At 38.1% G+C, this 72,089-nt stretch overlaps 1 pseudogene; it reads left to right on the forward strand.

Annotated features, from left to right (window-relative positions):
* The first annotated feature begins 7,320 nt into the window (after positions 1-7,320).
* Positions 7,321-30,485, forward strand: LOC143661174 (ubiquitin-conjugating enzyme E2 B pseudogene; annotated as a pseudogene).
* Positions 30,486-72,089: the final 41,604 nt, after the last annotated feature.

Genomic DNA, 72,089 nt, shown 5'->3' on the forward strand with positions numbered 1-72,089 from the left:
TAATGTGTGAAAATTAAAGTAAAATCATTTAGAAGGCTGGGGATCCCTGGATGGAATGCAGAATATGACAAAAGAATCTTACTGCATTACAAATGTGTGAAATAACTTCACTTACAAGGGTGATGGAAAAAGATGCTGCTCTAAGTAACTTTGGAAATGAGTGGAGACTATGAAACTAAAGCAAAAGGAACTGCACGTAGGGATTATACTCTAATTAGTAAAGTTGTTTCCCATATGGTTTGGGGTAGCCATTTGGAAACTCCTATTAGAGTTTCCATACTAGAATTGGACAGTTAGGTAAATGGATAGAAGATGGTGTGAACAGACTTCTCACTGGTGGGTTTTTATAGACAAGAAAGAAGGAAGGCCAGAATGATCCATGTGATACCAAACTAGACTTGGAGACATCAGCATGAACTCATGTTTGGCTTGATATACACAGATGGATACATACAGAAATATTGATAAATATATGTTCATAAATGGGTTAGTAAATACACATATCTTTCCTTGCTCTGTCAGATAAGAGGACCTACAAGCAATGATGCCCCAATAGCAATGAGCACACCCAGTGTCCATGGTATTTTGGTTTCTAATACCATTCTCCAAGAAAAGGAAACAGGGCTCATTAGAGGAGTAATGGATTCTAGCCTGGGACAGAGAATATACAAGTCGAGCCTGGAGCATGTTGTAGTCCCAGAAAGTAAGGAAATGCTAAAGCAAAAACAAAACACACACACACAAAAAAAATACACACACACAAGAATGGTACTATGTCAAAAAGGAACAGAATGCCAACTAAAAGAGTTCCCCATGGCCAAATTTAAAACAATTGGAGCAACAAAATAATGTAGTATTGAATTGTAACCCATAGTATAAAATAAATATGTTAGTCCAAACTTATATAAATAAGTGATTAAATAGATACCCAGGAAAGCTTAGACAGATCTCACTAATGTGTCATGCAGATACTCCTCTTCTAGAAGGTGGAGTGTAACTCTTTACCCCTTCAGGGTAGACTGCTGCAGAGTGTAGAATGGGGATGAAAAGAGTAACTTAACAGTGGAGAATCCTGTGAAACACTATTTTCAGCCAGGTGATCCAGTTATGAGATCAATCATATGATGTAACAATGATAAGTCATGTTAACATGATATCAGGGGACTGGCGCTTCACCTCTGAGGTCTTTCTCCCCAAAACCATAGCCCTAGGCTGACTAATTGTGACAAAAATATCAAACAAACCCCAACTGAGAGGTGCTCTACAAAATACCTGGCCAAATCTGTCCAGGTCATCAAGAACAAGAAAAATATGAGAAATTGTCATACTCTAGAGGAGCCCAAAAAGACTTGATGGCAAAGTATAATGTGACATCCTAAATGGGAGTCCAGAACAGAAAAGACATTACGTAAAAGCTAAGGAAATCTGAATAAAGCATGAACTGTAGTTAATAATAATGATAATACTTCAATCTGTTCATTAGTTGTGACAAACACACCATAAGAATGTAAGATGTTAACAATACGAAAATAGAGTGTGGGTATGTGGGAAGTCTTTGTACTATCTTTAAGTACTTTCTGTAAGCTTAAAACTACTCTAAAATTTAAAACCTATTTTGATATAAAATTTAAATTTAAAAATGGTATAGAAAAATCAACCTTTTTTTTCTTTTTTGTATGAAGTTCTATGGGTTTTTTTTTTTTTTTTTGCTTTTTCATGGGCAGGCACTGGGAATCGAACGCGGGTTTCTGGAATGGCAGGTGAGCACTCTGCCTGCTGAGCCACTATGGCACACCCTATAAATGTTAATGTATGTATAGATTTATGTAGCCACTATACAAACATGAGACAATAGTTTCATCACTGCAAAAAATTCTCTCCTGCTATCCCTTTGCAGTCATACTCTCACTTCACCCAAATCCTGGCAACCACCAATCTGTTCTGCTTCACCATAACTGTCTTTTCAAAATTATCATAGAAATTAAATCATCCATATGTGACCTTTTGAGACTGATTTCTTCCACTCAGTGTTTATGCCTTTGAGATCCATCCAAGTTGTTGTATATATTAACACCGTCCCTTTTTTTTACTGAGTAGTATTCCATGATATGGATGGACCACAGTTTATTTACCCTTCACCTGCTAAAAGAGCTTTGGGTTGTTTCCAGTTTGGGGCAACTCGTGTACAGGTCTTTGTGTCAGCACTAGCACCATCATTTCTCTTGGATAAGCTCCCAGGAATGGAGTCATATTCTAGGTGTGTGTTTAACTTTGTAAGAGCCTGTCAGAGTGTTTCGTGGAGCGGCTGTGCTGTTTTACCATCTGGCCAGAAGTGCATGAGGGTTTTAGTTGCACTCAGCTCACCAGCACTTGATCTTGTTGGTATTATTTCATTTTAGTCACTCATGTTTTATAATTTAATCACACTTGTGTGCTAGCATCTTGGCTGCTAAACCAAATACCATACAATGGATTGTCTTAATAAACAAGAACTTATTGGCTCACGATTTCACATTCATGGATGAGTAGGACGTATGTTGTATGTGCTAGGTCCTGGGAATATGACAGTGGGTCTACATCTGTATTTAATTTTTTATTTAAATTTTTATTTATTATTATATTATATATAATATAATATACAATATATCTTATATTGTATATTATATTAAATTTTTATTTTTATTTAATTTTTTTAATTAAAAAAATTTTTTTAAACATAACAACATACAAACATTCTTACCACATGATCATTTCACTCTTGGCATGTAATCAATAACTTACAATATCATCACATAGTTGTATATTCATCACCACAATCGCCTCTCAGAACATTTGCATCAATCCAGAAAAAGAAATAAAAAAAAAAAAAGAAAAAAATTCGTACATACCATACTTCTTACCCCTCCCCCTCACTGATCACCAGCATTTCAATCTACTAAATTTATTTTAACATTTGTTCCCCCTATTATTTATTTATTTTTAATCCATGTTTTACTCATTTGTTGATAAAGTTGGTAAAAGGAGCATCAGAGACAAGGTTTTCACAATCTCACAGTCACATTGTGAAAGCTATATCACTGTACAATCATCTTCAAGAAACATGGCTACTGGAACACAGCTCTACATTTTCAGGCAGTTCCCTCCAGCCTCTCCATTACATCTTGACTAACAACATTCTTACCATATGATCACTCCATTCTGGGTATAAAATCGATAATTCACAATATCATCACATAGTTGTATATTCATCCCCATGATCAGTTCTTAGAACATTTGCATCAATTCATAAAAAGAAAAAACATCATACATACCATACCCCTTACCCATCCCTTTCATTGATCACTAGCATCTCAATCTACTAAATTTATTTTAACATTTGTTCCCCTTATTTATTTATTTTTAATCCATATGTTTTACTCATCTGTCAATAGGGCAGATAAAAGGAGTATCAGACACAAGATTTTCAAAATCACACAGTCACACTGGAAAAGCTATATCATTATACAATCATCTTCAAGAAACATGGCTACTGGAACACAGCTCTACATTTTCAGGCAGTTCCCTACAGCTTCTCCATTAAACCTTAACTAAAAAGTGATATCTATATAATGAGTAAAAATAACCTCCAGGATAACCTCTCAACTCTGTTTGGAATCTCTCAGCCATTGACACTTTATCGTGTCTTATTTTGCTCTTCCCCGTTTTGGTCGAGAAGGTTTTCTCAATCCCTTGATGCTAAGTCTCAGCTCATTCTAGGATTTCTGTCCCATGTTGCCAGGAAGATGCACACCCCTGGGAGTCATGTCCCATGTAGAGACGGGGAGGGCAGTGAGTTTGCTTGTCATGTCAGCTGAGAGAGAGAGACCACATCTGAGCAACAAAAGAGACCCCCTGGGGGTGAATCTTAGGCTTAATTTTAAGCAGGCTTGACCTATCCTTTGTGGGGTTAAGTTTCATATGAACAAACCCCAAATTGAGGGCTCAGCCTATTGCTTTGATTGTCCCCACTGCTCGTGAGAATATCAGGAATTCTCTACTTGGGGAAGTTGAACAATGGAGGGTATTAAAGTATAAGATATTAAGATCTGACTTAACATTTTCAAAACATCATTCACACTCAGCAGGTGAACTCACTGCCCTCCCTCCTACGTGGGACATGACTCGCAAGGGTATAAATCTCCTTGGCAACGTGGGACAGAAATCTTGGGATTAGCCAGGACCTGATATCAAGGGGTTAAGAAAGCTTTCTTGACCAAAAGGGGGAGGAGAGAAATGAGACAAAATAAAGTTTCAGTGGCTGAGAGATTTTAAACAGAGATGAGAGGTTATCCTGGAGTTTTTCTTATGCATTATACAGATATCCTTTTTAAGTTTATGGTGTATTGGAGTAGCTGGAGGGAAGTACCCAAAACTATAGAGCTGTGTGTTAGTGGCCTTGATTCCTGAAGACAATTATATAAAGATATAACTTTTACTGTGCGATTGTGGAAACCTTATGTCTCATGCTCTTTATATCCAGGGTTTGGGCAGAAGAGTAAAAAATATGGATAAATAAATAATAGAAGGGACAAAGGGTAAAATAAATTGGGTGGATGGAAATACTAGTGTTCAGTGAGAGAAGAGGGTAAGGGGTATGGTACATATGAGTTTTTTCTTTTTTTTAAATTTCTTTTTCTGGAGTAACGCAAATGTTCAAAAAAATGATCATGGTGATGAATACACAACTATGTGATGATATTGTGAGCCATTGATTGTACACTATGTATAGAATGTATTGTGTGAAGATCTTTCAATTAAAAAATTTTAATAAATGAATAAGTAAAAAAAATTAATTCACTCTTACGAAAACAAAACTTAGGTTGCCTACTTTGAGACAGAAGTGTTAAGTGTGTGTGCCACCGTAATTTACTCTTATTCATTCTTTCCCTTATTCACAACACTTTGTGATTCTTGTATTGTAGACATTACAAAAGCAATGCGTTCATATAAATCGGTAAACTGAAACAAAGTATTACAACCTCTAAACCAAGACCTTCAATTTTATAATTGCTGTCAATATTATATATATTTGATTTTTCGATATTTGATTTTGTATACAGATTGCATTTATATCTGCTGGTTTAAACTCTATTATGTTTCACCTCTAGCTTCTTGGTTCTGCAAATCATGTTATACTTTCAGCTAAAAAGCATTGATGATCTGGAGTATCTGGTAATAGCTAGGAAATAATTTGGTTGTTGAGTTGTCTTCACAATGGATTATTTCTTATGTATAATGTGACTCCAGTGCAACTTCATTGCCACATACTTTTGTAGGAAATAAACTTTTTTAATCATTAGGTAAAAGAAAAAAAAAGTGTGTGCAGACCATGAATATTAAATAACCCCAAATACTGATATTATTCAGCACTTTTCACTCTCATCAGCAGCTCAGCAGGGGATGTTGGAAGGAATCTAAGGATTTTAGTGATGCTGGTCTGTAGCTCCTACGTTTCAGGATAGGCTGTGTGTGCTACCTGCAGATGTCTGCCAAGTCAGAATCAGAAGCTGCAACCCTTGGCCTGGATGCAGTAAACTAACTGATCTCTCAAAACTATGAATCTAGGCTCTCCTTGGCCTAGAGGATGGTGGATCCAGGTGGGGAAAAACTCAGCTTTGCCCCAGTAGTCCTGCGTCAGAAGGCAGCTGAGCATTTGCAGCTACTCTGCAGGTGTCATTTAAAGGTTCTGCCAGGGTTTTCCATGGAGAAGAGCGAGGAAATGTGGTGCCCCTGCCACCCCATGTAATTCTGCTTGATGGCTGGGCCCAGTGGGGAGGGGATTTGCCCAGCATGCTTAGTGGAAGCTGCCCTGCCAGGTAACCCCAGATCCAATTAAAGCCATTAATGAGGAAGGAAGCCAAGGATCATTATCCCTTATTAGGCCCTCTTCACCAGAAGTCTGGGCTTTAAGACGAAGTGGGTCAGCTTAGGAGCAAACACTGTAGGAGGCACTTTAGTTACCATCATTCCCTAAACAAATTCGGTCTGGACTCAAGGGTGATCAACCATCCCAGCCTGCCCAGGACCGTTTCCCAGAGTGGGACACACAGTGCTAAAACTGGGAACTGGGATAGTTCTGAGAAAATCCAAACAAGCTGGGCATCCACCATCTTCCCCAATCTGCCCTCTTGGGTAGCCTTCAAGCAAGGAAACCAAAGCACACATTAGCTGTCTTATTTTTCTGAGCTGCTATAACTCCTTATGATTCATTCATTAATACCTAATTCTCTAAGATATGAGGTCTGTTCTCAAAACTTCCCTGTAATGACAACTACCATTTATGAAATGCTTACTGCCAGATATGTGGAAAAATTCTCCACTTATCATTTCTGTAAATCTTTTTAATAAACCTAAGAGATGAACAATATTATCCTTCTTTGATGGATGATGAAACCCAGCCTACAAGAGCCTAAGTAATTGCATGTGTCAGAGCCGGGGTGTTCTCAGATGGCAGACCAAAGCCAGAGTGGACGCTAGTAACCACCATGCCAATGTGCTTTTTAGAGGGACCGACCCATAGGGCAGTCAGTATCTGTTCTTAGAGGAGAGAGCTCTGCCTGGCAGCAATTCCAGTATAATGCACGTAGGGCAGATGCTCTCTTTATGGGATTCGTGACCCTCTGTGCAATGACCGTCATTTTGAAGAGGAATGTCTTCTCCAGCCAGAAGCAAAATTGTGGGGATTGGAAAAGGCAGAGCTGGCCCACCAGGTGCTAGATGCTGGGCTTTGCTTTGGGGCTCCTGCTCCATGTGGCTTGTGTCTTGAGGCTATCGGCATCTGGTTGCTACAAATCCACAATTGCTATGGCCGCCTTCCTCAAAGTCCCCTGCCAGTAGCCCCTGTGGCGGCTCCTGGCACCTCTGCTTGCCGTCAACATGACCTCTGCCTTCTGCAGACATGACACTGGCATGTCGCTGCTCATCTGTAAACACAATTCTGTTTTCAATCTTCCAACTGAATTTTGTTACTGGGATCCCAACAGGCAGCAGGTCTCTGTTTACCTGTAAACAGCAGCCCCACTCCCCAGCAGGGAGGGGAGGGAGCGGTTTGTTTTCATTACTTTACAGTAAGAGGAAAGTGTGACAGGCATCCACACTTGGCCTTCCTCTCCCGTGGTGTCTGATAAGCTAATCCTAACCTCACATCAACTCATACTCCAGACCGGCAGACTGATGGAAGTAAATCTCTCTCCACCTTTTAGCATCTCCTGGAATGGCATCAAAGAAGACAGTGGAAATGGTGTAGAGGCTAAAGGTCCAGACCTGTGTGGAATGGCCAGCATGGTTTTCTATGTGGAAGAAGGTGCCAACGTGATCAGTCTCCGGGAGTCTCAGCCAGGATCTCCAGGTTCTGATTTTGAAGGTCACTCATGGTGAGCAGTCATGCAAGGAAGTGCCTGCTTTGACAGTCTTGCATATTTTTGTCTGTCTGCCTTGGTCTGCTGTAAAACTCAAGTTTTCCATTTCAATGGCATGCTGCATTGCTTTCCCCCCAAACTTTGCGATCTAACTAAAAGAATATGGTCCTTGGACTGAGCAGTTGTGCCTGCATTGCCAACCACGAGGAGCAGTTGGCTTCTTCACGTGGAACCTGGGAGTGGTAGATTCAGATGGGAAGCCCTTCTCATTGGGGATTTCAACCCTCTGGTGGTGAAGATGTCCCATGTGGAGGCTATCTTCTTGAAGTTTGGCAAAATTTGGGTTGCTCTGTTCCAAAGGACTTTGCTGACGTTCAGTATGTTGAGGAGAAAAATGTCCGGTGGATGATTGCTGGCCAGTGTTAGATATTAATCTGGCTGCAGAGCCAGAAGTGAACCGAGGAAAAGCAGGTGTGAAACGATAAAGTTTCACGTTTATAATAGAGTAGAGAAAGTGATGTGATTTCCCTTATCTCCTCCTTATTGGGGAAAAGGAAATAAAAGTATTTATTCTGATGAGAGAGAAAAAAAAAAGAAGAAAGGAGGAAGGAAGGAAGGAAGGAAGGAAATAAAGAAAGAAGGAAAGTAATAGATAAAGAAAAAAACAGAACACTTTCAATTCAAAAAGCAAATTGCTAGAACATGAGGAAAGCTGCATGTACCTAACTGAATTGCAAAGAAATATTCAAAATCATGTCAATATTATGAATATTTATCCTAATTAGTAAAAAGGGAATTTGAGAGCTTCTTTTTCTTCTACCTTTTTCAAGGAAACATCTTTCTAACATAAGGTTATTAAAATAGTTTGAGAGGGTTAGCAAAATGTTCTTAAAATTGTCATATTTTGTTGAGGTGGAGAAATAGAATGGATAACTCTAATTTGAAATCTACAAATCTAAACTTAGGGAGTGAGGAAATATGTGGTTCAACGTGTTGAACTAAACATGTGTTTAAATGAAATATCTGAAAGCATAAGTTTTAAAATAACAAATTTACAACATCTCTGGAAAACAAGACACAGTGCATCAATGGCCCAGACACTTTAAGAGATCTGGGGGAAATTAGAAAGCACCAAAGAATCTAATAGAGTTAGTTATGTTCACAGAGAAAACACATCTACAACAGATGTAATGAAGAAAGCACCTTAAAAAGCGTTCTAAGGAAACTCCAGATATGCCTCAAAGTACAGAGATCCGGTGGGTCGTCCAATGGTCCTGGCCAGTGTAATCAATTAGTGCTCACCTGGGCAACCCTCTCCTGCTCCACCTGGCTCACAGCAGCCAGTGGGAGCACCCGTCCTATGAAGCCCTTAGGACAACTCTCAGAATGAACTCAGCATCTGCTGAGGAAGGCCCCAAGATCTGAAGTTGCTGCTGGAAGAAGCAGGGCAAAGACTAGGGAGCTCTTGACATCCACAATGGATGTGCAGAAGCTGGGAGATACTCAGCTCTCCCCAGGAGTGAAACAAGGCATAGTGTTCTTCCTGCAAAGGAAAGCCCTCCTTTCTGACAATTTTGAGGACTCCCAGTCAACCACCTGCCTGCGGCTCCCCGTGCCCAGGCCTTACTCAGCCTTCCCATTCAAGATGAGGTTTGCTGGGGAAACAGACTTAGACGGTGGCAGAGGATTTTATGAGCGCTACCACTACTAATCAATGGAGTATTCCACTCACAAATATGAATAGACAACCAAGGGTCACCAGATACTCAATGACAACCAAGAGCATGAAACAGAAGCCCAAGATGAACAAATGAAACAACTAATCTTGAAAGGAATAGATGCAATACACAAAGCAGAAGAATCAAGAAGCATTCCTGGGAATTAGAAGTACAATGACAAACTTCAAAAATAAGAAAAGATCAAAATAATTTTGTTATGAATGATAAGTGTGTGGTCCAGATCTCAAGTTGAAAGTAAAAGAAAGGAAAACGAGGGGTGCAAGGGTAGTTTCGTGGTAGAATTCTAACCCTGCCATGTGGAAGACCCGGATTTGATTTCCAACCCATGCACTTACCCAAAAAAATAAAAACAAAAACAAAAATGCAACAAATGGTGCAGCAGTAATGGGAAAGTCACATGGAAAAAGAAGGAAATGTACCCCCACCATACAGCATACAAAAAGAAAGAAAGAAAAATGATAGAGCAGATAAATATTGACCTAAAGAAAACAAATAGGTTACATTAATGTCAGACAAGATGATTTGAAGACAAAAAGTATCACTAAATATACAACTATGTGATGAACAAAAGAAAAAGGAAAAAAAAAGAATGTTCATATTGTATGTTGTTTTTATTAATAAAATTTTTTTAAAGTATCACTAAGAGTGGAGAGCATCACTACATAATGATAAAAGGTTCAATTCACCAGGAATATAAATTAATGTACTTCCAAGAACTTAATATAGCTGTAAAACACATACAGTAAAAATTGATAGAACTATAAGGAGAAACTGATAAAACCTTTATTACATTGGGAGGTTTTGACACACACATTCCAGTAAATGGTAGGTCAAGTAGACAAAAAAAATTCAGCAAAACTATAGAAGCTTTGGAAAACATAATTAACTAGCTTGGTCCAAAGGGCATACAAGGAAATCTGTACCCAGTTATCATAGCACATACATTCTTCTCAAGCACGTATGGAATACTTATAAAAACTTGACGCATACTAGATCATATAGTGAGTCTTAGTAAATTTTTAGAAATAGGTAACACTACTACCTTATTTTGCCCCACCAAATCAGACTTTGAGTAGAGACATGAAGGAAGCTGATCTTCTCAAACTTTAATGTGCACACAAATCCACTGAAGATCTTGTTAGAATGGAAGTTACAATTGAGGATGTTTTGGATGGGCTCTGGGAATGTACATTTTGAGCAAGCCCCCTTGATCCACTTCCTGCCATGCTCTGCATCCATGGTGCAGACTCTGCACCCTGGTCTTGTGGTCCAAGGCCCTGCCCCTATGGCCCCCATGCCACCCTCACACAACCGCTTGTTCCACACCCCATGCTCACAGGCACCAGTGTAGCACTCCCACTCAACACCTCATTCTGTGCTGCAACGCCCCACCACACCACTGTGTCCCACCCCAAGCCCTGCATCCTGCCATAAGCCCATCACACAAATACAAAACTTTAGACTACTGCAGGAAATCAACTTCCAAATCAACCCTGTCAAGATAATTACATGCCTCAAAATCAACATAAAATCACAAAGCATATGAAGATGCAAACAAATATGGTCCACCCTAATGACCAAATTAAACCACTGGAAGAGACACAGATTTTGGAACAACTAATCAAAGATATTCAGACAACTCTACTAAATAAATTCAGCGGGTTGGCTAATGACATAAAGGAGATCAAGAAGACACTAGTAGAGCATAAAGGAGGATTTGAAAGAATAGAATAGAAAAATAGTAGATATCAGAGATATTAAAGGTGCTGTAGACCAAATTAAAGATATACCAGAGATATTTGAAGAGGCAGAAGAAAGAATAAGCAAACTAGTGGACAGGACAATTGATCTCAAACACACAAAAGAACAAATGGCAAAAAAGATGGAAATTTTGGAATTGAATCTCAGGGAAACGATGGACAAAAGGAAGTGCACAAATATAAGCATCATCAGTGTCCCAGAAGGAGAAGAGAAGGTAAGGGCTAGGAAGATAAGTTGAGGAGGTAATGGGGAAAAATTTTCCAACTCTTATAAAAGACATAAATATGCAAATCAAAGAAACCCCATGCTTTTCAAATAGAATAAATCCAAATAGGCCTACTCCAAGACACAAACTAATCAGTTTGTCAAATGTAGAAGAGAAGCAGAAAATCCTGAAAGCGGCAACAGAAAAACAATCTACTACATAGAAGGGAACCATGTAATATTGAGTTCAGACTACTCAACAGGCACCATGGAGGAAAGAAGGCAGTGGTATGATACATTTAAGATACTGAAAGGGAAAGACTTCTAGCCAAGAATTCAGTACCCAGCCAAATGGTCCTTCAAAAGTGAAGGAGAGATTAAAATTTTCACAGACAAACAAATGCTGAAAGAATTTGTCAACAGGAGACCAGCCTTACAAGAAAGTTCTGTCAGCAGAGAAAAAAAAGCCAGGAGAGTGAGGTGTAGAGGAGGGCACAGAATTGAAGAATACCAGTAAGGGTAATTTACAGGGTAAAAAGAGAAATGGGAAAAAGAATATATTTATCTGGCAAATAAAATCCAAAGGATAAGATGGTAGTTTCAAGAAATGCCTTAGCAGTAATGACTTTGAAAGTTAACCGGCAAAATTCACCAATTAAAAGACACAGATTGGCAGAATGGGTTAAGAAATATGTTCCCGCTATATGCTGCTTACAAGAGACTCATCTCAGACCCAAGAATACAAATAGATTGAAAGTGAAAGGATGGAAAAACATTTTCCAAGCAAGTTGTAACCCAAAGAAAGTGATAGTAGCTGTACAAATGTCGGACAAAATAGCTTTAAATGTAAAGGCATGATAAGAGACAAAGAAGGACACTGCATATTAAAAGGGATAATACACCAAGAAGAAGTAGCAATCATGACTGTTTTTGCTCTGAATCAAGGAGCTCCAAAGCACGTGAGGCAAACACTGGCAAAACTGAAGGGAGCTCTGCCTAGATGGGAAGAAGGGCTCCAGGATCTTGGGACCATGGTCTCATGTACCCAAGCATGGGATGTGACTAAGAATGGCACTGGCAATTTCTCCAGTTTAACCACACCAAGAGCAGGGCTTTGGTGGTATTGTGGAAAGGGCATCCTCTGACCAGTTTCGCCCAACAAGTGGAAAGGGACCTGTGCTCTGGTCCAATTGGCCACCCCATCCACCTTGGCATTTGAAAAAGAGGAGGATCGAATTAATTTAGACAGTATAAGGGTGGCAAGGGAAATCCCAGATGAGTTTAAGGCTAAAAGCCAAGTATCTGCATGATTTGAGTCATCTTAATTCTGGTGGATCACCATCAACAAAAATGTGAATTGGATTAATCAGTAAAGGGTGCCGTTGAGGATATAGCAGAACAGTTGGATGCTATTCGCTGAATGATCTAGGAGAATAAGATAGCCCTAAACATATTAGCAAAAAAAGGGAGGCATTTGCATTATGGTCGGGGGTAGTTGTTGTGCATTTATCTCTTCAATAATACAGCCCCAAATGGAACTATCAGCAAAACTTTACAAAGTCTGAGGGCCTTATCTGAAGAACTGGTGAAAAATTCAGGCATTGATAACCCCCTCGCAAGACGGTTAGAAAATTGGTTTGGGGAGTGGAAAGGGGGTGGCACTGTCCATGCTAATTTCTTTAACCATCTTAACTGGGGTACTCACAATACTTAGGTCTGTATTATCCCAAGTGCCCAATGTTTAGTTCAGCTACTCATCAAATATCTACTTAAAGAGGAAGATCCCTACGATGAAGAGTGTGAAAAGGTTCATATCAGGTTTAAAGGGAGACTAAAATATGAAAACTAAAAGTTTGAAGAAAAAAAAAGAGAGGGAATTTGTAAGAATCAAACTAAGTTTAGCTTTCACAAAAGATGATGGCAGGCAGGGAAAAGGGAGGTCCTCTGACACAAGCTTAGAACTGGTGCTAAGTCCTTAATGGCCAGGGTCACTAAAAATGTAAAACATAGGAAGGGGAACCTGTGGCGGGAAGTTCAAATTAGTTAGATTATAGGGATAGCCTGTAACTTCTGAAGTATACAATCAGCGTAGAAACAGGGGAGGGGCCTACGTGCTAAGCTTAGGACATAAATACCTGTGGCATTCTATTGTTTGGTGCAATGGCCACCATTTTTCGGGTGGGCACCTCTTCTTGCAAGATCATGAATAAATTCTTTTCTTCTCCACAAAAAGAAACAAAAAACAAAAAAACTGAAGGGAGCAGTAGACGTTTCAACAACAATAGTAGGAGACATCAAGACATCAATACACCATAAGAGAGAATAACCAGGCAGAGGATCAACAAGGAAAAGAGAATTTAATATGTTAAATGAATTAGACCTAACAGACATACATAGATCATTACACCACTAAACACCAGGATGTACATTCTTCTCTAGTGCGCATGGGATGTTCTCCTGGATAGATCATATATTGGGGTACAAAACAGGTCTTTATAAATTTTAAAAGGTTGAAGTTATTCAGAGTACTTTTCTCTGATCACAACAGAATGAAGCTGGAAATCAAGAACAATCAAAGAACCAGAACTTTCACAAACATATGGAGATTAATTAACACATTCTTAAACAACGAGTCAAAGATGGAATTGCTAGAGAAATAGTAACTACCTGGAGACTAATGAAAATAAGAATACCATATATCAGAACTTATGGGATGCAGTAAAGGCAGTGTTGAGAGGGAAAGTCATTGCTCTAAAGGCCTATATTAAAAAAGGAAAAAAATCAAGAACTTAACTTCTCACCTGGAAGAACTAGAGAAAGAACAGTATACTAACCCCAAAGCAAATAGAAAAAGAGAAAATTAAAGCTGAATAAATTAATTGATGAACAATAGAAAGAATCAATAAAACCAAAAGTTGATTCTGTAAGAAAGCCAATTAAAGGAAGTCAATCAAAGTGATGGACCACTAGCTAGGCTGGCAAAAAAAAAAAAAAAAGAGAGACAAATCACATTTTGTTTATCCCTAGAAATGTGAGATATGACTCCCAGTGATGAGCTTGGCCCTGGTACTGCAGATTGAGTCCCTGACCAAAACAGGGGAAAGAATCATAACAAATAAGGTATCAGTGGTTGAGAGAGTCCAAATAGAGTCGAGAGGCTACTCTGGAGGCTACTTGTACACAAGCTTCAGCTAGACATTGCTACTTATCATGGTTTACCAAACCCTGACCAAAACCATTCCTACTAACCCTAAAGAACACTTAAGGATTATCTGGCTTCTACAAAGGTTCCATGCACTCTGATTACTTTCCAGAAACCTACACCCTCCAGATGGGTTCCTAAGCTAGCTAAGTCCTGAAACCCAAAGGGTCCAGCTTCTCCAGAACGTCGACTAGTTCTATCCCCATAACCCATATTATCAACAGCCCTTTCCAACATGAAAAAGTTGGAATGGGCATAGCCCTAATACCCCTAAAGATTGGAAGAAAGATCAAAGGAGAAGGTGGAGTTAGAGAAGATAGGCTTTAACAAATGAATATAATTGCTGAATCATTATATTACTATTTCTTTTAGTTCCAATGTCTTGGAGCAGCTAGAAGTAAACCTAAAATTGTGGAACTATAACCTGTATCAAACTCTGAAGTCTGTTCTACAACCAATTGTTGTGGTGTGCTTTGAAATTTATTGCTTTTTTATGTATATGCTATTTTTCACAATTAAAAACATCTAAAAAAGTTAATGGACTGAAACGTCAATTAAAGGGCAGAAATTGTCAAATGGATAAAAATTAACACTCAGCTATGGATACAGAATTATAAGTAAATTCACTTCCCAGTGCCTGTCTATGCAAAAAAAAAAAAAAGTAAATGGATGGGGAAGTATATACTATTCAAACAGTAAGCAGAATAAAGCTGAAGTAGCTGTGGTAACATCAGACAAAACATATTTCAAGACAAATAGTATCACCAGAGTCAGAAGGAATACTTCATAATAAAAAAGATCAATTCATCAGGAAGATTTAACAATCGTAATTGCAAATGCACATAATAACAGCTTCAAAATACATGAAGCAAAAATTGCCATAATTAAAAGGAAAAATAGAAAATTTCACAATCACATTTAGATATGTTAACACTTCTCTCTCAGCAATTAACGGAAAAATTAGAAAAAAAATCAGCAAACACAAGATAGTATGACCAACACTACTGATCACTTGACAGAGTTGCTATTTATAAAACATTACACCCTCTCACTGCAGAACCCGGGTCTTCTCACCCGTACATGGTATATTCACCAGACCAGACCATACATTGGACCATAAAACAATTCTCAATAAAATTTTAAAGGCTGAAATCACATAGACTATTTTCCCTGACCACAATGGAGTTAAATTAGAATCAACTACAATAAAATAATTAGGAAAAACCTATATGCTTGGAAATTGAACAATGTATTTTAACATCAGGGTTTCTCAACCTGGGGCTGGATAATTCTCTGTTGTAAGGGAGGAAGATTAGCAGTGTTCTGGCTCTACCTATGAGATGCCAGTCATATGCCTCTCTCCAGCTGTGACACCCAAATGTGTCTCCAGACATTGCCAAATATGTCTCAGAAACCAAATCACCCTGGTTAAGAACCACTACTCTAAATAACCCATCAGCTGAAAAAGTAACCTCATTGGAAAATAGAAAAAATTTTGAACTAAATAATAAAAAATAACATCAAAACTTCTGGAATGCAGCTAAAGCTACCCGCAAAGGGAAAGATATAACATTAAATGCTTATTTCAAAAAGAGTTGAGAGATTATCCTGGAGGTTATTCTTGTGCATTATATAGCTATTCATTTTTAGCTTATGTTGTATTGGAGTGGCTAGAGGGAGGTACCTGAAATTGTTGAACTGTGTTCCAGTAACATTGATTCTTAAAGATGATTGTATAACTATATGGCTTTTACAATGTGACCATGTGATTTTGTAAACCTTATGTCCAATGCCCCCTTTATCCAAGGTGTGGACAGATATGTAAATAAATAAATAAATAAATAAGCAAAGGACAAAAATAAACAAATAATAGGAGGGATAAAGAGCAAAAAACCTCAATTGTGTAGATTGCAATACTAGCGGCCAATGAAAGGTGGAGTAAGGGGTATGGGATGCATGGGATTTTTCTTTTGTCTTCTTAGTTCTTTTTCTGGAGTGATGTAAATGTTCTAAAAATGATCTTGATGAATACATAACTATATGATAAAAAAATGATAAGGGGGATGTATGCACAGCTATGTGATGATGCTGTGAGCCAGTGATTGTATACTTTGGATGGTTTGTGAGGTATGAAAATATACTGCAATAAAATTAAAAGAAAAAAAATGATCTTTCCTAGCAAATTTCTGATTTATCAAACTCCCTTGTGCTAAGATGCTGGGTTAGAATTAACTATTTAATAAGTAATCTGTCTATTTTTAAATGAGGGTGCAATATGATTCCAAGGGAGTGAGATGGGGATTGGATTGAACACCCCATTACAGGTGTAGGTGTTTGGAGCAAAAGAGGTCTGTACATCTGGGGACAAGCAGGCCCTTCCGTATCCAAAGACAGTGCCATTAGGCACCTGGGAGTAACCACTGTTGCAATGTCCCAGGCCCAGCAGGTCCCATCCGCCCCCCTCCTCCAGGAAGCCCTGTGCCATAGCCAGACAGCTCTGTTACCCAACACCCAGCCCTGGAGCACCAGCAGCTCAGTTTAGGCTGTAGGTGATCTCATTTGAATGAAGTAGATGAGTCAACATTCACAAAAAGACCTTCTAACTTGCAATCTGAGAACAGGTTTAGGAAGAACAAAGCGAAGGATAGAAATGTAACCAAGAACTATCTCTTTATTGCTTTTGAGTTGTTTAAGGGGGTTTTAAGGGATTAAGGCTAAAATAAAGGTTGACTGTAGGGAGAGGAGCAGGGTATCAATTGAACAGAATAGAGGCCTTTGTGCCGACTAAGAGAAGAGGCACATTAAAAGAAAATCTCAGCAGCCTGGCTGCTCACAAAGGGACAGTGAATACAAACACCAGATTTCAAGCATGTGGGGAAAAGTCAAGGTACAGGGATGTTTGGGCGGGGGGGTGGGGGGTCCCAATTTCTTATGAGTAGGCAGTCAACAGCTACCAGAGATTCCCTGGCTCCTCCTTATAAAGACTTTCCAAACTCACCAAAGCCTGGGAGGAACCTTCCATCAGGCACTGAATGCAAAAAGAGGGGCTAACCCCCAAGAGACATGGAACTAATGCTTACCTTATCCAAAGACCTGAGGGGTTCAAAAAAAGCTTCATTGAACCATACAAGTTAGACTTTGGTGTGGAGGTTGCTTAGGGCCCTCACAAAATCCACACCTGCCTGGAATCTCAAAATGTGACCTTATTTGGAAATAGGTTCTTTGCAGATGTAATCAGTTAAGGATCTTGAGATGATATGCTGGATTTAAGGTGGGCCGTAAATCCAATGGTGTCCTTATAAGAAGGGGAGAGGACACAGAGACACAGAGAAGGCGGTGTGAAGATGGAAGCAGAGATTGGAGTGATGAGTCTACACACCAACACCGGCAATCACCAGAAGCTAGGAAAGTGGCATGGGACAGATTCTCCCTCAGACCCTTCAGAAGGAACAAATCTTGCCAGTCCTGCCAGCACCTTGAGTTCAGACCTCTAGCCTCCTGAACCGTGAGAGAATACCTTTCCATTGTTTCAAGCCACCAGTCCTGGTAATTTGTAAGGGCAGTATAAGGAAATTAATCACTTTGCATATAGATAGGAACTCCCTTCTGCCCCCATCCTGTTACTTTCTTCTCCTTTTCCTTTTTGTAGAAATTTTGTTTCTCCATGTAGAATTTTGTTTTTATTGTTGTATCAGCCTATGTTTTCTGTCTTTATTCTCTCCTCTGTCTCACTCATGACTGTTTGTCTGTCATTCTCTGGAGGAGCTTTCCGCACATTGGTACTATGAATATAACTCCCAACTCTCTCAATGGATTCATGATGGAGAGGGGATTTCCACTGATGAGAAATTTCCTCACACCCACTTCTCTCTCTCCACCTGCCACACACCCATAGTCAAAGTCATAAAGGACAGATCAGGGCTCTGGGCAAAGGAATGATTTATTGTCTTCTTTCAAGTGAACAGCCTCAAAAAGCCCAATGGTACTTGTCTATTTTTATCCTTCAACAGTTGTTTTACCCTCCCAATCCTCCAGTAAGCCTGCCAGATTTTCAGTGGGGAAATCTAGCACAGCTAGGGGCTATCAGGAGGTGCCCTTGTCCCTTCCCACCAAACCAACCTTCTTCAGGCCTCTCCTGCCATCAGACTATCCACATTTCCTCTTCCATAATTCCTTTCAGGACTTTCTTTCCTCTCTGATTAGTTCAGCCCTGATAAATTCTTCCCTACCTCTTTGCCATTCATTCAGAGGCCTGGGTTAAGATCCTGGCCACTAGGAATCCGCAGGAGCTGAGGACCATGGCTACTTATCTCCCTTCCCCTCTTTTCCTCAACCTTCAAATGAAAAGCTCTAATAGGGGTTAAGTCCACGATTCCAGTTGGAGTTTGGCTTCTTTGAGAGCAGAAACAGTTAAACACTCCTAGTAAGCCTTGGAAAGAATGTACACCAGAATCATTAATGTTTTTCAAACTTAATTTCACATTAAAAAAAAAATCTCTCCAGCCCAAGAGATTCTGATTGCATGGTTTTGAGTTAGAGCTTGGAGCTTTTCCTTTTTTTCTTTTTTTAACTTCTCTCATGATTTCGGATTGATTGACAGACCATCTGACATAGATCTCCTACTTATATCTCAAATACAAAGTGAAACGGATGTATCTAGTTATTATCTCATTACCATGTTCACCTGAACAACCACAATTACCAAAGGGTATAATTTTGACAGACTAAAAACCCACAGACTCTCTTTTGGGCCCTGATTTTCTGCTGGAAACATGGGTAAGGTTTCAAATGGCAACAGTTAGAGAAAACAAGCTATACTGGAATTCAGAGAGTTTGGGGTTTTATCCTAACAAAAGGCTTTAATGGCAGAAGCCAAAGTCAGGGATGAGGAATGTCCAGAAGCAAGGTGAAAAGTCCACACCATAAGTGAGCAGCTTATCTCCTCTGTGTTGTAATTCCCTTGGCACTAATACGAACGGACTTTCCAGGCACTGAGGGTCTGTAATGATGGGCACAGGGTGGGTAGAGGTGGGTTGGGATGGGTTTGGACCTCCAGGAGATGTGGTCATCTCAGACCATGGCTGTGGTGCAGGGTGGGAATGGACAGGACACACTCAATTGTGGCTGAGCCCAGCAGCCCATGCGATGTTGAGCCTTAGGGTTTCGTCTGTGCATCATTCCCTATTTAGGCTCATATTCTTTACTATGTAGCTCTAAGACTCTTGCAAATGCATCAGCCTCCAGAGGAAAGCTGGTAAGAGCGGCATGAGATGATTCTGAGAGGTGAGCAGAGGCCCAGTTTGGTAAGGCCTTGAAGACTCTGGTAAAGGGTGTTTGTTTTATGGTATGGGTGTTGGGGAAGTTTTAGATGGGTTTAATGCTCTGCCTTATGTTCCTAAAATATCATCTGGCTGCTGCCCAGAGGATTGTAGGATGTCGGTAAGAGTGGGAGAAGGGATGCTTTTTGGACATCTAACACAGAAGTCTAGGCCAAGAGCATGATAGTAGAGAGCATGGGAGCTGTGGAAATGTTTTGCAGATTATGGTATATTGTGTAGCTATTTTTATTAGGACTTGCTGATGGATCAGAAATGGAGAATGAAGGGAAGACAGAAATCAAGGTCGATATCTATGATTTTTATTGAGGAACTGGCTGGAAAGTTGTGTAATCTACTGTGACGGAGAAAAGCTAGGGAGGAGTAGGCTTGGGTGGGTGGAAAAGATACAGAGAACCATGAGTTCTGTTATGCTTGAGCTAGACTTGAGATTCTTGTTAAATGTCAAGCAAAGATATGAAGGAGATAATAAAATGTATGTCTGGAATCCAGTGAAAGGCTAAGGCTAGAGGTATGAATTTGGAAGTCATTGGTATACAGATAACATTTAAAGCCATGGACTGCGTTATCTACAGACAGAGTCTAGGTAGAGATGAGAGGCACACTTGGGATCCAGCCCTGGTTCACTCCAAAATTTCAAACATGCTTAAAGGTTGATATTGGGTCCAGTCAGGAAACAAAAAACACTTCACTTGTCAGAGAGCCAAGTTATTTAAATAGAATACAATAAAAAGGACTGTTAATTAGGTGTAAAGCTGTTAATTAGGCTGCAGCAAGAGTAAAAGATGACAATAAGATAACAAGCAACTGTGGAAAACAGCTAACACCCCTACCTGCAGCTGAGAGAACAGAGAGAAGAGGCTGGAATTGTTAAGACTTGGAACTTTGAGGCTTGGTCGGGGAGCAGTGGCTAAAGCTGCAACTCAGGTCTCTGAGATGTTCCTGCCCAGGGAAGGCTTGTATCTCTGGGAAGCCCAGTGAAGCTGGTTCTGCGAGTGTTGAACAAACTAAAGTCAGCTTCTGCCACAGAAGGAACTCCCATCCCTGGAAAAGCAATGTCCCTGTGCTGATGCTCACCCAGAAGCAGACAGAAAAGAGCCCCTGCCTTCTCGCTCTTCCAGTCCTTGGAGGCAACCGCCAGGGCCCCCTATTGGCAGAGCCTAAATTTGGTTTACAGGGTTACCAAATTGAGTAACTGGCACAGCCCACATCTATGGACACTCTTCAACATATAAACCAACATCCATGCAACAATAAAACAGATAGCCACAGATAGCCACATTCAAACAAAAATATTCTCACATATTACCCAAAATGAGGAGATGCAGAGTCCTGACGGTTGAATTCATCACTGGGCTGTTAATGTTTTAGTTTTGTAGGCTACTCAAGCAAATACCATGAAATGGATTGGATTAAACAATGGGAATTCATTCACTCACAGTTTGGGGGGATGTTGCGGGGTGTGTCCAAATCACGGTGTCATCAAGGAGATGCTTTTCTCCCAAGGACAGTGGTTTTCTCAGACTGGCTACTGGTGATCTTCGGTCCTTAGCTCGATACATGGCAACCTTTCCAGCCTCTCTGTTCTCTTCCAGGTTTCACTGAATTTCAGCTTCCTGCATTTTTATGGCTTTCTCCTTCTGTGTCTGAGTTGCATTTTTTTTATGAAGAACTCCAATAAGACTCGCCTTATTGGTCTGGGCTTCACATTCTTTAACTGAAAGGTCCTACTCATAATCACAGGAATGGATTAAATTTAAGAACATGTTTTTCTGGGGTACATACAGCTTCAAACCACCACAGGTGATTACTTCTCAAATTCATTGAAAATTCAATCCAAATATTCTGTTATCTAAATGCTAAATTGTGAAGTTAATCTCTAACAAAACTTATTTAAAATAACACAAGGAATGGAGGACAGAAAAGAGAAAAATAGGTAATATGTACATGCACACCAGTGAGAAACAAATGTGCAAAGCTGTTACAGTTTTTAATTCTAACAATTTATTACAAGGTACTGTCACCAGGCTGAGGTTGATACTATGGACTTCCTTCTTTCACTACTCATTCTATATTCCCTTTGCCTTCAGGCTGGACCTCAGCCCAGACCTAACATAGAGCCTTTCTGCAAGGTAGAAATGCAGTGTTTAGAGTCCTGGCCCCAGCATCACAGGGTTCTTTACCTGGTGGAGTGACACAAAACTGCATTTTTGAAAAGTATGTATCTTTGGTGTCTTGACTTTGTTGAACATGGACGTACTTAGAAATGCCCCCAGAGAATCTCTCAAATTCCGGACATAAGTCCTCCATGCTCTTGTATTAGAGCAACAAATTAATTTTCCCATGGTAACTGAGATCAGTCACCTCTCCTGCGGAATAATACCCTTCTTTACCTATGATTCAATGGCATGTGAAGCCCAAAATGGCCAGGTGGCAGTCTCATCAAGGTGTAATAATGTGTCCCCTGGTGAATACATTGCTTTGTTGGGAACTCAAAATTTTGTAGATGAGGGGAAAAAATTCAACAAATGGGTTATTAGGTGAAACAGTGAAAGGACCCACTTCTATTTCTACCTCTGGAATTCCAGACTGAAGTATTCTGGCTATGGGAGAGATGGCACCATAAACTGATCTCTGATTCAAAGCTCATACTTCATTCTCTAAAATGCAACCCAATCTGTCCAGAGTGCTGTCTCCTGAATGGCATGAGAATTGAATATTATGTAGGCCTTTCCAACTTTCTGTTAGGCCAATTGCTTTGGGATGATGACATGTATAGTGAGACCAGCTAAATTCAACTATGTGAGCTCACTGACATGCTTCTTTTGCTCTGAAATGAGTCCTTTAAAATTTGGGCAGAAAATGTGACAGAAATATGGCTTTCCTTATCTTCACAGATGGCAACACTGGCAAAGAAGGTGAATTATGACCCCAAATTCATTTTTATTCCAGTGAGGATACATGTCTGACCCCTTCATGAATGCAAGATCCAATAACCTCAATCTTCAGGAGGTGACTGGCTGATATACCCAGGGAATGGCACCATACCAGAGGCTCAATAAACTCTGCTAGGGCAAGTGAAGTATTCAGTAGTGACCAGATAAACCCAGGTGAGAGAAAACCCATAGTATTGAGTCTATGCATACCTTATGTCCCTGCCATCATGGACATATTCATGAGGCTGTAGAGTAAGTCCTGGGGTGACTGGAGAACGAGGCTGACTGACAGCCACAAAACATGTCCTTTTGACCACTTGGTTTTTTAAAACCTCTTCTGCAGTGGATAATCTGTATTGAGTAGTTGCACATAAGTATGCTCACATGTCCTTTTGACCACTTGGTTTTTTAAAACCTCTTCTGCAGTGGATAATCTGTATTGAGTAGTTGCACATAAGTATGCTCACATTTTGTACCCATTCTGAAAAGCCCATCACATACTTCTTCACCACAACACCTTTCAGCAATCTTTCAATCCTTTTCTTTCCAAGACCTTAACAACATTGCCGAACCATTGGTAACTTCCTGTGGATCAGTTTAGATTTGGGCTTCTGGCCATCTCTGTCAAGACAAAGTGGACATCTAAATGAACCCCTCAAAAATCTGCCCAGCAAAAGGATTTTCCTTTGACACTGTCTTTCAGGATCACTTCTGAAAGGAGTAGTAATGCTGTTGCTGTCCATTTTCAGTTATTATATTTGTACAGAAAAATCTATTTAAAAGGACAGTTTTTTTCTCCTGTCAAGTGGTTATAAGGAACTGTCAATGAGACCTTTGCAGTAGATTGAGGAAGAGAAGGCAATGCAGCAGGAAAAGAAAAAGCAGTGTGCATGGAAGACTAGACTTGCTTGAGCCTTCTCTTGTCCTTATTCAAAAAGTAGTAGTCTTAGGGGTTAATTTATAAATAAGCCTAAGTAGCACATTCGAATGTGATAGACTGTTGTCTCCATACTCCAAGAAGGCCCACAATGCATTGTGTCTCTTTTTTACTGTAGTAGTGGTGCATAGTACAACAACTTGTCCTCCACCTTAAGGACTGCTGGATATGCTCCAGGCCATTGGATACCCAGAAAAATCATTGGGGTGACAAGCCTGATTTTTCATGGGATTTATCTCCTTCTCTCTGATTTGTTAAATCCTATGAAGGCATCTAAAGTACTCATATAATTTTTATTATATAAATTACTTGCTACTCCCAGCTCACCAGATCTGATCAGTTGATCCCTGTTATCAGTTTACTAGACTAGTGTGATATTATGCATAATGTCCAGATGATCTGATCAAGATAATTCTAGCCTAAATTATGGAGAATGCAGGGAAACTGATGGAGCCCTAAGGCAAGATTATGAAAATAGCCTGTTTGCCTGCCCCACCTCCCCCGAGATAAAATCCAAACTGCAATTGGTAGGAAGGAAAAAAAGTACTTATTTACTAGTTCAGTAGCTAGATTCCAAGTAGCCACAGCTATGTAGTTTTTTTTTTTTTTCAGTAAAGTCACTATATCTAGGACAGCAGCTGCATTTAGAATCATCACCTGATAAAATTTGCAATAGTCCACAGTCATTCTCCCGTGTCCACCTGCCTTCTGTATAGATCAAAAGGCAAGTTAAGTGGGGGTGGATAGTTTTCACCTTTTCTGTGTCTTAAGGTAGCATTTATCTTTGCAACCCTCTTCCCCCTGCTCCTCAGGAACATGGTATTTACTATCTTGGTGAGATGGAGAAGTCCCAGAGGGTTCTGTTTGATCCCTCCAAGTTTAAAAAGTCCTTACTCCATGGCTCAGAGAGTCAAGACTGGAATTCTTCTATTTATCAAGTATATCTAGCCCATTTATATTCATGAACTGGAGAAGTAACCACATGATTGGTTTATGGACCTACTGGGTTCAATAAGATTTAGAATTGATTCCATGTATCACCTGGCCACCATCTGCATACTGGAAAACCAATCACCAGTGGCTTAAATCTGGAAGGCTCATGAATCTGGAGTACTGGGTGGGAACAGTTCATTTCTACTCCATTTGGCGGAGCAGCTGAGCATGCTGGAAGCTGCAATCGTCTGAAGCTGGTACTAGGGCCAGGGAGATTCAAACAACTGGGGATTGAAACAGCAGGGGCTCCTTGAGCATCCCCCTCTCTGTTTCCTTATGGCATCTCCAAATGGTGGTTTCAGAATCACCATACATCTTAAACACTGACATACTTCCAATGCACATGTTCCAAGAAGGAAAGACAGGTGAGGGCTCTATCACGTCTTATGATGAAGCCCTGGAAGCCACAGGTCATCGCTTCTTCTACATTCTATCAATTGAAGCAGTCACAAAGGATTGCCCTGGTTCAAGTGGAAGGGAAATAGTCACTTTCTGATGATGGGGAAGAGACAAGGTTCTGGAAGCCATGTGGGGCTGAAAATACTGTTGTGATCAGTTTTGAAAATAAAACCTGCCCCAGGACTCAGAATTATAACTTGCCTTGGACACCTTTTCCAGACTGCAGCCCCTGGTTCTTTGTAAGCCCTCTGCTCCCCAGGAGAGCAGTGTAACCTCATAGCTACCCTGTGGTTAAGGGCCAGGCAAGTGCCCAGCTAAACCCAGAAGACATCAGGAAAGTTCCTGGCTCTGGAACCAGTGTGATCACTGTGTCTGCATCCTTGAAGCACTTGTGGTTTGTCACATTGCTGTTCATTCAGAAGCTTTCCATGGATGAGAAAAGTCTAGGGACATTTTCTAGCTAAAATCACTCATCTGCCATATCCCTCCCCTAAGCTCACAGCTAGGAGATCTGAGCCCATCTGTTTTGGGTCCTTCCACACTCCCAGATGGAGGCCTGTCCTCAGCCATGAAGATCTCTCCCTCCCCTGCTTTGACAGGGGGACTACCCCCACTGTTCCTTCATATTCAACGTCATCACTACAAGCTTGCTTACCACATATTGCACAGGTTTCTCTGGCTCAAAGAAATGCATCGCTAATGAGAAATCTGGTGAGGGTCCACGGCCATCCTCTTTTCTTCTCCATGATTCCCTTCCCTCTTTTCCTCTGCCATTCCTCCTCACCTACCCTCTCATTCTGCACCAGCCCTTTTTCAAGAACACAGCCTTGGCTACCTCTGTTCCAGTTGCAGAGATGCCACTCTCTCCTCCAGGAGATGGTGGTCCAGGGCCAAAGGTGCCCACAGACCTCTTGGCTTTCTCAAGATCTTGGGTTCTTCTTGAAATGTGACAGGCTCTGTCTATGACTTGTGGTTCTTACCCCGAGCCAAGAGAAGAAAACCACTCTGTCCTCATTTCACAGGAGAGAAGAATGAACTATCCAGAAGGATCTTCTGTATTGATCCAGAGGAAAACAACTGGTAGAATTAGCCTTAGCCTGTACAGCTTATGTAATATATATCTCTCGCTCTAACTTTAGGTACCTGTTGGCTGAAGACTGGCTCAGAGTAGGGGATGGCAAGCCATGTTTAAACTCCCTCCCTCTCTCCTAGTGGATCCAGGCATGTCACATGGAAATTCACAACTTCTCCTTCCAGATGGAGATGGGGCAGCCCTCTTGAGATCTAGGCCAGGTCTAACCAGAGAACCTAATAATTCCTGCTGATCACATTTCATCGGAAATTTCCAAAATACTGATCTTGTGAGCAGCACTAACTGATAAGGTCAAGTGAGATTATACAATGAAATCATTCTGACAGAACACATTATAAAAGACAAGTAAAAACTGTTGGGCTCTGCCACTGATCAACTGGAGATGTGGGAAAATCACTTAATTTCTCTGGGTTTTAGTTTTCTCATCTATCAGATGAAGAACTTGGAAGAAAGCAAAATGTATAACCAAATTCAGATTGAAAGGGTGACAAGGACTTGTGCAAGTACGCTTCAGTCCACCCAGCTTTGAAATCTTCTGATTTTCAGAAGGGAAGTTGTCACTGAACTAGCATTTCTTTGGGGAAAGACTTGCAACCAGAGGATCTGGGGTTGGAGATTGCAGGAAGGTGGGGGGGGGGGGGGGGAGGAGTGGGAGAGACAAGAGGCAGGGTTGGGGGAACTTTATAAACCAGTTGTCTAAATCATCTCTCCCCTGGTGGCCCCTCAACTTGGAGGTCTGAGTGAGGTGCTCCTCCCCAGGGCACAGGCTGCCAAACTGCCACCCACCGCCACCGGTGAAGCCCCCAGAGACCACAGTGCAGAAGGAATTCAAAGGAGCCTTCCCATGTACAGGTGTGTGCATTCCAGGCCTGACACCTGACTCCCCCGCAGCCTTTCACGGCCGTTTGTCCAGAGGCAATATGCAAACTAAAGCTGCCTTGTCTCCTCTGCCTGGCAGCCCCAGTTTTCACTGAAGCTTTCTTGGTCCAAGGGAAGTGGATTAGAGAGCAGCCAACTGACTGAATCATGGCAAGCTGAGCTTTTCCTTCCACTTTGTTCTGGTACAGTTAGGAAATTGCAGTGGGAAAATGAAAGAGAGACGCTCTTCCCAAGATTAGATCCAGCTTCTACCTCACCAAGTGTGACCCCATAACTCTCAGGGCACCCCTTTACCAGAAGACCCCACCTCAAAAACTAGCATCAAGGTATTTCTTGATATAGGCTGAAGGAATTGAATTCAAGCAATGGACCAATTCATAAGAAAAGAAGCTATGCTATTGGGCCTCCAAGTGGCAATGCTATTTTCAAGATCCCGTCAATGAAACCCATGCTGACCAGTGGTGATCATGATGTGGTAGGGATACAGAGGCAGGACAATATCTTGCTTCTTTCCCAAGTTGGTCAAGTCCCTACCTGAGCTGCCAGCAGAGAACCATAGCAGCACCAGGATGCTCAGCTGGAGTTCAGGATCTGGAGTGGCTTGTTCTTGTCCTAGACCTGAATTCTGGATCCAGGTCTTCCCCTCCTGGTAGGTTGCCTTGTCTTCTCATTCATTTCTTAGTTCACTCATTTACTTACTGACTCGTTTGTTCTCTCCTCTGCACCAGGTACCAAGTTGCAGAACAGAGAATACACTGAGGAATTACAGCATATAGAAATCCCCCAACTCGACTCTCAGCCTAGAGAAGGAATGTGTGCTTTTTTGAGTGTCTTGGGAAAGCAGTTTCCTAAGTAGATAATTATAATGTGGCATGATGTGGTGATAATAATGGCATGTGCAAAGTTTTATGGAAGTTCAGGGACAGGGAAATTAACTCTTCCAGAGAAGTTGAAAGAGGTTTCACAGAGAAATTGGGTTTTCTTGAAGAGAAAAGTTTGTAAAGACAGGAATGATATTCCTGTCTCTACTGGGAAATTCAGACAATAACATCAGAATCTAAGGCCTTAAGGCAGGAAAGTACAGACCATATTTGGTGACTATGATCACAATTTTCCAATAAAGTGAGTGTCTACACTAAAAATAGAAAAGAACCATCTAAAAAATCATCAGCCCTCATTAGACTTCAGGTAAGTGACTGATTACAAAACATACGTAAGAAAAATCAATCACTTCTTTATTTTCAGAAATAAGCAAATAGAAAAGAAAATAGAAAAGAAAATCTTTTTTCATTAACCACAACAGCAATGACAAACAAAAGACGTAGAAAAAAACATACGAAATGTGCAGGATGTAGACGAACAAAACTACAGCACTTTCTGAAGGGCACTAGAAGAAACAGTTACATTATAATTCCAGAGGGAAAGGCATAAATATTCATAAATTTAAATATGTAATCAGAGGTGGTAGTTCAAATCAATATGCTAGACATATATTCTTTTTTTATTAATTAAAAAAAAATTTTTTAATACCGAACAAACGCAAACATTCTTAAATTGATCATTCCGGTCTACATATGTAATCAGTAATTCACAATATCATCACATAGTTGCATATTCCTCATCATGATCAGTTCTTGGAACATTGCTTCTCTGTATCGTTCCAATTTTAGTATATGTGCCACTGAAGCAAGCACTAGACATATATTCTTAATAAAGAGTTGAGAGATAATGGTAACCATTTGGAATAAATATAAAATAATCCCTTTGTCATACCAAACTCCAAAATAAATTCCCAAAAGACTTCACTTCTTTTCCTTCCTTGCTTGTATTTCAAATCCCTTTGCCAGAGTCCTCAGTGAGCTCAGACCTGTGACTCCAGGCGAAGTACCCAACAAGAAAAATTAAACCTTGTGGACTTTGTTGACAAATCCAGACTCTGCATGAGTCTTTCGGCAATGAAAACTTGGTGAATTTCTTTGCGTCCCTTGAAGAGCAGGACTGTGATAGGCAGGCATAGGCTAGGAATACTATTAAGATTAAAAATCTCAAGTAACTGCCAAAGTGGTGATGAGTGAACTTTTCAATGCAGTAACCATAAATATTTTGCTTATAGTTTCTCCTTCTAAAAAGAGAGAAATGTTGTTTAGGCATTATTTGAATTAGCTCTTTCTGAGCCCACTAACAGGTAAATACTTTTTCTAAAGGCAGCATTCACCTTGTATTTTTGTTTCTGGAGAGATGACGGGTGGCAGAAACACGCAAGGCTCTTGGCAGACAAGTGAGAAAGGCTGAGCTCTCCCTCTCTGCCCCTCGCCTCAACCTGCACTCGGACTTCCCCTCGGAGGGCCGATACACAACCTGGCTGGCTTCCCAGGCAGCTGCCTCCCAAGGGAGAGCCGCCCAAGCTCCCTTCATTGCCTCGGGGCTGGAGTTACCTGCTGAGGAAAATGGCTCCCAAACAGCAGGAGAAAAGGAAGGAAGGCCATTTGAGCAAAGGAATCTGAGCATGTGGTATTTTCTACCCAGAACAGCCCATTTGCGCTAAGTAAATTTACAGGAATCCAAACATGTCCAGAAGCTCATAAACATTTGAGGTTTTCAGCTACAGTTTCCTGAGTGGTACGGTGAAAAGAACCATCAACTATTAAAGAGACAAGGAAAGGGACTTTGTACATCCTGGAATCTTTTGGAAGGATTAGGGCAGCTAGATGGTGAAATCAGATCAAAGACTTAGATTCCAGGGCAGGCAGTGGAAGTCCCATATTGTCCCAACCCAGAATTCCCAGTGAGGCCAGAGAGAGTGGGTTTTCCCCTGCTCATTCTTCTCCGGCCCTCTGCTTTTGTCCAGTTCTTTATGCCTTCCCTTTCCATCACAAGAGCTTCAGGCAAGTGCTTGCCTTGTTTGGAATACTCACCACTTCCAAGCCACTGCCGGGCCTTCCCTACCCTTCATTTGGCCCGCAGTTCCTCTATTCTTCAGGTCTCAGGTTTGACATCATTTTCTGGAGGAAATTTCCAACCAACACCCCTTTCCTCCACCTCAAAAACATAAATTAGTGGGTAATTCAGCCGCCGCGCCGGGGGCGGGGTGGGGGTGTGTGCTGGGCGGGACTCTTTTCTCTCAGATTGACTCCGAAGCTGCTGGGAAAGCAGGTCCACCTGGGCCGGGAGGAGGCTCATGAGGGATTTCAAGAGATCGCAAGAGGACCCACCTGTGGGTGTCAGTGGCGCACCATCTGGAAACATCATCATGCAGTGGAATACAGTTATATTTGGACCAGAAGGGACACCCTTTGAAGATGGTACTTTTAAGCTAGTAATAGAATTTTCTGAAGAATATCCAAATAAACCAACTGCTAGGTTTTTATCTAAAATGTTTCATCCAAATGTGTATGCCTATGGTAGCATATGCTTAGATATCCTTCAGAACAGATGGAGTGCAACATATGATGTATCTTCTATCTTAGCATCCATTCAGTCTTCGGTTGGATGAACCAAATCCAAACAGTCCAGCTAATAACCAACACAGCACAGCTTTATCAGGAAAACAAACGGGAATATGAAATCAGAGTTTCGGCCATTGTTGAACAAAGCTGGAATGATTCGTAATAGATAACTGGTCTGTTAATCTTTTTCATCGCTGTCATGTGTAATGTACTTCTCAGTAGAAAGGCTAACAAATTTTAAGTGCCACCGGTTTTAAGGATTCTGCAGAAAGAGAAAAAGAAACAAATCCTTTAGTTTAGAACCAACAAAAGCTTGTATATCTTGATTAACGTACTTTTCATTGCATGGTGTGAACTAAGTCATTGCTACATAAATTTGTAATATATCCTGTTTGCATTTTTTTCCAAGTGTATAATGTTGGTGTGAAGTTTTCATAACAGAATATACACATTTTGTAAATCTGTACTTTTTTCATTGAATGCCTTATTTTTTAATTCTTTAGATTTTTAAATTGAAGAAAAGCACTTAAAGTTTTTTAAATATGAATATTACATGTAAAGCTGTTAAAATACATAACTTCAGTGCCAAAGACTTTTGTCACTTATTTCCTTATCTGTGTGGGAGGGGTTGATAAGTCTCTAGCTGTCCATTAATTGATCATTTCAGTCCCAATTTCAAAAGAACAGATGTATATATATATATATATATATAAAACCATCAAGAAGTTCTTCAAATTTGATTTTAAACACCAATTGTAATTTCAAACTTTACTTTCAATGTACCTGTATTAGTTTTAATTGAACAATTATGTTCTTGACTGGTTTAATTCTGCCCAGCTCTGTATTTAAGCCACTTACCGTGGTCTCTTTATGCACTACTTACCGTTAAACTGTACCTTTTGCAATTTCACAGTTAGCACTTCTGCCATGAGCAGAGAGCTGATGTGACTTATTTTGCTGCTTGGTAGCATCTTTAAAAGGTTTTTGATTAATGAAGAAAGTAAAACCATGAATATTTCCCAAAAGCATTTCTCATCATTAACAGTGAATAAGAATCGAGCAAGGCAGGTGTTAAGAAGGAATCCTGATGTAATTTAAACATTTGAAAACTGCCTCTTGCATATCTGTTTATTCTGGAAAATGTTTACCACCAGGACTTACCGAGTTGCTTTCCTTTGTGAAGATTTGTTTTTTAATCTCCTGAGTTATATAAAACCTGTATTGCATTTTAGTTTACTGGATCAATTTAAAACCCAGTATTGTCGAAAGCTGACACCAAGCTATCCTATGCCTTGAAATAGTATAGAAAATGGAAACTATGCAAGTAAATTCTATTGAACCAAAAACAAAATATCTAAATTAGGAGATAGTTTAAATATGATGCTATAACTACATAATTAACTGTGACTTCAGCAGTTCAGAAATAAGAGAGCCTAGATACGCATGTGACATTCTTCCTACTTTTATATGTTTGAAATTTTCTGTCGTAAATTATAAAATAAAACCATGCTGGCAATGTTTCTAAATGTCCAAAGAAAAATAATGCAAATCCTTTCTGAAGGCATGTACCTTTATCAGAAATCTCAGAAAGCTCCCATTGGTAGCATTCCAATAAATGAGAGTTTACAATTGAAGTACACATGACAAAACAAGGTTTAAGACCAAGAGTCAGCAGAAAAAGCTGTAAAGCCAACATAGATAAATTTCAGATGTCAACAGAAATTAAACAGAAAATTGAAAATATGAAAAAGAATTGAGAGGCCGTCAAAAAAGAACAGGATAATTCTGTTAACAGAAGCTTATATTGCTTCAGACCAACGTTCCACTGAAAACTTTTAGGAAAAGTATTCTCAAGTTCTAGAGAGCTCCCAAGTCAATGAAGATTTACAGGGGGGATGATCTGGACAGAAGAGATGTCCAGAGAGGTGAGGCCAGAATTTGTGGCTGCTTTTCCTGTCAGGGCAATTGCCAAATCCAAAAGCAATGGATGAAGACTTGAGAGTTTCGTTGGGTTTTGACAGCTTCCGGAATAGGGCCTGCTAAAGAACAGTGTTTAGCCTAGCATTTCACTTTGGATCCAGAAGGGTTATCCGCCAGGACATTGATTCTCAGACTTTTTGGCCACAGAATCCCATTATAGTCTTAAACATTATTTACTAATTCAAATAGTATGGATTATAACTATCATTTACCATATTAAAATTAAAATTGGAAATTTAAAAATTATATTCATATTTTAAATATGACACACACATTATATGTTAGCATATTTAATATATTTTTACTTAAAATAACCATATTTTCCAAAACAAAAAATTTAGTGAAAAGAGTGGCATTGTTTTGCATTTTTATAAGCTTCTTTAATGTTTGGTTTAATAAAAGACAGCTGCATTCACAGAAATGCTTCTGAATGCAGTCTGCTGTGAGTACATTATTTTGGTTGAAATATATGAAAAAACATGACATGCAGAAATGGAGGTAGAAAACAGAGAAATAGTTTAATATTTCAAATAATTGGGGACATTTTTTTTGATGTCATACCAAAGTTCAGTAAGTGGTAGTTTCTTTGAGTTTTGTCACAATGTGGAAATCCAAAACGATATCAAGGGATTTTCATACTCTTATAGTGTAAAATGCATGATCTTGAACTTTGAATGACCTTTCACCCATGCATTATTTTGTAACATGCAATGGTCACATGGCAAATGTTCGTTGACTGAGTTATGCAGATCTTCTAAATTTTGACAGATTTCATTATGTAATGTTCAAAATCACATTTGTTAATAATATTGCCAACCTCATCAGAAAAATCTTTAAGCATTGGGAAGTAGTCAAGCTCATGATGGCAGGTACAAGTTTTCCAAAATCTTAATTCTTATATAGAAATAAGTTCTTCCATTGACAGCAAATTGAGAAAATATTTATCAAGTACTCAAATCTGAATAATTATAGTTTGTCTACTAGTTATTCTTTCAAGTAAAAATGGTGTTCTACAAAAAAGCAGCTAGGTTAGCACGACTTAATCTCAAGATTATTTTTTGAGACGCCAAACCTCAGTATTGAACAAAAGTGTTTTATGTATTCTTTCTATTTTGTTACACAGAGTATTAAGGATTGAAAAAGTAAATAAGATTAAAAAAAAAGTAAATAAGATTAAAAAGAATATTAGAGGGTGGTCTACAGTGGCTCAGAAAATATATATACATTTTTAAGTGGAACTGGCTATTTTTTTCCTTTTTTACTGCAGTTGGATGTATTGATGCCACTGCCTAAGGCACTATTGACATATTACTATTACTGCAAATTTCCAGACAATGTAAAAATATGTATAATGTCTTAGTATTAGTATCATGATAGTTTTATCCTATGGATGCCCTGAGAGTTTCCAAGTGCTCACGTATTACACTTTGAATATCACTGCCTTAGTAGTAAAAGTAAATTAAAAATGAGCCAGCCTTCTTAAGTAGTTAAATCCAGCATTAAATCATCTCAATACCTACTGGCCAGAAGTAAAAGAAAATCTTCTCTATAAGAAGATGACATCAGTTAGAGCACCAACTTATTTTTGCAAAATTTTATGTACAATAGCTAGCACTTAATCAAAATAAGCAAGACATGAAAAAACAAGGCTAACTAAAAATCAGTAAAAAGACAGAATAAGTACATTCATGGAGGTTTCAAATAATGGAGTTATCAGACAAGGGTCGAAGAACTACATTTAATATATTCAGAGAGATAAAAGACAAGATGAAGATATTCATCAAACAACTAGAAGCTATTTTATAAAATGCGATAGAGGCTTCAGATAGACCAAGATGGTACATAAGATGCTCCAGAGTACAGTTCCCCACAGAATCATTGAACAACTAGCAAAACTGGCATAGGCATCTTCCTTAAAACTCTGGAGAACAGTTAAAGGGTTGCAGTAATAGGGTGAATGCCAAATCAAGAAAAAATAATTTTTCAAATAGTAGGAAAAAAAAATAAAACAAAATAGTAGGAGAAACTCATGGCATACTTACTGGCCCCTCTACCACCCATTTATGCAGCACAGGTATAGAGCCAGCCTTCATTCTCATTGTGGGCCCCTGGCTCTGTTCCAGAGAAACCAGAGCACATAGTGAGATGCCTGTATATTGGTGCCAATCTTTTGGGTGGTAACCTGAAAGACTAAACCAGGACACTCATTTCTATCTTACATGCTGAGAACTTGTCCTGCAGGCAGAAGCACCTTGAGGATAATTAAAGGAGCATAAGAAACAATTAAGTCAAAGCAACTAGGGAAAAAGGCTACCTGTTTTAAGTCATGAAATAGAGCACCTGGGTTGGTAGGAAATTTATTTCATAAAGGGTTGAAGGAAGAGTGAATTCCTACGAATGGCGGAATTCCTAAAGGCATGAGCAAGAAGAAGTGCAGGACAAGACCAGATTCAGAAAAGAGTAAAGTGAAATTCACTTTCACCTCAGGATGGTCTTCCTGAGAGTAGGGCTAACCTCTGAAGGAAAGCACCAATCAACATATAGTGAATTTGCAGAGACTATGAAAGGTGCTCTTGCTTTGGTTTGTTTATTTTTGTTAGAATATCTCTCTCAAATTACCATCTGGAAACAAACTTAAGAAACAGACAGCCCAGTGACATTTTAGAGCTAATCCATTAAAATGTACAGAGTGCAATAAAAGATTATAAGACATAGAAATAGGAAATGATGACCTAGCCAAACGGTCAAGACAAATATCTTCAAATCATCAAAGAAGAAGACCAGTCTTTGGACATATCAGACAAAAACATTTTATTTATTTATTTATTTTTACTTGAAGAATTTTAAAAATTACTTGATGCTGTACAGTGTTTTTTTATTAATTAAAAATTTTTTAAATACAAAAAAAACCACCAAACACAAGCATTCTTAACTTTTGATCATTCTGTTCTACATATATAATCAGTAATTCACAGTATCATCACATAGTTGCAGACTCATCATCATGATTATTTCTTGGAACATTTGCATCTATTCAGAAAAAGAAATAAAAATACAACAGAAAAATATTCATATATACCATATCCCTTACCCCTCCCTTTCAATGATCACTAGCATTTCAATCTAAACTTATTTTAACATTTGTTCCCCCATTATTCATTTTTATTCCGTATGTTTTACTCATCTGTTGATAAGGTAGATAAAAGGAGCATCAGACACAAGGTTTTCACAATCACACAGTCACATTGTGAAAGCTATATCATTACACAATCATCTTCAAGAAACATGTCTACTGGAACACAGCTCGCACAGTGTATTTTTAATTAAAAATATGACAAACCCTCTTGTATCTTTTGAAGTTTCCTTTTTTAAAAAACCAAAGGCCCACATTATTTATTTAAAAGAACAACTTTAAATAAAATTTATAATAGCGATAAGCTATAAAGCTGCACAAACTGTATTCTAGGTCTTCTTTTCCCAAAGGGAACCCATTATTGGTTCTTCAGACAAAAATTTTTAAAAAGTGATTGTCAATATGCTCAAGAAGATAAAAGAACATATGGAGAAAGAACTAAAAGATATCAGGAAAATGATCATCATACAATATAAGAATTTTACTAAAGATATAGAAATTTTAAAAAAGGAACCAAACAGAAATGCTGCAACCAAGGACCACAATAACTGAAATGAATATTTCCCTAGATGGCTTCAACAGCTGTCTGAAGCTAGCAGAAAAATGAATCACTGAACTGGAAGACAAGCCAATAGAAATGATTCAGGCTAAGGAGCAAAAAGAAAAGAGAATTTTTTAAGAAAGTGAACAAAGAGACCTATGGGACACAATCAAGCATGTACACAATATGGGAGTGCCTGAAGGACAAGAAAAAGAGAAAGGTGTAAATGGGGAGAAGGAATATTCAAACAAATAATGGCAAAAAACTACCCAGATTTAATGAAAGGCATGAATATACAAACTCAAGAATTCTAAAGAACCCCAAACACTACAAACTTGAAGAGGACCCCACCTAGACACGTAGTTGTCAAACTGTCAAACACCAAGGAGAATGAGATTGGTCTAAAAGGAAAAAACATGTTATGTAAAAGTGACTCTCAATAAAATTAACTACCAACTTCTCATCAGAAACCATGAAGACAAGAAGGAAATGGAGTGGAAAATGTAAGGTGCCAAAACAAAAGAATTACTAACCAAGAATTGTATATCCAGCAAGACTTTCTTTCAAAAATGAGGGAGATCCCAGGGATGAATCTGGCTCTGGTACTGTGAGGTCAAAAATTCCATTCTGACCAAAAGGGGGAAAAGAAGTGTAACTAATAAAGTATCAGTGACAGACAGAATTCAAATAGAATCGAGAGTCTACTCTGGGGATTTCTCTTACACAAGCTTCAGTTAGACCTTGCTACCTATCATAACTTGCCAAATCCCAACTGGGATCATTCCAGCCAATCCTAAAGAACACCTAGGGTAATATATAAGATTCCACAAGGATTCCATGCACTAGAGTAACTTTCCAGAAACCTACAACCCCCAGATGGGTCCCTGGTCCAGATAAGTCCTGAAATCTAGAGAGCCCAGCCTCTTCAGAACATCAGATAGGTCCATCTCCCTACTCCATGTTAGTGACATACCTTTCCAATATGAAAAATTTAGAATGGCCATAACCCAATGTGCTGGTTTGAAGGGAAGTATGCCCCCTAAGAAAAGCCATGTTTTAATATGGATCCCATTTCTTAAAGGTAGAATAGTCTCTATTCAATGCTGTGTATTTGGGACTGTGATGGGATCATCTCCCTAGTTGATGAGATTTAGTTAAGAACGGTTGTTAAACTGGATTAGGGGATGACATGTCTCCACCCATCTGAGTGGGTCTTGATTAGTTTCTGAAGTCCTATAAAAGAGGAAACATTTTGGAGAATGGGAGATTCAGAGAGAGCAGAGAATGCTGCAGCACCACGAAGCAGAGAGTCCACCAGCCAGCGACCTTTGGAGATGAAGAAGGAAAACGCCTCCCGGGGAGCTTCATGAAATAGGAAGCCAGGAGACAAAGCTAGCAGATGACACCGTATTCGCCATGTGCCCTTCCAGCCGAGAGAGAAGCCCTGACTGTGTTCGCCATGTGCCATCTCACTTGAGAGAGAGAGCCTGAACTTCATCGGCCTTCTTGAACCAAGGTATCTTTCCCTGGATGCCTTTGATTGGACATTTCTATAGACTTGTTTTAATTGGGACATTTTCTCGGCCTTAGAACTGTAAACTTGCAACTTATTAAATTCCCCTTGTTAAAAGCCATTCGGTTTCTGGTATATTGCATTCCAGCAGCTAGCAAACTAAAACACTCAACCACCCCTAAACACCCCTAAAGAGGGGGATGGAGAAATCAGAGGTGATGGTGGAGTTATACAGTGAAGGCAGGATTTAACAAATGAATTTGAATGCTGAATCATTAAATTCATATCTCTTTTAGTCTCCTATATCTTAGAGCAGCTAGAAGTAAAAACTTAAAATTGTGGAATTGTAACCCATACCAAACTCTGAAATATTTTCTACAACTAACTGTAGTGCTGCACTTTGAAATTTATAGCTTTTTTGTATATATGTCATTTTTCTCAAAAGAAGAAGAAGGAAAAAAGTTGGTTTTATGATAAAAAATATTTAAGCCTTCTAGCCTCCTATATTCTGAAGCAGCTAGAAGGAAAAAAATCTGAGAGGACTGTATGGTAGCACATGACAAACTCTGGGATCTGTCCTGTAACTACTTGTTGAACAGTGCTTTGAAAACTCTTGCTTATTTATTTCTTTGCTTTGTATATATGTTATACTCTACAATAAAAAGATTTAAAAATTAAATTAAAAAAGAGGAGACATTTCAGACATTTTGAGAATGAGGAGAGAGCCACAGAACCACGACTGCAGGATGAGAGAACCACAGAGTCTGCCAGCCAGCGACCTTTGGAAATGAAGAAGGAAAACCTCCTGGGGAGCTGCATGAAGCAAGAGGTCTGGAGAGAAAGCTAGCAGATGCTGCTATGTTCGCCACGCACCCTTCCAGCTGGAAGAGAAACTCTGAACTTCATCAGCCTTATTGAACCAAGGTATCTTTCCCTGGATGCCTTAGATTGGATATTTCTATAGACTTATTTTAATTTGAACAATTTCACAACCTTAGAACTGTAAACTAGCAACTTATTAAATTCCCCTTTAAAAAAAATGAGGGTGAGATAAAGATATTCCCAGTTGAACAAAAGCTGATGGAGGAGGAGGATTATAGATAGATGATACAGTAGGGTGGGCCAGGACTCAATTCTTCTACCAAAACTACCATTAATCAGGCAGAAGTGGTCTTAAACAACTATTTTGAAACTCCAGAAGCCAGAAGAACACTATACAGCATCCAGGGAAAAGCAGGAGGAAGGGACTGATGAATTAGACTAAAGAGTAGTAAACTGCTCTCTCCATATGGTGGCCACTGGTACACATCCACCACTCTTGTGGCATGCTGCCTTGGAGTCCAGCCACTGGTTAGCATGCTGATGAAAGAAAAGGACCCTCTTTCCAAGACTAGGAGTGGGCATAGCTAATCATTGATTGCAGTTTTTGACTAGCAAATTCAAATCACTGTGGGCTGGCTTTCAGGGTGACCACTTTTTCAACCCAACTAGAAAGAAGTGGCTGCATCCATTGTTTTAACTTGCCCTAGAAAAAGGTGGGTGCAACCCTTGTTTCAACCCTCCTTGGATTAGGGTGGCAGCTGTGGAATCTTAAAGATGCTATGCTTCCATGAGGCTGCAGGGGTTGATTTGCTGAACAGTGGCAGGAAATCTCAATTTTAGGGAGCAACAAGAGAAACTATTGGTGTCCTCCTTCCATATCCACTCCCCAGAGCACTTTGGAGCTGGTCTATACCCCCTTTGTGGGTCCCTGGTCCTTTCTTGGTTGAGAAAGACTGACTTGGAAAAGTTTCTTCAGCATGCCCCTCAACCCAAATTTGCCCTCCAGGCAAAAGCAATATAAGAAACTCTAGAGGTGGACAGTCTTGGACAAGGGATGCCTGTATCAAATACCAAGGTGAAAGAGGTCTATCTCCTGGGAAGCAGAGAGGACAAGAAAACTCCTATAAAGAGGGGAACTCCAAAGCAACTAGCAAGCAAAAGCCTAGGACAAGGCATAGGGTAGAAAGACAAGGAAGACTCTGCCTACTGCATTTGCCTCAGGCAGACCTTCCTGATAGCAGGGCTAAAGCTCAAGACTATTTTATCACCAGCTGTTACAAAATCAACAAGGAATATGGGAAATTATTTTTTGAGCAATGAGAATGTTCTCAAATTGGTTGTGGTGATGAATACACAATTCTTTATACATTTTGGATGGATTGTATGGTGCATAAATAAATATTTTTTTTTTAGAAAGAAGTATAACTTACACACAAAGTAACAAAATGGCAGAAGAAGGCCCTGCATATCAGAGTTACTTTAAAAGTAAGTGGATCAGAAAAAATAAATAAATAAAATAAAGTGTGGGAAAAAAAAAAACCTATACACAAATGATTAATGGTGGCTTTACTGGTAATAACCTCAAAGTGGAAATAATCCAGATATTCTTCAAAGGATGAATGTTTAAACAAACTGTGATACATCCATATCATGAAATATTCCTTAACCATTAAAAGAAATAAACTATGACACACACAAGAAACTGGATGGATGTCAAGGGAATTAATGTGCAAACATTATATACGGTATGATTCCATTTATAAGTCATTCTTGTAATAGCAGAAGTATGGAAATGTAGAAAAGATATGTGTTAGGGAGGAGGAAAGAAAGTAAGCTGTTGCTATAAAAAAGTAACACAAGGGATCCTTGTAATCAAACTACTATGATTTTTAACCGTGGTATTATTCATATTTATCTACATATACAAAATTAAATACAACTAAATGCATACACACATGCATACATAAATGCATGTAAAACCAGTGAAACACTGGCATAGGAAAAACAACTATGGTAGTGTAGATAAAAACAAATGGTGAAACAGTAACTGTTGAAGCTGGATGTATATCCTACTATTCTTCTTTGTATGTATTTGAAATGTTTCAAAGTAAAAATATTCTAAGAGATGTGTGCACCAACAAAGATGTTCATTCAAGGAAGTTTTTTTTTGTCATTGAAGTGTTTCTAATACTTAGAAATTAGAAACTGTCAGAATGTCCACTGATGAAGAAATGATTATGTAAATTATGTCATACCATAAAATGAAATACCTTGTAGCCATTAAAAAAAAAGAGAGAAAAGAAAAAAAGTAAGTGGATCAAACTCTCCAGTCAAAAAGCAGAGATTAGCAGAATGGGTAAAAAAGCATGACCCTGCTACATGTTGTTTACAACAGATCCACCTTGCATTCAAAGACATAAAAATGTTGAAAGAATGGAAAAAATATACAATGCAATAACATCCAAAAGAGAACTGGGGTAGCTACACTAATGTCTGATGAAATAGACTCTAAGTCACGATCTGTTACAAGGAACAGAGAGTCACTATATACTGATAAAGGGATCAAATCAACAAGAAGGCATAATAATTATAAATATACATGCACCTAACCTCAGAACCCCAAAATATATTAAACAAATGCTTCAAACATATTTGAAGGGAGAAATAGATACTTCTATATTAATAGTAGATTTCTGCAGAAGACCTTAATAAATGGAAGGACATACTGTGTTCATGGATTGGAAGACTAAATATAGTTAAGATGTCAATTCTACCTAAATTGATTTACAGATTCAATACAATACCAATTAAAATACCCAAAACTTACTTTTCAGAAATAGAAAAAACAATAACCAAATTTATCTGGAAGGGCAGGGTGCCCCGAATAGCTAAAAGTATCCTGAGAAAAAAAAATGAAGTCAGAGGTCTCATGCTACTTGACTTTAAGGCATATTATGAAGCTACAGTGGGCAAAACAGCATGGTACTGGCATAAAGATAGGTATACTGACCAATGGAATTGAATAGAGTGTTCAGATATAGACCCTCTCATCTATGGAATATTGATCTTCGATAAGTCAGTCAAGCCAACTCACCTGGGACAGAACAGTCTCTCCAATAAATGGTGCTAGAGAACTGGATATCCATATGCAAAAGAATGAAAGAGGACCCATATCTCACACCCTATACAAAAATTTACTCAAAATGGATCAAAGGCCTAAACATTAGATCTAAGACCATAAAACTTTTAGAAGAAAATGTAGGGAAACATCTTATAAATCTTATACTAGGAGGTGGTTTCCTAGACCTTACACCCAAAGAACAAGAATTGAAGAATGAAAGAAAGAAATGGGAACTCCTCAAAATTAAACACTTTTGTGCATCAAAGAACTTCATCAAGAAAATAAAAAGGCAGCCAACACAATGGGAGATAATATTTGGAAACAATATATCAGATAAAGATCCTAGTATTCAGAATATATAAAGAGATTGTTTATATATTTGTTATATAACAAAAAGATAGACAACCCAATTACAAAATGGGTAAAAGACTTGAATAAACACTTCCCAGAAGAGGAAATACAAATGGCCAAAAGGCATATGAAAACATGCTCAACTTTCCTGGATCTTAGGGAAATGCAAATCAAAATCACAATGAGATATCATCTCACACCCACCAGAATGGCCATTATCAACAAAACAGAAAATGACAAGTGCTGGAGAGAATGTGGAGAAAGAGGCACACTGATCCACTGTTGGTGGGAATGTCAAATGGTATAACTGCTGTGGAAGGCAGTTTGGCGGTTCTTCAGGAAGCTAAATATAGCATTGCCATATGACCCGGCAATACTATTGTTAGGTATCTACTCAGAGGACATGAGGGCAAGGACACAAATGGACATTTGCACACCAATGTTTATAGCAGCATTGTTTACAATTACAAAGAGATGGAGACAGCCAAAATTTCCATCAACAGATGAGTGGTTAAACAAGCTGTGGTATATACGTACAATGGAATATTATGTAGCTGTAAGACAGAATAAAGTTATGAAGTATATAACAACATGGATAGAACTTAAGGACATTATGCTGAGTGAGATTAGCCAGAAACAAAAGGACAAATACTGAATGGTCTCATTGATATGAACTGATATCAGTGAATAAACTTGGAGAATTTCATTGGTAAAAGACACCATTAAGAGATAGAAATATGGTAAGATATTGGGTAATTGGAGCTGAAGAGATACAGATTGTACAGCAGGACTGATTGTAAAAACTCAGGACTGGATAACACAATACTACTTAACTGTAATACAATTATGCTGAAACACTGAATGAAGCTGAATGTGAGAATGATAGAGGGAGGAGGACTGTGAGCACAAATGAAATCAGAAAGAAAGATAGATGATAAGGACTGAGATGGTATAATCTAGGAATGCCTAGAGTGCATAATGATAGTGATTAATGTACAAATTTAAAAATGTTTTTGCATGAGAAAGAACAAAGAATGTCATTACTTCAGGGTGTTGAAAATAGATGGTAATTAATATTCAAAAATTTTAACTTATGTATGAGACTAAAGCAAAAATGTTTATTTGGTACAAAATTTATATTTTGACTAGTGCATTTCATAATATAACTTATGTAGACAGCTTAATTGAACACCATAAGTACATGGAAACTTGAGTAGGGCATGATATTTTGTTGGTTTGTCCAGAGTGATGCCCCAATAAATCCCAGAGTGATTTGAACAGTGAATAAAAAAGTATTTGCAAAGTCCCCTTCAGGGAATGATAAGAAAGGGGAAAAATTCAACTTCCCCAAATTGTAAGAATTCATGATATTCTCACAAGCAGTGGGGACAACCAAAGCAACAGGCTGAGCCCCCAATCTTGGGGTTTTTTCATATGAAACTTAAACCCACAAAGGATAGGTCAAGCCTACTTAAAATTAGATCTAAGAGTCACCCCCAAAAGAACCTCTTTTTTTTGCTCAAATATGGCCTCTCTCTCCAGTCAACACAAGCAAATTCACTGCCCTCCCCCTCTCTACGTGGGACATGACTCTTAGGGATGTGGATCTTCCCAGGAATGTGTGACAGAAATCCTAGAATGAGCTGAGACTCAGCATCAAGGGATTGAGATAACCTTCTTGACCAAAAGGGGGAAGAGAGAAAGGAGACAAAATAAAGTGTCAATGGTTGAGAGATTCCAAACAGAGTTGAGAGGTTATCCTGGAGGTTATTCTTACAAATTAAATAGATATCACCTTGTTAGTCAAGATGTAATGGAGAGGCTGGATGGAACTGCCGAAAATGTAGAGCTGTGTCCCAGTAGCCATGTTTCTTGAAGATGATTGTATAATGATATAGCTTTCACAATGTGATTGTGTGACTGTGAAAACCTTGTGTCTGATGCTCCTTTCATCTATCTTATCAACAGATGAGTAAAACATATGGAATAAAAATGAATAATAGGGGAACAAATGTTAAAATAAATTTAGATTGAAATGCTAGTGATCAATGAAAGGGAGCAGAAAGCGGTAAGGTATAGATGAATTTTTTTCTGTTGTCTTTTTTTTTCTTTTTCTGAATTGATGCAAATGTTCTAAGAAACGATCATGATGATGAATATGCAACTGTGTGATATTGTGAATTACTGATTATATATGTTAATTATATATGTTATATAATTACTGATTATATAAGTTAAGAATGTTTGCGTTTGTTTGTTGTTATATTTTTTAATTTAAAAATTAAAAAAAGTAGGAGATGTCAATGCACCACATTCAATGATTGACAGACTCTCTAGACAGAAAAATCAATGAAGAAATATAGCACTTGAATGATACTCTAAACCAGCAAGGCCTAACAGACATATATAGAGCACTTCACCCAACAGCAGCAGAATCCATATTCTTCTCTAGTACAAATGGCTCATTCTCCAGGACATACCATATATTAGTTCACAAAACAATACTCAGTAAACTAAAAAATATTAAAATCATAATATTTCAATTCACAATTAAATGAATAGAAATCAGTAAAAGTGAAACAAATGGAAAATTCATATCTATGTGCCAATTAAGCAATGTACTCTTAAACAACTTATTGGCTAAAGAGGAAATCACAAGGAAATTAGAAAATACCTTTGGATATATTAGAAAATGAAAATGAACACACAGCATCAAAACTTATGGAATGCAGCAAAAACAGTGCTAAGAGGGAAATTTATGGTTCAAAATGTTTACTTTAAAGAAGAGAAGATTATGAGAAGATGGCAGAGTAGGGAACTCTAGGACTCAGCCTCTCCACCAAAACAACTATTAAACAGGCAGAAACCATTTGAAACAATTATTATGAAACTCTGGAGGTCATAAGAGCACTGCACAGGATGTAGGGAAAAGCAGGAGGAAGAGGCTGATGAATTTTCACTGCATGGTGGCTACCAGCACCTATCCCCCACTCCCATAGCAGGTCACCTTGGGGTCTAGTCCCTAGGTAGAACACAGGTGATAGAAAAGGACATAAAAATCCTCTTCCCCAAAAATGACTGATCACTGATCACAGCCTTTGATTAGTGAATTGGGATCACTGGAGACCCAAGCCTGAGGGTAGGTATTGTTTAAACCCACCCCAGACAAAAGCAGTGGCAGCATTGTTTCAACACATCCCAGACAGAGGCAGTCGTGGTGCAGACCTAAAGAGGCAATACTCCCTTAGGACTGTAGGGGACAGTTAGCCAAAGAAGTTTATTTTCTGGGCAAGCTAGGAAAGCTCAGAATTAGGGAGCCATTGGAGACGCTGTTGGTGCCCTCCAAAGGGCACTTTGGAGTCAGTCTGTTCTGCCTTTGTGGGTCTCTGTCCCTGTTCTGGTTGAGAAATACTGACTTGGGAATGTCCTCTCCAGTGTGCCCTCCACCCAGAATTTGCACTCCAGGAAAAAAGGAGCTGGAGGCAAGAAAAGAGTGTAAAAACTATAGAGGTGCAAGGTCTAGAACAAAGATCTTCCAGCATCAAATACCTGGGAGAGAGAGTTAGGTCCTGGGAAACAGAGAGGATAATAAAACTCCTGTAACAGGAGAACTCAAAACAACTAACAGTCTAAAGCCCAAGAGAAGACAGAGGCCAAGAAAGAAGAAATCCTCCTCACAGCGTAAACCTTGAAGAGATTTTCCAGGTAGGAGGACTGGAAGGTCAAGAAAATCTCTGTCTTATGAGCAGCTGGTTACAAAAACAAACAATCAAAAAAACAGACATATCAGGGAATAAATCCCAAAGTTAATACTTTAAAGCATTAAAATGTACAAGTGTGCAGAAAAAATAGTAGAAGACAAACAAGAAATGATGGCTCATCCAAGGGAAGAAGATAAAAACCCAGAAAACACCAGTGAAGAAGACCAGAATGTCTATGTATTGAACAAAGCCTCAAGAAAATTATCTTTAAAATGTCCAAGGAGGTGAAGGAAAATACAGAGAAGAACTACAGGATATCAAGAAAACAATGAATAAACAATAGGAGAGTCTTAGCAAAAAAATAAAAATGCAAATATTGAAGACCACAATAACCGAAATGAAATATTCCCAGGAGAGTTTGACAGCAGATTAGAGATAGCAGAAGAAAGAATCAGTGAACTTGAAAACAAGACATGTGGAATGAGTCCAGCATTTTTGTGTTTTTGTCACACAACAAAAAAAGAATACACATTCTTCCCAAGTGCACATAAGTCATTCTATAAGAGAGATTATATGTTGGGTCACAAAAAAGTGAAAATAAATTTTAAAATGCTGAAATAATAGAACGCATATTTTCCAACAATGGAATGAAGCTGAAAATCAATAACAAAGGAAAAAATGGAAAACCCACAAGTACATGGAAATCAAACAACATGCTCAAATAACTAATGGGATGAAGAGGAAATCACAAGCAAAATTAGGAAATATCTTAAGGTGAATGAAAATTAAAATATACCAAAATTTATGGGATGTAGTGAAAGCAGTGATGATAGAGAAATATATAACTCTAAATACCTATATTTAAAAAGAAAGAAAGACTTCAAATTGGGACTTAACCCCAAAGGTGGAGGAATTAGAAAAAGAAGAGAAAACTAAACCCAGCATGAGTAGGAGGGAAATAACAAAGATTGGAGCAGAGATAAATGAAATAGAAAACAATAGGATCAACAAAAGCAAAGATTAAATCTTTGAAAAGAGCAATAAAACTGACAAATGTTAGCTAGACTAGCTTCACAGGGGAATTCTACTGAACATTCCAAGAAGATTTAAATCCAATTCTGCTGAAATTGTTCTAAAAAAATGAAAGAGGAAGGAACACTCACTAATTCATTCTATGAGGTTAACATCATCCTCATACCAGGCTAAAAACATCACAAGAAAACTACAGACAAATATCTCTTCTGAATACAGATGTAAATGTCCTTAACAAAACACTAGCAAACTGGACCCAAAAGTGTATTAAAAAATTATAACTCACGATCAAGTGGGATTTATTCCAGTTATGTAAGGTTGGTTCAACATAAGAAAACCAATTAATGTAATATACCATATTAACAGAATGAAGGGAAAAAAAAAAAACACCTGAACACCTCAATTGACTGGAAAAGGTGCTTCACAAAATCCAGCACCTGTTCTTGATGAAAACACTTGGAACACTAGAAATAGAAGGAAACTTCTTCAATATGGTGACGGGAATATATGAGAACCCCACAGTTAACATCCTACTTAATGGTGAAAGACTAAAATCTTTCTCTTTGAGATCAGGAAAAAGATAAGAATGTCACCACTGTTACTCTAACGTTGTACTGGAAGTTCTTTTCTTTTTTTCTTTCTTTTTTTTTTTTGCATGGGCAGGCACTGGGAATCGAACCCAGGTCTCTGGCATGGCAGGCGAGAACTCTGCCACTGCACCACCCTTCTTCTGGAAGCTCTTTAGGGGGGGAAATTAGGCCCAGAAAATAAACAAAAGACATTTAAATTGAAAAAGAAGACCTAAAACTTCCCCTATTTGCAGATGATAAGATTCCATTAATAGAAAATCCTGAAAATCCACTATAAAACTCTGAGAGCTAATAAATGAATTCAATAAAATGGTTGAGTACAAGATCAACAACTAAAAATCAGCAGTTTTTTATACACAAGCAATGAACAATCAGAAGAAATGATGAAAACATTCCACTCAAATATATAGGAATAAATATAATCCAAATTTTAAGGACCTATACAAGGAAAACTACCAAACAATGTTAAAAGAAGGCCTAAATAAACAGTAGGACATTTTGTGTTCATAGATTGAAAGACTAAATAACATTAAATGTCAATCCTATCCCCAAAAAACTATAGATTCAGTGCAATCCCTATCAAAATCCCAATAGCCTTCTTTACAGAAATGGAAAAGCCAATCATCCAATTTATATTGAAAGATAAGGGGCCACGAATAGCTAACGCTATCTTGAAAAAGATAATGAAGTCAGAGGACTTACACATTCTGATCTTAAAATTTATTACAAAGCCACAGTAATTAAAACAGCATGGTTATGAGGCATGCAACTAGTTAAATGGACCTGGAGGATAGTATGGTGAGTGGAATGAGCCAGAAACAAAAAGACAAATGTTCAAATACCTCATTAATATGGACTAACTATAATGCACAAACTCTGGTATTGAATCTAAGAGCATAAGTTATCAGGGGAAGGTTTATTGGAAAGGTGCCTAGACTACAAGCTCTTACATTGGTCACATCCATTCCTGAGTAGTAATGGTTATTTCTAAATTCTGAGATATTAAGCTCTTTGTGTAAAACCTGGTCAGTCCCTGGAAGTCTGAGTATCTGTGTGACACCTGAGACTTCAGAACTAGAATTCTGAAGTTATTAAAGTCAGCATTACCCCACACAACAACTGTTTAAAAAGCTGAAAAGGAGCTCAAACTTCAATTAGAGATATGAAGGAAGCAGATCTGGTTAGGACTAAGGTTAATCAGACTAAAGGGTAAGGGATGATATTGACTGTGTGTGCTGGTTTGAAACTGTTATGTACCCCCAGAAAAGCCATGCTTTTTAAATCCAATTTTCTGTGCAGACTTATTGTGGGTGGGATCTTTTGATTAGATTATTTCCAGGGAGATGTGCCACCCACCCATTCAAGGTGAGTCTTAATTAGTGTAGTAGAGTCCTTAAAAGAGCTCAGGAAACTCAGTCAGATGGGGGACTGAGACACTTCTGGAAGTGGCCACCCAAGGAGAACCCCAAGTTCACTTTAAACTTGAATTGGTTGGCGATGGTGTTACTGGAAAAACAACATTTGTGAAATGTCATTTGATTGGTGAATTTGAGAAAAAGTATACAGTCACTTTAAGCATTGAGATCACCCCCTTGTGTTCCATACCAACAAAGGACCTATTAAATTCCCCGTATGGGACACCACCAATCAGGAAAAATTCAGTGGACAGAAAGAAGCCTATTACATCCAAGCACAAAGTGCCATTATAATATTTGATGTAACATCAAGAGTTACTTACAAGAATGTGCCTACCTGGGATAAAGATCTGGTACAGTTGTGTGAAAACATCCCCCACGATGTTGTGTGGCAACACCGTGGATATTAAGGACAGGAAAGTTAAGGCAAAATCCGTTGTCTTCCACCAAAAGAAGAACCTTCAGTACTACGACATTTCCGCCAAGAGTAACAACAACTTCCTTTGGCTTGCTAGAAAACTGATTGGTGACACTGATTTAGTTTGTTGCCATGCCTGCTCTTGCTGCACCAGAGGTTGTCATGGACGCTGCCTTGCAGCACAATATGAACATGACTTAGAGGTTTCTCAGATAACTGCTCTGCAAGATGAAGATGACAACCTGTGAGAAAATGAAGCTGGAGCCCAGCATTAGAAATCTAGTTTTATAGGCAACTGTCCTGTGATGTCTGTCAGTGGTGCATCGTGTTTGCCACTTTAATTGTGTAGCTAAGCAGAACATGTGCTTAATCTTTGGGAAGCTGAAGAAAATGGATGGACTTTGCAGTGAATGTGGCAGTTAAAAAAAAAAACTTCAATTTTTGGGACCTGCATATTTAGCAGTTTTGGAACACAATTGTTTCTTTCTTGAGTTTCAAATAGAAGACTGCTTCAGTCACATCACAATATTCAGTGGTGGAGTCTTGTGAGTTATTGTCATTCCCACTTCTTTCTGTTTAGAATCAGAATAAAGTTGTATTTCAAATATCTTTAAAAAAAAAAAAAAAAGCTCAGGGAGACAGGGAGAGAGAGAGCTCAGAGCTGACACAGAGAACAGAAAGATGAAACCAGGACTCAGACATTTGAAGAGGCTAAGCTAAGAGATGAAATCCAGAGTTTGCTCTAGAGTAGCTAAATGAGGATCTTCAGATACTTAGAGAGAAAGCCACTGGGAACAGGAGCTGAGAGAGCCATTGAAACCAGAAGCCAGGAAAGAAGGAAAGCAGATGTTGCCATGTGACACAGAAACCCAAGGCACATTTGGCTTTTCTTCAGAATCAATACATCTTTAACTGGATGCCTTAATTTGGACATTTTTATGGCCTTAAGACTGTAAATTTGTAACTTAATAAGTCCCCTTTGAAAAGCCAATTCCACTTCTGGTATATTGCATTCCGGTAGTTTTAGCAAACCCAAACACTGCATTTTAAAACTTCAACTTTTGTGTGAGAACAAAGGAAGAGTTGTTAACTTGGTGCAAAATATATATTTTCTGTAGTGCATTATCTAATTTAACTTGTCTGGTCAGTTTATTTGAACACCATAATTACATGGAGCTTGAATAAGAAGTGAGGTCTTGCTTGTTTTTACAAGTTAGTGTGATGCCATTATACAGCCCAAACTAATTTGGGCAGAGAATAAAAAAGTATTTGCATTTAATCATTATAAGATACATTTTGAGTTGTATTTTATTGTTACAGATTACTTGTGTAAAGAGTATTTTTGCAAAAATACATATGACTGCATCTATGATTAAAAAAAAGTATTTGCAAAGTTCCCTTGAGGGACTAGGTAAAAATGTTGAAATATTAAACTTTCCTGCCTGGGGAATTCCTGATATTCTCACTAATTGGTAGTGGCGACTACCAATTTAATAGGCTATTCTAGTTTGCTAGCTGCCAAAATGCAATATACCAGAAACAGAATAGTTTTTAAAAGGGGGAATTTATTAAGTTGCAAGTTTACAGTTCTAAAGGCATAAAAATGTCCAAATTAAAGCAAGTCCAATCTAAGGCATTAGGGGAAGATACCTTGATTCAAGGCCGATGAGGTTCAGGGTTTCTCTCTCAAATGTAAAGACACATGGTGAAGATGGCGACATGTGCTAGCTTTTTCTCCAGGCTTCCTGCTTCATGAAGCTCCCCTAGGGGCGTTTCCCTTCTTCATCTCCAAAGGTCTCTGGCTGCATGGACTCTGCAGTTCTTGCGTCTCTTCTTCACTCTCTTTCTCCAAAATGCTTCCTCTTTTAAAGGATTCCAGTAAACTAATCAAGACCCATGTGGAATGGGTGGAGTCACACCACTGTGGAGATAATTTAATCAAGTTTCCACATATACTATTGAATAGGGTTTAAAAGAAACAGCTGCTTCCGGTGACGGATCAGGATTAAAACATGGCTTTTCTAGGGTACAGAATCCTTTCAAACCAGCACACAGGTCAAGCTCTCAATCCTGGGGCTTGCCATTATGAAATCTATTCCTGCAAAGGAGAAGCCAAGTCTACATATAATTAGTAAGTAATTATAAGTAAGTAGACTTATGCCTGAGTCACCCCCAGATAATGCCTTTTGTTGCTCAGATGTGGCCTCTCTCTCAAAGGCCACACCTTTAAACTCACTGCCCTCTTCCCTCTGTAGGACATGACTCCCAGGGGTGTAAATCTCTCTAGCAATGTGGTACATGACTCCCAGGAATGAACTTGGAGCTGGCATCATGGAATTGAGAAAGGCTACTTGACCAAAAAAAGGGAATAGAAAGGAAACAAAATATAGTTTCAGTGGCTAAGAGATTTCAAATAGAATCAAGAGGTCTTTCTGGAGTTTATTCTTATCCAGTATAGAGGTATCCCTTTTCAGTTTTTGGTGTATTGGAGTACCTATAAAGAAATACCTGAAACTGTTGAACTGTATACCAGTATCCTTGATTCTTGAAGATGTTTAGTTTTGCAGTGTGATCGTGTGAGTGTGAAAACCTTGTGACTGACACTTACTTTATCCAGTATATGGATAGATGAGTAAAAAAATAAAAGCAGTAAATAAATAATTGGGAGGATAAGGGATATGGAATGTTTTGGATGTTCCTTTTCATTTTCATTTTTATTCTTATATGTATTTTCTGGAGTAATGAAAATGTTCAAAAATTTGTTGCAGTGATGAATGCAAAACTATATGATGATATTGTGAATCACTGTACACTTTGGATGATTATATGACTTGTGATATTTAAAAAAACAACATGTTTTACATTAAAAAAAGCAGCATGGCACTGCCATAACTATAGACATATAGATCAATGGAATCAAATGTATAGTTCATAAATTAACCCTCTCATTTATGGCCATCTGAGTTCCACAAGCTGACAAAGATTACTCAATTGTGGAAGGATAGTATCTTCAACAAATGGTTCTGGGAAAACAAATTCCACACACTCCCGCCCCCCCCCCCCCCACACCTCACACCATATACAAAAAAAAAAACAAAAAAAACACTCAAGCTGGATCAAAGTCCTTAATATAAGACTAGAACTATCAAACTCCTAGAGAAAACATAGGAAAGCATCTTCAGGACTTTGTATTAATCAATGGTTTCTTAGGCTTTACATTCAAAGTACAAGCAACAAAAGAAAAAATAGATAAATGAGACCTCATCAAAATTAAAAACTTTGTATCCTCAAAGAATTTTACCATGAAAGAGAAACAACAGCTTCCATAATGGGAGAAAATATTTGGAAGCCACATATCTCATAAAGGATTAATATCCAGAATACATGAAGAAATCCTTCAACTTAAGCACAAAAGGACAAACAACACAATTTAAAAATAGGCAAAAGACTTGAACACACATCTCTCTAAAGAATATGTACAAATGACCATTAAGATTGTATATATGGTGTGCTGGTTTGAAGCTATTAAGTACCCCAGAAAAGCCATGTCCTTTAATCCCAGTTCAGTAGTGCTGGATGGAATCTTTCTGATTGTGTCCATGGAGAGTGACCCACTCAATTCTGTTTTGATTACTTTTGATTAGATAGTTTTCATGGAGATGTGTCCCCACCCATTCAAGGCAGGTTGCTTAAGGGAGCCCTTTAAGAAGGAACCATTTGGAAAAAAGCTTTAGAGCAACCAGAACCAACAGAGTCCACACAACCAGAGACCTTTGGAAATGAAGAAGGAAGGTGCCCTTGAGGGAGCTTCATTAAACAAGAAGTCAGGAGAGAACACTAGCTGATGTTGCTATGTGCCCTCCCAGCTGAGAGAGAAACCCTGAAATTCATCAGTCTTTCTTCAGTGAAGGTAACCACGTCTAGGTGCCTTAATTTGGACAGCCATAGAACTGTAAACTTGTAACTTAATAAATTCCCCATTTCTGAAATATCAAATTCCAGCAGCTTTTGCAAACTAGAACATATGGTAACAGGATAAAATTTTTTAAAAAAATCTTTGGAATTATACTACACAGGGTACCTGCGCTGGTTTGAAATTGTTATGAACCCTAGAGAAGCCATGTTTTTTTCCTAATCCAATCGCATGAAGGCAGACCTGTTTAGGGTGGGATCATTTTGATTAAGTTGTTTCCATGAAGATGTGACCTTTGATTAGGTGGTTTCCATGTGGATGTATCTCCACCCATTCAAAGTGGATCTTAATCTGCTTACTGGAGTCCTTTAAGAGGGAACCATTTTGGAAAAAGTTCAGATCTGACACAGAAAGAGACATTTGGAGATGCATAAAGAAAAGGTCTCTGGGGAAGCTATTTGACACCCGAAGCCAAAGGACCAGCAGAAGCCAGTCAAGTGCTTTCTCAGCTGACAGAGGTGTTCTGGATGCCATCAGCCTTTCTTGAGCCAAGGTATCTTTATCTGGATGCCTTAGTTTGAACATTTTATGGCCTTAGAACTAGAAACTTGTAATTTAATAAATTCCTTGATAAAAGCCAACCCATTTCTGGTATGTTGCATTCCAGCAATATTAGCAAACTAAAACAGTTAGACCACAGACTTCAATTAATAGTACAATGATAAAAATATGGAATCATTAATTGTAACAAATGTTTCACACCAAAGCAAGATGTTGATAGTAGGCTGGTGTGCTTGTGTGAAGCTGTTACATACCCCAGAAAAGTCCATATTCATTTAGTCTATTCTTGTTGTTGAAGACCTATTGTGGGTGACACCTTTTGATTAGGTTGTTTTCGTTGAAAAGAGATCTACTCAATTCAAGGTGGGTCTTATTCATCTACTGGAGCCCCTTATGAGACGATAAAAGGCAGAAATACAGAGAGAGAGCTGAGAAAGAAACACCCCAAAGATGCTATGAAAGGACCTACAGACACACAGAGAGAAAGCCACTGGAATTGGAAACTGAAAGTAACAGATGCGGGCCATTTGCCTTTCCATGTGACACAGGCACCCCAGATGCCAGCAACCTTTCCTCCAAGATGGTATCTTCTTCCTGATGCCTTAAATTTAGACATTTTCATGGCCTTAGAACTGTAAATTTGTATTACTCCCCATTGTAAAAGCCAACTCATTTCTAGTATACTGCATTCTGGTATCGTTAGCAAACTGGAAAAGCTGTGCATGGGAATCCTGTATTTTATGCATGATTGTTCTGTATAACCAAAATTTCTCTAATAAAGAAGAAAAATAAAGAAGAAGGAAGCTCTCAAATCAGAGACCTTGCCTCAAGGCCAGAGGATCTAGATAAAGACAAACACACTAAACCCAAAGTGAGCAACAGGAAGGAAATAACCAAGATTAGAGTAGAGAAAAATGAGATAGGGAATAAAAAAATTAAAGAGAATCTACAAAATCAAAAGTTGGTCTTTTATTAGAAAGACATACTCGTCAATAGCTAGAATAATAAAGAAAAACAAAAAAAAGAGTACACATAATCAGAAATGAAAAGCAGACAGTATGCCCCTCAGAAATAAAAAAGATTATGAGAAGATACTATGAACAATGTATGCCAACAAATTGGATAACCTAGATAAAATGGAAAAATTCCTAGAAACACACAAACTACCTAAAGTATCTTAAGGAGAATAGATTTCAACAAACCAATAACTAGTGAAGAGATCAAATCAGTAGTCAAACACCTCCCAACAAACAAAAGCCCTGGACCAGATGGCATCATAAGTGAATTTTACCAAACATTTCAAGAATTAAGACTTGTCCTGCCAAAAGTCTTCCAAAAAAATTGAAGGGAGGTAATACTCCCTAACTCATTCTATGAGGCCAAGATCACACTTAGACCAAGCCAGATAAAAACACCACACACACGTAAAAAAAAATACAGGACAATATCCCTTATGAATATAGATACAAAATCCTCAACAAACTGAATCCAACAGCACATCAAAATAATTATACTTCATGATCAAGTGGGATTCATTCCAAGTATGCAAGTATGGTTCATTGTAAGAAAATCAATCAATATTGTATTCACCACATTAACAGAACAAAGGAAAAAACACATGATAATCTCAATTCATGCAGAAACGGTAAGTGACAAAATCCAGCATTTTTTTGAGAGAAACATTTAGAAATCTAGGAATAAAAGAAAACATCCTCAACATGATAAAGGGCATCTAAAAACCCCACACCTAAGGTCATCCTCTCTGCACGCATTCCCTCTAAGATACAGAACCAGACAAGGATGCCCACCATCACCACTGCTGTTTCAAAATTGTACCAGAAATTCTAGCCAGAGCAATTAGTCAAAGAACAGAAGTAAAAGGCATCCAAATTGGAAAAGAAGAAGTAAACCTTTCCCTATTCTTACAAGACATGTTCTAGGTAGAGAGAATTCCAAAGATTCCAAAAGAAAGCTACTAGAGCTAATAAATAGATTCAATGAAGAGTCAGGGTAAAAGATCAGCATGAAAAAAAAATGCAAAAACAAACAATGAACAGTCCAAAAAAGTAAATTCTATTCACAATAGCAACCAAAAGAAAAATATATATACAAATAAATTTAGCCAAGAACATAAAGAACTTATATACAGAAAATAACAAACATTTCTGAAATAAGTTAAAGAAGACTTAAATAAATGAAAAGATTTTCCAAATTCATGGATTGGAGACTAAATATTGTTAGGCTGGTAATACTACCCAAAGAGATTTACAGAGTCAATGCATGGTCATAACGGTAGTACAACATTGTGAACATAATTAATACCATTGAATTATATATTTGAAAGTGGTTAAAATGGGAAATTTTATTATATATAGTGTGTGTGTTTGTCTGTTACCACATTAAAAATATTAAAATAAATTTTTTTAATTAAAAATAAATGTCATGAAATAGAAATAGTGGCTAGAAAGGAGAAAGTAAAACTGTTACTATTTGCCGATAACTTGATTTATTAGAAAGAAAACCTAATAGAATCAATAAAATACTAAATCTTATATGAAAATTTAGCAATGTTGCAGGATACAAGGTCAATATATGAAAATCAATTCTTTTTTCTATATATTAGCAACAGAAAATTTATAAATAATATTTTAAATGTACCATTTGCAATAATATCAGAAAACATCAACTATCTCGGATGCAACTTAGCAAACGATGTGTTGGGCTTCTATACTGAAAAATGCAAAACATTGCTGAGAGAAATTAAAGGAGAACTATATAAATGGATATGTACACTACGTTTGCCAGTGAAAGCCTCAATGCTGTTAATATTTCTGTTTCCCAATAGAAAAGAATGGATAGTCCAGAAATAAACCCATCCATATATGGTTAATTAATTTTCAATCAAAGTGCCAAGTCAATTCAATGGGGAAAGAAAAGTGTTTTAAATAAATGATGCTGGAACAACTGGATATCTTTAAGGAAAAATATGAACCCCAACCTTTTTTGCTCTCCATTTTTATAATTAATTTGAGGTGGATCCCAGTTGCAAGCATAAAAGCCAAAACCATAATGTTTCCAGAAAAAGAAAATTGTAAGATTAGCAAGATTTCTTGGACAGAACACAAAAAGTGCTAACCATAAAAGAAGAAATTAATAAATTGAAATTCATCAATAGTCTACTCTTCAAATATATAAAAAGGCAGGCCACAGACTGGAAGAAAATATTCACAGTGAACATATGTGAAAAATGTATTGAATCATGAAGATGAAAAAGAACTCATCTAACTCAGTAAGATGATAAAGACCCCAATTTCATGGATGTTAAAATCTTGAACAGAAATGTCACCAGCAAAAATATACCAATGGCACTTGAAATAATGCTCAATATCATGAGTCATTAAATTAGCACATATGAAAAGCACAAGAACTAATCTTAAAGCTGATAACTACAAGCGTTGGAAAGGATAATAGAGTAATGAGAATCTCATACATAGCTGACAGGAAGTTCAAAAAGTATAATCAGTTTTGAAAACCAAATTGTCAATTTCCTACAAAAATTAAATATACATCTATCCTATGATCCAGTAATTCCATTCCTAGGTAGAAACATATATTCATAAAATGATGTATATAAATGTCCATAGCAGCTTTATTCATAACAGGCCAAAACAAGAAACAACCAAATGCCCATCAATGGTGAATTGATAAACAAATTGAGTTATATTGTTATGGATTGAATTGTGTCCCCCAAAAGATATGATCAAGTCCTAACCCTCAGTCCTGTGACAAATTTTCTAAAAGGATCACTGAGGCTATTTCTTAGTTGAGATGAGGGAAACCCAAAGTAATCAATCAAAACATTATTAGAATTAAAGTATTTAGCAGATAAGCTAGATATACAAAATTATAAATAGGAATCAATTGTGTTTTCATATACCAACAACAATCAGAGAGAAAATGTAATTTTTTTCAATACACCATTTATAAAAGTGACAAGTACCTTGGTATAGATCACAAAAAAAGATGTGCAAGACATAAACAGAAAGTTGAAATACTTTTTATTAAAAAGCATTAAAGTACACCTAAACAAATAGCTAGACATAGGCTATTCATATGTGTTCTAGTTTGCTAGCTGCTGGAATGCAATATACCAGAAACGGAATGGCTTTTGAAAGGGAGAATTTGATGAGTTGCTGGTTTACAGTTCTAAGGCTGAGAAAATGTCCCAATTAAAACAAGTCTATAGAAATGTCCAATCTAAGGCATGCCGGGAAAGATACCTTGCTTCAAGAAGGCCGATGAAGTTCAGGGTTTCTCTCTCAAGTGAGAAGGCACGTGGTGAACATGGTCAGGGCTTCTCTCTCAGCTGGAAGGGCACATGGCAAACATGGCGTCGTCATCTGCTAGTTTTCTCTCCTGGCTTCTGGTTCCATGAAGCTCCCCGGGAGGCGCTTTCCTTCTTCATCTCCAAAAGTTGCTGGCTCGTGGACTCTCTGCATCTCATGGCTACATCGTTCTGTTCTCTCTGAATCTCTCATTCTCCAAAATATTTCCTCTTTTATAGGACTCCAATAAACCAATCAAGACCCACCCAAATGGGTGGAGACATGTCGTCCCTTAATCCAGTTTAACAACCACTCTTGACTAAATCACATCAACCAGGGAGATGATCTCATTACAGTTTCAAATATATAGTACTGAATAGGGATTATTCTACCTTTATGAAATGGGATTTATATTAAAACATAGCTTTTCTTAGGGGGCACGCTTCCTTTCAAACCAGCACAATATGTAATAAAACTACTCTGTTAAAGATGTCAATAATCTTCAAATTGATCTTTAGATAATGCTATTCCAATCAAAATCCCCATAGGGTATTTTCTGGATCCTGAAATTTACAGGAGGAGCAAAGGGCCAAGAATAACCAACACATTCTTGATGTGGATACCCTCCCCCCTTTATTCAAATAACATGACACATTTTAAAACAGTATGTACTGGATAGACAAATGAGAGAATAGATAGCCGAGAAGCCAATCCAAAGTAGTATGGAAATTTTATATATGACAGAAGGAACTTAGCAGATCAGTGGGGGGAAAGGATGACATTGGGAAAACTGGTTAACCATAACTTAGCAGATCAGTGAGGAAAGGATGACACAGGGAAAAATGAAATTGGACTTCTTTCTTACACCATCCATCAATCAGAATGTTAAGGGCTATGGTGGGTCAAGCCCAAAAGGGGTAGGCAAAGAGGCTACTGAGAGCTCTCAGATGAGGTGACATCAAGATGAGATTGAGATAGCCATTTGAGGACCTTCAGCATCAACTTCCTACTCAGACCCAAAGATCTCAGAGGACTCTAGAGCTGTGCTAGGTCTCCATGGATCCAACACAGAAGCTAACCCAGCCTTGACCCTGGAGTTTTCCCTGATGTCTATTGAAGACAGTGCCCAGAAAAACTTGGTGGCCTCTCATCCTTTCTCCTCAGAAATGTTAATAAAGAAACTGAGCAACTTGACTCTCAACCCTGAAAACCAATTCCTTTCCTCTCCACTGGAAGACCCACTCCAACAACAGGATGGAGAAAAGGTCAGAGGGGACAAGAGAAGTTTCTCTACCAGAAGGTACAGTAAGGACAGTGTTATCTCAGCACAAAGAAGTGATTGAGAGAATGGCAAAAGTGAGATATCTCTACCCCAACCAGTCTTATCTGGTCAAAAGAGAGTTAACCAGCCCTCCACATCAGAGAATTCTGAATAGAATAAGAGAAGAAATATTACACTATACCTGTCTTCTTTACCCACATTGTGGCTGGGATTCTTCTGAAAATGCTAGATGGAGATTAATTAAGACAAACAGCCAATTTAGCCATAAAAATCATTCTAATACTGTTCTTTCTTGCCAATAACTTCAGGATCACTCTGCAGCAGGCAGTGAGAACTACTGTATGCTATGGCAGGTTATAGCTTTTGATGACCTGTGAGTCTTATAATCTAAGTTTTTTCCATCTTGAATCTTTCCTCCCTGCATTGATACAGTGGTTTATAAAGAATCTGTATAGTTTGAATGCCTTGCTGACATTAATTTACTTTAGTTCTACTTTGCGTATATAGAAGAACTTATTAAAATTTAGATGCATTTGAAAAAGAAAAAAAAAAGATAAGATTGAAAGATGAAGGGAAATTGGCCAGGCAGAGAGGACATAGAGAAGGCAGGAAAGACCTGTGTTGTCCAATGCAATAGTAAATAGTCACACATGGCTATTGAGCCTGTGAAAAGAGTGACTAGTTGAAATGAGATATGCTGTCAGTGAAAAACACAATCAATTTCAAAGATCTAGTACAAATAAAACAATGTAAAATATCTCAGTAATAATCTTTTATATTCATTACATATTGAAATGATAATATTTTAGTTATTTTTTGGATTAAATAAAATATATTATAAAATTATTTTCATCTGTTTTTTACTTTTTTGGGGGGGGTGGGCAGGCACCGGGAATCCAACCTGGGTCTCCGGCATGGCAGGTGAGAACATACCTGCTGAGCCACCATGGCCCACCCTACTTTTTACTTGGATGGGTTACAGACATATTGTAGAGCTAGTGCCTTAGATCTGATACATCAGATTTAAGTCAGGGAATAGAAGAATCAAAGAAGACTCCCAGATTCTGACCCAAGTAGAGAGATGGAATCCCCTTTACTGCTTCAGAAAAGGCCAGCAAAAACAGAATGGACATGGTGGAGGGAAAGTTCAAGGTTTTTTCTTTTTTGGTATGTTAGGTTTAAGGCGCCTATTCATGTATTTAATGGATATTTTAAGCAAATAATATGTGTCAAGCATGGTTTGAAAGTGTTAAGAATGCAGTTCTGAGCTTATATTCTAGAAAATGGTAGCAGACATATAAGTAAATATGCACTGTAATATGAAAAAGAAAAACAACATGTACAGGCTGAGCCAGTGAAGGGGGTGGAAATACAGTTATAGAGAGAGCCTCTAGCTGGCCTCTAAGCACATATTGGAATGATTATGGATGCACAAGTGGAGACGCTCAAGAGACCATTCAACATAAATGTGTACTTGAGTGGAAATGTCAGAAACATTTTAAATAACTGAGAGCCAAGTGCAAGCAGGGGTAGTGGATGGTGAGAGGTGGGCTGGAGAGAAAGGGCAAGGGCCATATATAATTAGAGACAAAGTGGCTAGAACTTTATTCTGAGGACATTGGAAAGATTTTGATGGATCTTGAGTAGGGGTGTACATAATGCCTCTGAACCTTTGCCTTTTTTGTGGATTCAACTGTAAATCATGCCCTCGACAGCAATTATGGATATGACTTTTATAAGCTTAGTTACCAGTACTTCCCCTTCTCTTCCTTTTTCCTTATCATTCTTTCCTACCCTCCTTCCTTCCCTTTAAACACAATCTAAATATATGGACCTGAATTTTTAAAAATGAGTCTCCATCTATTAAGATAAATTCCTACCTCTAAGTTATCATTGTATTTATTAATTCTGTCCAAAGCATGATTAGAAACACAACTTATTTCTTTTTCCTAATGTTCTGTTTTGGAAAATTGTAAACATACCCAGAATTAGACAGAACAGTATAATGAATCCTCACTTATTCATTACCCAGCTTCAACAAATTTCAATTTGTAGAAAATCTCTTTCTTTTTTTTTTTTTTTTTTTTAAAGAGAGAGGGAGGAAGGGAAGGAAAGACAGAGAGAAGGAAGGAAGGATGGGAGGAAGAAAGGGAAACATCTTTAAACATTTTCTTGTTTTTTTTTATTATTATAGTTTGTTTGTTTGTTTGTTTTTTACATGGGCTGGGGCCGGGAATCGAACCGGGGTCCTCCGGCATGGCAGGCAAGCACTCTTGCCCGCTGAGCCACCGCGGCCCGCCCGAAAATCTCTTTCATCTATAACACACTCACTTCCCTATCCTCATTAGTTTGAAGCAAAACCCAGACATTATATCAATTTATTTTAAACACTTCACTGTTAAATACAATCATATTCAACCATGATATGGAGGTTCTAAACTATGACACTTCTCAAGTGTCCATTTATCTGCATATCACACTTATTTAAGTCATTCCAAAATTATCTATAAAAACATATTTTGGCATATATATTTGAAACTTTGTTCACAGTTGTCAGAAAAGTGCTAAAGTGCACAAGTATGGAAATACTTTTTAACCTGATTTCATCACCAAGTTAACTCTGAGCGAAAGACTAAGATAAAATTAATAATTTCATAAATGTAGATAAAGTCTTTTACATATATTCTCCAGTAACTGAGAGCATGATTAACACTTGGTAACAAATTATTTTGTTCCTTGGATGGTTTTCAATTTTTTGATTTTAACAATACTGAGGACAAATTTAACTGAGTAGTCAGCTGAAAAACCATTAACAATGATATAGATTGTATATTAATTACTATGTTTCTTGTCATATAAGACAGGAGTTCAAAGACTGAACCACATGCTTAGTTATGTGAGAAAGGGCTTTTTCAGTCCTATCTATAACAATGGAAATGAGAATAGAATTGATGCTGAGCCCTGACTTATTCTAGCAATAAATAATATTCATCCATGGAAATATGAACAGATTTAAAAAGCCCTAAAACAATGAATTTTCAATAAACACTTATTATATTTAATAATTATCAACCTTTGGAATATTTTATGATGTTCTGATCAATTAGATTCTAATAGCAATTAGAAATAACTTGATGGAAAAGAAAAACTTTAATGTAAAGCTGTGCGTTATAGAACTTTACAAGAGTAATTTATAAATATGTTTATTTCAGAGATGTATGGGTGAAGAATCAATAAAATATTTTCAAGCAAAAACTGCATGAGGATAAGATTCTTTGAGGAAAAGTGCAATGTAAAATTTCCAATTTTAATAGTGTTGTTTATGTATTTTTAAATAGATAATAATATAAAAATCACTGGAATTTAAATTAACATTGATAAATTTAAAGACTGGTGAAATAATTATATTTTATATTACACAGACATGTGTATATGTATGCATATATTCAAAAACCACACTCTTCCAATGAATGAAACAAATAAAATTTTAATATCAAATTGAAAGATGAAAGAGTAGCTTATTTTTCCAAAATTCTTTTATAGGTACATGAGCTAAAACCACTCCTCTAGATGACTTGTTTTGAAAAAAGCATAGAATCTCAGGATTTCTTTTCCGTTTCTCAGTTCAATGGTACTCCCCACCCCACCTGCCCTGCTTCCCCAAACTCCCTCCAAGCCATCCCAAAGCCCAAAGATTTCTCAACTGGATTAGAGCACTGAAATGCCAAGAAACTTCAAAGGACTAGTGTCCCATAATTTTGCAATTCAAAGTGAACTTTCACTTCCATCATCTGAGCCATTTAATTGATAAGTGTGGGACCTTGAATCAATCAGGTTATCTCCAGAACAATCCACTACTTCTTTGTGTCTATGATTGGTTTTGACTTCAAGGTGAGTGCCCGAAGGCACCATGTAATCACACCCTCCATCAATAGAGCCACCCTTGTTTAATATCCCTCAATGGTTCCAAATAGCACTTAACAATTAAATGCATTCTCCTGATATCCCCTTTTCCACTGGACCAAGCTTATCTTACTAACATCAATTGAGGCCAAACTCCTCTTCCCCTTACTCTCTAAACTCACTCACCCCTACTTCCTTCAACTCTAGGAATAAGGCTAGTCTTTCCTGCTCAAGAGCTTTTGCCCTCAAGTTCCCTTAGCCTGGGTGTTCTTCTCAAGAGAAAGTTTTCCCCACTTTCTTTTCAAGTCTGTTGCAATTTGGTAGTATGTGTGAAAATGTAAGATGCATCTGCCCAAGGACCCACCAAAAACAATGCTAGAAATTCATCCTGTGCACGATATATATTAAAGGATGTTTATTGCAGCACATTTTAGGAATAAAAAAGATTGTCAAGAATATAAACCAGAAGACTTGACGATACTGGAGGATCTGTTCTAAGATGTTCATTCATGCTTACTAGAGGCCTCAGCTATATTATAAAGGTTCTGGCAGTTGGATTCCATCAGTGCACATCAGAGGTGCTGTATCTTCTATGACCCAGCCTCAGAAGCTGCATATCACTACTTGTAATCATGTGGGGGTGGGGGGAGGGCACTACAGCAAAGCATGAATACCAGGAGGTAGGGCTCATTCAGGGCCATCTTAGAAGCTGGTTGCTTTATAAGGCAACAGATGGGTTTCTAATAAGCAGTCCCTTCTGTGGCTGTCTGCAAGGACTCAGGAACTAGTCTTGTCCAAATCTCTCCAGCACTGTGCTTGTTGGCAAGGCTATCCTGAGAAACACTATTTGTGATAGCCCTAAAATGGCACGAGCCCAAATGCCATTGAATGCATAAATTGTGGTGTATTGGTACAAGGGAACATTCCAGAGTGACGAATAAACCCCTTACATCCCTACTCAGGGATGCAGAAGAATCATACACAATGATGAGCACAGGAAGCCAAACCAACATATATTGTAGTAATTGATTTACATGAATCAAAAACAGACAAAACTAAGCCATAGTGTCTAGGGATGCCTACTTAGGTGGTGAACTCTAAAGAAAGCAAGGAGAGGATTAGCATAAAAGTCAGGGTAGTGATTACCGCTAGGGGTAAAGAAAGAGGCTGTAACCCCAGAGAAGCAGAGGGAGACTGTCAGCAGCGTTCTATATCTTGGCCTGAGTGGTGATCACAAGCATTCCCTTTTTAATATTGCCTTAAGCTGTACATTTATATTTTATGTGCTTTTCTGTAGATGTGTCATATTTCACAATAGAAAAGTCTTCAGAAAAGTATTTGCTTTGATTTCATAGGTATATACTGTGTTAAATGACCTAAGTACCTGTCTTGGAAAATAATCAATAGTGATGATAATAATAATCACTCTATCAAATGCAAAACAGGCCCTATCTCTGCATTAGCCTGGTGGTGGGCAGGGTGGGGGGGATGGAGAATTTATACAGCAAACATAAAAGACCTGGAAAAGCAAGACAAACCCTGCACTTGTGCCTGCACCTGCAGAGTTTCCCATTTGGGCAGTGGGAACTCACCCGTCTTATTGTGACCTCTGAGCTACTCCTTCTAAATCCCTGGTCCAGGAGGAATTTTGATATGGTTCTACCATCACGAGTCCACTCCTGCCCCCATCCTTCTTTGTCTGTTCCCTCCCACCCCTTCCTAGTCTAGCTTTTCTGAATTTCTTTTGTTAAGCTGACAGAAGCCATAATTGAGCCACTGACAGGAGCTGGCAGTGTTTTTATCTCTCTTTTCTATTTTTGCATTCTACAATGAGCCTTCCAAGTTCATTACTGCAGATTGTCCTGGTCAGGACCCAGCAACTGGTGGCAGAAGCTTATTATTATCCAGCCTTGGGGACAGTGAGATCTGGCTGGCAGCCGCAGTCATTCTGAAGCAGTCATGTCCAATTAGAAGAAACATTAGGCACTTTCCTTATGGAGCCCCATTAATAAATTTGTCCTACCACAAACTGAGAGGGGTTGGTGGAGACCAAATACCTTTTGACCACTGGATAATTTGATAATTTTGAGAAGAAATAGTGCAGAACACTGCTCTGTGTGTCTGTGTGTGTTGGAGGCAGGGGGTGGCAGGTAGTTAGGGAAGACGACTTTGGTTAGAGGTGTGCTACCCCACCCAGAAATGAAATATTTATAATATTGAGCAATGCATGTTCCTGGATTAAAAGGGTCAGGGAATTGGTAAGGATGACAGTCTTTTCTATAGTTAGTATTCTCCTGTTGGTTGACTTGCTGGATTAGAGGAGCTTTTGCACATATCCTCAGCCAGGGTGTTACATCCTTAGACATTTTTTGCAAGCACTGGGTACAGGAAGTTCATGGAGAGAGGTTGGGGGATGCCAATGCATCATTTACCTGCTATGATAAAATTACTTTACTTCACCATTTTAAAGTCATGTTAAGTTTTCAAAATATTGGTTATAAATAATTTGCTCAGGGAAATGTATTAATTAGATCTTTTATCATTCCAAGGTCTGAATCACAAGTAAGTTTTTGTTGATGAGGAAACAAATCCAAATTATCCTTGCAAATTCAAATGGCCATTTTAGGTTCATTTGCAACAAAGGAAAAGATTGGACCAAGTGCTCTAGGAAGGAGTAAGGGGAAGGAGGATGAGGTAAAGAGGAAATGATATTACAGGTGAGAAAACCATTACTTTCTAGATTTAGAGCTGGAGAACTAAGAAATCTAGAGACAAAGGACCAGAGAGAAGATTTACACTGTCACTCTCTTCATGACAATTTATTAATCCTGGAATGTTCCATGAAAAGATTCTTAGAGATCTCCTGTCAGTTCTTATTCAATACAGAAGTATAGTTTTTATTTACAGTAGGTCCTATAGATATACATATAATAAGAGGATCTTAGATCAACTTCATACCAATGCATTCAACAACTTAGATAAAATGGACAAATTTGTTCAAAACCATAACTTATTGAACTTAAACAAAGAGAAAATATTTAAATCTAAAATAGCTCCATATGTATTAAATATGCTGATTTTATGAATAAAACATCCCACAAAGAAATTTCCAGCTCTAGAGGGGTTCATTGATGAATCTATCAAACATTAAGGAGAAAACCAGAATCCTATACAAACTAATAGTAAAAGAGGAATCATTTCTCAGTGTGTCTTATGAGTCCAACATAACCCTGATACCAAGACTTAAATAGATACAGAAAAAACATTTCACAAATTTCAGCACCTTTTCGTGATAAAATTCTTAGCAAACTAAGAAAAGGGATCTTCCTCGATATGATTAAAGGCAACTACAAAAGCCTACAGATGATATCACACTTAATGGTGAAATAATAAACCATTTTTTACCGTCTGAGAAAAAAAGCAATGTGTTCACTCTTGCCAGTTTTACTTAATATTGTACTAGAAATCCTGGCCAGTCTAAGGAGATATGAAAGGAGGAAATGTCACAAACATGGCAGAGTGAGACACATCATTACTCAATTCCTCAACATAATTTTTAAACAACAAGAATATATTGGACAAGCACAGAATCAGGAAGGAGGCTACTTAAAAATGTTAGAAAAGGGCCTGGCACCATTGTCATTCCTTCTCTTCCCCCCTAACAGGCTCAGTTCAGGACTAGTCTTCATTCACAGTGCAGGTCCCTGGTCCCTAGACAATAGAGCGAAGTTTCACAAACAATATAGATTTCCAGAAAAGATAATGATAACCATAAATATAAATGCAAGTACTATTGTATTTTTTGTTTGAAACTTCACTTCTTACTTCTGATAGAATCTAAAATTCAATGCACATAAAAGTAATGATAAATTTATGGTTTTGGATACACAATGTTTAAAAATCTAATATATGACAAGACCAACATAAGTGGGGGGGGGGGAGCCAGAAAGGTAAAGGAATATAATTTGTGTATGCTATTAGAATCATGCTGGTATCATATCAAAGGAGATTGCTATAAATTTAAATTTAGGATATTAAATGTAAGGATCATAGTGTGGTGGTTTGAAGGTGTATGTACCCCAGAAGAGTTTGCTTTAAAGTTAGGGCATTCCTGTGGGTGTGAACCCATTGTAAGTAGAATCTTTTGGTGAGTAAATTCTTAAGATATGACCCACCTTATTCAGGATAGGTCTTAATCCTTTCGCCTGAGTCCTTTATAGGAGAATGATATTCAGACAAAGTGGGAGAAAGCCACAGAAGCAAGCTGAAAGCAAGGAAACCTGGAAGAGAAAAAAAAGACAAGCAGGTGCCACCATGTGACTTCCGTGTGATAGGTGATTGAAGACCACTGGCAACTGGTCTTCAGTAAGAAGGTATCATCTTGATGATGCTTTCATTTGGACATTTTCATGGCCTCAGAACTGTATAAGTGTATTAGATAATAAATTCCCATTGCTAAAAGCCATTTTATGTTATCATTTATAACATAAATACAAATACACAACCCATTTTATGTTATCTCTTTTGAGCAGCTTAGCAAAGTAGAGCATCATGGTAAACCTCAAAGTAAATGTTTGATAAATATGCATAGAAGGATATGAGAAGGTTCACTAAAAACAGATCAACTAAATACAAACTTAGGAAGTGATGGAAGAATTGAGGAACAAAAAAGTATAAATGCAAAAAAAAGAAAATGAAGACAAATAGCAAAATGACAGAGTAAGCCCTGCCATTTATCAGCAGTTTCTTTAAATCTAAGTGAGTTAAACTCCCATTTAGAGATGGGTAGAATGGATTAAAAAATCTTGCCACAACTATGATTGTACAACTATGTTGTACACAAGATACCTTAAATTCTAAGACACAAGTAGGTTGAAAGTGAAAGGATGGAAAAAATATTCCATGCAAAGGGTAACCAAAAGATGGCTGACATTCTATACTAATTAGGCGAAGTAGACTTTAAGTTAAAAACAGTTAAAAAGGGAAAAGACAGGAACCGTACATTTATAAAAAACAATACATCGAAAAGATACAGCTATTATATATAGCAGAGCTCCAAAATAAATGAAATAAACATTGAAAGATTTGAAGGGAAAATAGATAGTTTTACATTAAAAGTAGAAGACTTCAACACACCACTTTCAATAATGGATACAGCATCTAGATAGAAGATCAGTAAGAAAATACAAGACTTGAACAATACTACAAACCATCTAGACCTAACGGATATATATAGAATACTTCACCCAACAACAGCAGAATCCATATTCTTCTCAAGAGCATATGGGTCATTCTTTAGGATAGAACATAAGTTAGGTCACAAAAAAGTCTCAGTAAATATAAGGAGCTTTAAATTAAAAATGTCCTCTCTAATCCTAGAATGAGCTGGGACTCAGCATCAAGGGATTGAGAAAACCTTCTTGAACAAAAGAGGGAGGAGAGAAATGAGGCAAAATAAATTGTCAGTGGCTGAGAGATTTCAGAGTCAAGAGGTTATCCTGGAGGTTATTCTTATGCATTATATAGATAACCCCTTTTTAGTTTAAGGTGTGTTAGAGAAGCTACAGGGAACTGCCTGAAACTGTAGAACTGTGTTCTAGTAGCCATGTTTCTTGAAGATGATTGTATAGTGATATAACTTTCATAATGTGACTGTGTGACTGTGAAAATCTTGTGTCTGAAGTTCCTTTTATCTACAGTGTGGACAGATGAGTAAAATACATCGATTAAAAATAAATAAATAATAGAGAGAACACATGTTAAAATTAAAAAAATATATTTATTGGGTAAAAAAATCAATTGTGATGATTAAAAAAAGTATTTATTTCTTCTAACCTCCTATATTCTGCAACAACTAGAAGGAAAAATCTTAAGAGGATGATATGGCAGCCTATGACAAACTCTGGGATCTATCCTATAACTATTTTTTGAAGACTGCTTTGGAAACTATTGCTTTTTCTTTCTTTGCTTTGAATATATGTTATGTTATACAATAAAAAAAGTTTACAAAAATAGTCTTCTCTGATGACAATGGAATGAAGCTTGAATTAACTGTGGAAGAATTGGAAAATCCACAAATACATGGATATTAAACAATACACTCAAACAACCACTGGATCAATGAAAAAATCACAGAGGGCTGTAGGAATTATCTTGATATTAAGACCCTTCAAAGTGAGTTCTTGCCCAATACATTCAGAAGCCAATTCTGGGACATCAGGATTTTGAGAAAAGAAAGAGTTATTAATAAAGGCTAGCCCAGTAGACACAGGCAGATGTCCTCAAATGTCTCTTCAAGTTGGAGAGGTAGGGGATTTTTAGTAGATTAGAAAAAGGGAGGTGGAGATAAAGATTTTGGGAATTTTGCTAGTTTGAAAGGATGTATGTACCCTAGAAAAGCCATGTTTTAATCCTAATTCCGTTTTATAAATACAGCCATTTCTTCTGTTCAGTATTGTATGTTTGAATCTGTAATTAGATCATCTCCCTGGAGATGTGACTCAATCAACAGTGGTTGTTAAACTGGATTAGGTGGAGACGTGTCTCCACCCATTCACATGGGTCTTGTTTAGTTTTCTGGAATCCTATAAAAGAGAACAACAAGAGAGAAAGCCAGGAGATTCTGAGAGAGTTGAACAACATAGCCACGAGAAGCAGAGAGTCCACCAGCCAGCAATCTTTGGAGATGAAGAAGGAAAATGCCTCCTGGAGTGCTTCATGAAACAGGAAGCCAAGAGAGAACACTAGCAGATGATGCCGTGTTTGCCACATGCCTTTCCAGATGAGAGAGAAAGCCTGGCCGTGTTTGCCATGTGCCTTCTCACTTAAGAGAGAAACCCTGAACTTTATCGGCCTTCTTGAACCAAGGTATCCTTTCCTGGATGCCCTAGATTGAACATTTCTATAGACTTGTTTTAATTGAGACATTTTCTTGGCCTTAAAACCATAAACTAGCAATTTATTAAATTCCCCTTTTTAAAAGCCATTCCATTTCTGGTATATTACATTCTGGCAGCTAGCAGACTAGAACAGATTTTGGTACTAGAGTAGTGGGGTGCTGCTGAGTTTGCAAATACCAAACATGTCGGAATGGCTTTTTAAATGGATAAGGGGAAGATTCTGGAGGAGATGTGAGAAGCTTGATAGAGAAGGCTTAGAAGTTGTGTTAGTTAGATTCAGTTGTCAACTTGGCCAGGTGGGCATACCTAGTCTTGTTGCTGCGGACATAAGCCAACAGTACATGAACCTCATCTGTTGCCAATTACATCTGCAGTCAGCTAGGAGGCGTGTCTACTGCAATGAGTGATGTTTGACTTAATTGGCTGGTGCTTAAATGAGAGATTGCAATGTAGCACTGCTAAGCAGCTCAGCATTCCTCATCTCAGCACTAGCAGCTCAGCCCAGGCCTTTGGAGATGCAGAAAGAAGTCACCCTGGGGAAAGTTGTTGGAACCCAGGGGCCTGGAGAGAAGACCAGCAGAGACCATCTTGTGCCTTCCACGTAAGAAAGAACCTCAGTGGAAAGTTAGCTGCCTTTCCTCTGAAGAACCAACAAAATAAATCCCCTTTTATTAAAAGCCAATCTGTCTCTGGTGTGTTGCATTCCGGCAGCTAGCAAACTAGAACAGAAGTCTTAAAGAGACTATTGGTAGAAATGTGGCCTCTAGAGATCCTTCTGATAAAGCCTTAGACAGAAATGAGGCACACGTTATAGACTGGAAGGAAGGCAAGCCTTGTTTTAAAATGGCAGATAATCTGGCAAAATTGACTAGTAACTTTGGTTGGAAGACAGATTTTAAAAGCCATGAAGTTGGATATTTAGCAGAAGAGATTTCCAAATTAAATGTGGAATGTGCAGCCTGGATGTTGGCACGTTGTGATTGACTAGTAAACATTCAAATTAGGAATTGCAAAGTTGGCTAATACTGCTGATTGGCCTTCTATTTTTATGTGTATAGCAGCATTATTTACAATTGCCGAGAAATGGAAACCACCCAAATATCATTAATGGATGAGTGGCTAAACAAGCTGTGGTATATACATATGATGGAATATTATGCAGCTGTAAAACAAAATAAAGTCATGAACCATGTAACAACATGGATGGATCTGGAGGACAACTATATGCAGAGTGAAATTTGTCAGAAACAAAAGGACAAATACTGTATGGTCTCACTGGTATGAACTAACATTAATGAGTGAACCCGAAGAATTTCAATTAAGAACACAGGTTATCAAGAGATAGAAATGGGGTAGAGATTGGGCAATTGATGCTGAAGGAATACAGACTGTGCAACAGGACTGACTGTAAAAATTCAGAAGTGGATAGCACAATACTACCTGATTTTAGCACAATAATATAAGTACACTGAATGAAGCTGAATGTGAGTATAATAGAGGGAGAAGGGCTGGCAGCACATATGAAACCAGAAGGAAAAATAGAGGATAAAGACAGAGATGGTATAATTTAGGAATGCCTAGAGTGTACAATAATAGTGATTAAATGTACTAATTAAAAAATATTTTTGTATGAGGAAGAACAAAGGAATGCCAGTATTGCAGGATGTTGAAAATGGATGGTATATGGGGAAAAGTACAACCAATGCAAGCTAGGGTCTATAGTCAACGGTAACATTGTAATATGTTTCAATGAATGTAACAAAGGCATTATGCCCAAACTGAATGTCAACAGGTGGGGGGATTTGGAAAGGGTATGGATTCTGTGTGGAAGAAAAGGAAATGTGTTCAGACAGAATATGGTGGTGAAGCCATGTCTACACACTTGGGCTTTTGTATGATGTGTGAATAAAACTATTTAAGAATGAACGAAGAGAAACAAGTGCTAGAGAAAATGTGGAGAAAGAGTTGTACCTATTCACCGTCAGTAGGGAAATGAGCAGTGCAGCCCCTTGGAGGACAGTGTGGAACCACAGGAGGCTAGGGGTGGGTTTGCCATATGATCCTGAAACCATGTTGCTCAGTATATACCTAGAGGAGCTGAAGGTGGGGGTACAAATGAACATTTGCTGGCTGGTGTTTCTGGTGGCCTCGTTCCTGATCTACAATGAGTGGAGGTGGCCTAAGGGTACAACAACTGAGGAATGGAAGGGGAAACTAGGGTGTACACAGACAATGTACTACTGAGCAGTCACGAGAAAGAATGAAGT

Source organism: Tamandua tetradactyla, chromosome 17 (assembly GCF_023851605.1).
Source record: "Tamandua tetradactyla isolate mTamTet1 chromosome 17, mTamTet1.pri, whole genome shotgun sequence".
Taxonomy (NCBI): domain Eukaryota; kingdom Metazoa; phylum Chordata; class Mammalia; order Pilosa; family Myrmecophagidae; genus Tamandua; species Tamandua tetradactyla.